The sequence below is a fragment of the Bidens hawaiensis genome, unplaced genomic scaffold, assembly GCF_021521415.1.
Source record: "Bidens hawaiensis isolate Kalapana, Puna unplaced genomic scaffold, B.hawaiensis_p1.1 tig00026179_1, whole genome shotgun sequence".
Lineage (NCBI taxonomy): Eukaryota > Viridiplantae > Streptophyta > Magnoliopsida > Asterales > Asteraceae > Bidens > Bidens hawaiensis.
In genome coordinates this window covers 126180-185011 of record NW_027494206.1, presented here as the reverse complement: position 1 = coordinate 185011, position 58832 = coordinate 126180, and the positions used below count along the sequence as shown (strand labels likewise).

Here is a 58832-nt window from a genome sequence, read left to right as displayed (position 1 = left end):
ACCTTTCTTCCCAAAGCGGACAACACCCTTCCAGGGCGACACTTTGAGGAGAACAAGGTCACCAACTAGAAATTCGAGAGGCTTCCGCCTGCGATCTGCGTAACTCTTCTGTCGGCTTCTGGCAGTCAGCAGATGATCACGGATCTTGGCGATTTTATCGGTTGTCTCTTTAACTAGTTCGGGTCCTGTGATTTGAACTTCACCCACTTCGTTCCAACAAATCGGTGAGCGGCACTTTCGACCGTAAAGTGCTTCAAATGGGGCCATACCGATGCTGGAATGATAGCTGTCATTATAAGAGAACTCGATCAGAGGTAGGTGTGAATCCCAATTACCTCCAAAATCAAGAACACAAGATCGAAGCATATCCTCAAGGGTTTGGATGGTTCGCTCAGACTGTCCGTCAGTCTGAGGATGATATGCAGTACTTAAGTCCAAACGAGTTCCTAACGCAGATTGGAGGGATTTCCAAAAGCGAGATATAAAACGGCCATCGCGATCGGATATGATGCTCAAGGTAGTACCATGACGGCAGACAATTTCTTTGACATAAAGATGAGCAAGTTGTTCAACACGGTAGGTTTCACGAATGGGCAGAAAGTGGGCAGACTTGGTCAATCGATCCACTATTACCCAAATGCTATCATGTTTGCTTGCGGTCAAGGGTAACTTGGTGATAAAGTCCATTGCTATACTTTCCCATTTCCACGTAGGAATTTCAGGTTGTTCGAGCAAACCAGATGGGCGTTGATGTTCAGCTTTTACCTTAGAACAAGTTAGGCATTTAGCTACGAACACAGCAATATCCTTTTTCATACCAGGCCACCAATAAGAAAGGCGCAAATCTTTGTACATTTTGTCAGCACCAGGATGAACGGAATACCGAGTTTTGTGTGCTTCACTCAGTATGACAGAGCGAAGATTCTCATCATTGGGGATCCAGATGCGATTGAGATAACAGAGAATTCCATTCAGGTTAGGGACTAGATGCGCTTCTGCACCACACGCTAACTCGGCGCGTAGGTTGCCTTTACTGATCGATGTGCGCTGCGCGTCGTGAATGCGCGATTCAAGATCGTTTTGGATCGACGCGAAATGAAGCTGCGTGCGCGGCAAGATACAGTTGAGTAGACTGGGTTTGCGGCTGAGCGCATCGGCTACCACATTAGCCTTTCCAGGGTGATATCGGATCTCACAATCGTAATCGCTGATGAGTTCGTTCCATCGGTGTTGTCTCATGTTAAGTTCCTTTTGATCAAAAATGTACTGAAGGCTTTTATGGTCTGTGTAAATGATGCACTTAGTCCCATAGAGGTAGTGTCTCCAGATTTTTAAGGCAAATACAACTGCACCAAGTTCGAGGTCGTGAGTCGTATAATTCTTTTCATGAATTTTGAGTTGCCTTGATGCGTAAGTGATAACCTTGCCTCGTTGCATAAGTACACAACCGAGACCTTGGTTGGAGGCATCACAATAAACGACAAGGTCGTCAGTACCCTCTGGTAACGTTAGAACAGGAGCTTCGCACAACTTTCGCTTGAGCGTTTGAAAGGCTTCTTCTTGCTTCGAGCCCCAAATATACGGTTTGCCTTTGTGCGTTAATGCTGTTAAAGGCAAGGCGATTTTTGAGAAGTTCGAAATGAATCGCCGGTAGTAACCAGCTAAGCCCAAAAAGGAACGGATTTCGGTAGGAGTGGTCGGTGTAATCCAGTTCTTGATAGCTTCAATTTTGGATGGGTCGACATGAATACCTATCTTGTTTACAACATGACCAAGAAACTGTACTTCATCAGACCAAAACTCACACTTGGAGAGTTTGGCATAGAGTTGTTCGGTTCGAAGCTTTTGCAACACCAACAGAAGATGTTGTTCATGCTCGGCCTTGGTTTTGGAATATACCAGAACGTCATCGATAAACACGATCACGAATTGGTCCAAGAAAGGCCTACACACCCGGTTCATTAGATCCATGAAGACAGCGGGGACGTTGGTTAAACCGAAGGGCATGACCAAGAATTCAAAATGACCGTAGCGGGTTCGAAAAGCAGTCTTGGGAATATCCTCTTCGCGGATACGCAACTGGTGATAGCCAGAACGGAGATCGATTTTGGAGAAACAAGAGGCACCTTGGAGTTGATCAAAGAGGTCGTCAATACGCGGTAAGGGATACCGGTTCTTAATGGTGAGCTTGTTCAGCTCGCGGTAATCGATACACATGCGAAACGAACCGTCTTTCTTTTAAACGAACAAAACCGGAGCACCCCACGGCGAAGAGCTAGGGCGAATGAATCCTTTATCGGTCAACTCTTGAAGTTGACTTGCTAATTCTTGCATTTCAGCGGGTGCAAGTCGATAAGGAGATTTGACTACGGGGATTGCACCAGGGACAAGATCAACACGAAACTCGACTTCCCGAGCGGGAGGTAAACCAGAAAGATCATCGGGGAAGACTTCAGGAAAGTCACGCACGATGGGGATTTCAGAAAGTTTCTTCTTTCCTTCATCGGGTTTGACCACATGAGCTAAGAACGCGACACATTTCTTTCGTAAAAGTCTTCGGGCTTCAGTGCATGACATAAGTTTAAGACCGTTAGATGGTTTCTCGCCGTAGATATGAAGATCTTGACCATTTTCCCGAGGAATGCGAATCAACTTCTTGGCGCAGATTACTTCGGCCGATTTTGCGAGAGCCAGTCAATTCCAATAATCACATCAAAACTTCCAAGAGGCATGGGAATGAGGTCGATTAGAAAATCATGTTCATTAAGGTTAAGCGTGCAATCTTTGATCACGGAGTTTATTAAAATAGTTTCACCATTAGCCAATTCAACTGAAAAGTTTTCGTTTAAGTTTACTCGCGGTCGCGCAAGTTTTTGTTCAAATGCGCGAGAAATAAAACTTCTATCGGCGCCAGTATCAAAAAGTATAGATGCATATTGTCCGTTAAGTAAAAATGTACCATTAACCACGTCATTATTCGCTTGCGCTTGGTGCGCGGTTATATTAAAAGCTCGTCCGCGCGTCACTTGGTTTGAAATTTGGTTAACCGGATTAGCTTGCGTAATTTGTACTTGCAGTCTTGGGCACGCGTTCCGGAAATGACTGGGGTCACCGCAGTTATAGCACGACCTGGGTCGTGGATTAGGGTATGTTGGTTGTGGGTTTAGCGGGTAAGTTGGTGGTGTTTGCGCGATTGGGTTGGCGGGAAGGACTCTACAGTTCTCAGCAGTGTGACCAGTACGGCCACATCGGTTACATTGTCGACACGGGACTTGAGTTGGATGGTGAAGTCTACAGGTGGGGCAAAAGGGTTGGTTTCCTGTGTAAGGTTTCTTAGTTGACGGGGCAGGGAGTGCGGGATTGGTTAAGGCATAGTTATGGACTACAGGGGGTGTTGGGTAGGTTGACAGTGGGTTAGGAGCGTATACTGGAGGTTGGTAGGCGGGTTGCTGGACAACGAGCGGGTAGGTAAGCGCGTAGGTTTGATGATTGGGTTTGCGCCTACGCTTGAGGTTGTTACGGTTTGAGGGTTCTGGCTTGGTTTCTGTTGGTTCTGGGACAGTCTTGGTGAGTTTGGTCTTCTCGGCTCCCCGCAGGAACAGGGTTCCTGCCCTGACATGGTTGTCGCTGAGCACAGCGGCCAACTCGATGGCGTCAGAGAGGGTTACTGGGTTCCTGGCCCATACAGAATCTTGAATTTCCATGGGGAGACCCCCAAGAAACTTCTCGATGGCTCGGCGGGAAGGGGTAACTAGGTGCGGGACAAGCAAACTTAGTTCGTGGAAGCGCGTAGCGTACTCGCGCGCTTCGCCACTGTGCTGCTTCAAGTTCCAAAATTCCTCCTCAAGGCGCTTTATTTCGTTGGGAGGGCAGAATTCTCGAATCAAATGATCCTTGAATTCCTCCCAAAGCATGCTAGAAGCAGCCTCTGCGCCACGCGCGTGAACTACTCCGTTCCACCATGTAAGCGCCCTTGATTCCAGGACACTTGAGGCGTATAAGGTTCGTCGGTCTGGAGGGCAATGGGTATGGAGGAAGGTGTTCTCAATTTTCTCGAGCCATTGGAGCATTACGGTGGCTCCTTCAAGCCCTGTGAATTTCGGAGGGTTACCCGCATTAAAGGATTTAATATTGTATCCGGAGGGGTTGGTATTATTTTGATTTAAGGCTTGGGCTATTGCGGTGGCCATTTCCTGGGAACGACGCTGCATACGTCTGCGCGAGGCTTCTCTCCTCTGATGACGGCGAGCTGATAGCGGAGGCATTCTATAAAAGTTTTAGTTTTTGTTAATATCTTGGTATGGAAAATCGTTTTGGCGCAAAGTATATCATTGTAAAGCTTGTTTCGCGGAGTTAAATGCTATCAAATTTTGAAGTAAAATATGAATTTAAATGCAAACTTAATACAGGTAATGAATTCGAATTGAAAATCGACAATTCATGCATCACCATGACTTTCCGAATTCTCAATTTAAAATATCGAGTAAATGAATATTGGAGATTGACAATTCATGTATCACCATGACTTTTCAAATCTTCAATTTAAAACATAAAGTTAATGGGGATTGAAAATCAACTATTCATGTATCACCATGACTTTTCGGATTTTCAATGCTAAATCCCAACAACAAACGAATATGTAAGTAAAGAAATAAATTGAAATTTAACAATAAAAATCGAAAGATCGTGGATAAAACACGAAATCATGTGCTGCGTATGCACAAGCATATTTTATAAATATCGAGTAATTAACAATTAGCGCGCAAACATGAGATATTTCTCATGCGCGAGAAGGGACTCTTAGGTATTCTAGGTCGTTACGTCTAACCACCTAATCCTAAAGTCACGGAGCTCTGATACCAATCTGTAACACCCCGACCGATGGCGGATTATACATCGGGGCGCCACGTATTGTTTCATTACTCGTGACACTATTTGGGTGTCAATATTTAATAAATACATTTTCATTGCGCACGCGCGCGAACACAAATCGTAAAGTAACATAAATCATAACATAACTCAAAATATTCAAATAACATAATTTGTCTTGTTACATTTTAATCTAGGTCCAAAGAAAAAGAAAACATCCTACGTGTCCTTGAGATTCCCAAAAGCAGCTACAGCAAACCTGAACATGTGTTAAAATAAAACGTCAACACTTGCGTGTCGGTGAGAAATCAAGTTTAATAGATATAAATAGATAATAACAAACACTGCGCGCAACATGTGCTTAACTGGGGTTTAACATAGGGTGTAATCAGATTGTGATCAAGCCTAAATAGATCATAGCTCATAGTTCAATCCGTGCTCCCAATCGAGCACAAAAACAAATAATCATACGTGCATGTGTAAACAAAACAAGAAAACCGTAAACGATAGGTCTCCCGTGTTCATCTAATGGATCCATGAAAACTTCGGAATAGGCCGAATAAAGCGGTTAATGATTCACACATACAAATAAACAGCCAAGTAAACGTCCATAACACATGGGGTTTTGCGCACATAAATTTCATAAACAAGTTTAAGACTCAAGTTGTACGAACACATGAACATCCCAAAACGTTAAAAATAAAAGGGGATTAAGTACGAGATTACTCACTTGTAAACGGTGCGTCGAAAGATAATGCAAGAATCCAATTTTTAAACAAGCACAAGTTAAAGGGGATTAAGTACGAGATTACTCACTTGTAAACGGTGCGTCGAAAGATAATGCAAGAATCCAATTTTTAAACAAGCATAAGTTAACCTATAAATAAGAGGTTATTGGTTTAACGATTGGTTTTATGTCTTGAATATATGCAGTAAATATCGATTTTTGTTAGTTAAACAAATTAAAACAAAATATATATATTTATATTTACCGAGATTCTGGGCAGAACAGAAGAGAAGACGGAGGCAAAGAGAGGAGTGGCGTTGCTGAGGAACTACGGCAGAGAGCAAAGGGAGAGAGATTTGGGGAGTGTTTAAGTGTAGTGTGTGTAGTGTTAATAAACAAGAAATTAGCTTAATTTATAGGAAAACCCAAGGGAACACAATCCCTTGAAAGGGGGAAAAGATCTTATCAAATCAAGCAAAAGATATTAAAAAGCACAAGTTACCAAAAGCAAAAGATATCAAAAGATATGCCGGCAGCTGCAGGGGATGGGGAAAAGCTGACAGGTTACAGATCAAAGCATGGGAGGTGTCAGATAAAGCACTGTTCAAGACATGCAAAAGAAGATTTCAAAAGATTATGTCAGTCACTTTTTCTGTCAACCAATAGGATTGGTGCGCATGCTGCGCCGAAAGTGGCTTTTCGGACAGATGTCGGAACTGACCTACAGTGCTCATACAAAAGATAAGATATTTCAAAAGCATACAGGCTGACTTAAACTGAAGAAAAGACTTAAGGTCTGGCGCGAGAAGACTCGAGCGCGCGCGAGGGCGAAGGCAGACAGAGCACAATCCTTAGTGCGCCGCGGGAAGAACTACAATCCTTAGCGCGTCGCGGGAAGAACTACAATTCTTAGCGCGCCGCGGGAAGAACTATAATCCTTAGCGCGCCGCGGGAAGAACTACAATCTTTAGCGCGTCGCGGGAAGAACTACAATTCTTAGCGCGCCGCGGGAAGAACTATAATCCTTCGCGCGCCGCGGGAAGAACTACCATTCTTAGCGCGCTGCGGGAACAGTTCGCCTCGCGTATCGCAGGAACAGTTGGTCTTCGCGCAGGCTTCCTTGTAAGGAGTCTGGCGCGTGGAGCTGCGCAGACATCCTTAGGCGGGAAGAACCAAAGGACAAGCAAAGAGTTAAGAGAAAAAGGGGTTCCAGGCTTAAGGGTTAAGCAGAGGGGCGGGACGGCGACAAGAGAGAAAAAGGGAGGCGGGACGGCGGAGAGAAGAAAGAAAGGGACGGGTCGGCGGAAAAGAAATTATTATTATTAGTAAGTAATATAAAATATATATATATATATATATATATATATATATATATATATATATATAATTTATTTAATGTTAAATTTACAAAGATTAATAATCAAATTTTAAATCATAAAAAGAATCGGATTCGAAAACGGGTACCTGGGTCGGGTCGGATTGGGCAGTTGTCACACTTGGTCTGCCGCCGAGGAAGCCAGGGTCGCTCTTTAAAAGCAATTAGATGAACATGCCAAATTGCTGGAGGCCCTGCAGGTTGAATCCGCGGCCAAGGACAAGCGCTTGACTGATCTTAACGCTAAAAACCGTGATCAAGCCTTGGAATGCGCTATACACAAAATTGAAATCATCCAGGCCAAGGCGGACCAAAAGTGGCTATTAGCGGAATTGATTCCCAAGGTATGGATTTTTTACTTGCTCCGAATAATCTAAGTGTTTATAGTTACTTATGAATGATTATTTTAATAGGTCATCTCTGATGTTCGGGCTAGTGATGAGCTTGGGAACTGCGTTGCTATCCTCCTCAAAGCTTCGAAACAGGTCGGTCGCCAACTCGGCTTTCAAGAAGGTTATCAGTTTGGCTTGAACTCCAAGCTTCCTGAGGAGTATGTTTTGGCTGGCCAAGATACTGTTGCCATCCTTAAACGGAAATCAAAGGACTTTGATTCTTTGAAATTCCCTTTGACGGAGCAGATATCCGAGCTTGCTGACGAGGAGGATAACATCCAGCGATTAAAGACTCTTCTTGAACTCGACGGAGAAAATGAAGAAAAAGATGAAGAACATGCTGAAGATGCGGGAGGCAAAGGTTTAAGTTTGCATCCGGCACACTTTGTTTATTTGTCATAATATAAGTGTTTTGTAGGACTTTCTTTGTATGCCAATAAAGGATTACGTAATAATACAAGTCTCAAATGACTGAAACGAAAATTTTCATAACTGAGGCATAAGCCGAATTACAAGAAATGAAATTATATATGTTGTGAACTTCTAGTTAGGCGCGTAGGCCAAAAGAAAAACAACTAAATGTAGCACTTTTTTAGTTGGGCCCCATTCCAAGTTCTAGGGATCTCCGTCCCGTCTAACTTCTCTAACCTGTAGGCACCCTTAGATAAAACTTTCTGAATTTTATAAGGTCCTTCCCAAGTAAGGGCCAACTTGCCTGGAGGCTCTTGCCCTGAGGCTTCCTTACTGCGGAGACATAGTCTCCCGCATCGAATTCACATCTTTGAACCCGTGAGTCATAATATTTTTGCAATTGTCGTTTGTAATTATGCTAGCGGATCGATGCCATTTCTCTCCTTTCTTCGAGGAGGTCGAGGTTCATCCGGAGTTCATGATCATTATCCTCAGTCATAAGAACTCTGGCGGATGGGATACCAATCTCGGCGGGGATCATGGCTTCTGTGACGTATGTTAAACTGAAGGGGGTTTCGGAATTACTGGAATTCCTTTGAGTGCGGAAGGCCCATAGTACATGGGGCAATTCGTCCACCCATCCCGTTCGTTTCGTTCCCAATCTCATTTTGATTCCTTCTTTGATTGCCCGATTGGTTCTCTCGACTTGACCATTCGCTTTCGGGTGGGCTACGGAGGTGAAGATTTGAGAAATGTTCAACTCTTTTAACCATTCTTGCAACCCACTGTCCGCGAATTGTGTCCCGTTGTCACTAACGAGCTCTAGAGGGAGGCCAAAACGGCATATGATGAATTCCCACAAGAATTTTTTAACACTTGCTGCTGTTATAGAAGTTACTGGTTTGGCCTCCTCCCATTTTGAAAGTAGTCGATGACTACTATAAGGAATTTGACGCGTCCGAGGGCTTCAGGGAAAGGTCCCATTATGTCAACTGCCCATTTATGGAACGGCCAAGCTGAAGTGACTGGGACTAATTCGTTCTTTGGTCGAAGCGTGTTAGGAGCATGGCGTTGACATGAATCACATTTCCTGATTTCACGTACAGCATTCATATGCATCCCCGGCCAGTAATATCCAGCGTTCATTACCTTTGCTACGACCATCCGCGGACCCGCGTGAAGACCACAAATGCCTTCATGAACCTCTCTGATTAAATAATTCGCGTCCTCGGCATCTATACATCGGAGTAGTGGGCCAAGGAAGGAACGTCGGTATAAAACACCGTCAAGTATCTGGTAGTTCAAGGCTTTGTGCTTTATCTTCCGGGCCGCTGTTTTTCCTTTCGGAAGTGCTCAGGATGACAAGTATGCTACAATGGGTGTCATCCATGATTCTACTCCCGTTTGGATCACTAAAACCTGATGTTGCGGAACAGACGGGCGATCTAATACTTCGATGCGGATGTCTTTGGCAAAATGTTCGAAGTTCGTTGATGCCAGTTTACTGAGAGCATCCGATGATTTGTTTTCACTTCTCTTTATATGAATGACTTTACAAGAAGAGAACTGGAGCATCAAGTCCTTTGCCTGTGACACATATGAAGCCATGATATCATTTTTAGCTTCGTATGTGCCATTTATCTGTCCCGCAATCAACATGGAATCTACCTGAGCTTCCATATATTTAACCCCAAGATTTTGGCTATCCGCAAGCCCGCCAAGAAAGCTTCATATTCTGCCTCGTTGTTGGTACTTTTGAAATCCAGCTTTATGGCATATGTAAACTCATGGCCTTCGGGATTGACTAGCCTGAGGCCTGCGCCACATCCCTCGTTCCTGGAAGCTCCGTTCGTAAATAAAGACCAAATCTGACCTGCTTCCGGGGGTGCCTGGGGTTGTTGCTCAATCAAACATTCTTTTTCTTTGTGATGCGGGACTTCTGTTACGAAGTCCGCCAACACCTGCCCTTTGATTGCTGGCCTAGGTTTATATTCTATTGCGTGCTTGCCTAGTTCGATGGCCCATTTGGCCAATCGCCCAGACAATTCTGGCTTACTGAGAACGTTTTTGAGCTTGTATCCGGTTAAGACGTTGATGAGATGCCCCTAAAGTACCTGCGGAGGCGACGGGCAGCATAAACCTGTTCCAGAACAAGTTTTTCAAGCATGGAGTATCTTGTTTCCGGGTCCGATAGCGTTCTGCTGACATAGTAGATCGGTGTTTGGACGTTCTTTCTATCTGTTAGAAGGACAGCCCCGATGGCAATGTCTGAAGCCGATAAATATAACGTTAAAGGTTCTCCCGCATGGGGTGCTGTTAACGTGGGCAATTCCATCAAACATTTTTTAACCTCCAAGAAAGCTTGTTCCGCCTCCGCGGTCCATTTAAATTGTGCTTTCTTGAGGCAGTTTCTTAAGGTTGAAATGAAAGGATGAGACTTAGTTTCATGGTTTGCTAAGAATCGGTTCAAAGCAACCAAACACCCATTAAGTGTCTGAACTTCCTTGAGGGAGGACGGGGAAGGCATGCGGGCTATAGCTTGAACTTTATCTGGATTAGCTTTGAAGCCCGCATCCGTGACAATCACTCCCAAAAACTTTCCTTCTTCCATTCCGAATGAGCACTTGGCCGGATTCAACTTCATGTTAATACTTTTTAATGTTTCAAAAGTCTCTTCAATATCTCTCAACATCTGGTCTTCTTCAACACTTTTGATTACGAGATCATCCATGTACACCTCTAAATTTCGACCAATTTGATCCTTAAATGATATGTCCATCAATCGTTGATATGTGGCTCCCGCATTTTTCAGTCCGAAAGGCATTATTTTGTAACAAAAGGTGCCTTGATCGGTTCGAAATGTTGTTTTGTTCTCATCGCCCGCTGCCATGCAAATCTGATGGTAGCCTTTGTAAGTATCAAGGAAACACTTAAATTTGAATGGTGCTACCGCATCAACCTTGAGCTCTATTTCGGGTAAAGGATAACAATCTTTGAGACATGCTTTATTTAGGTCCTTGAAATCGATACACATCCGCCATTATCCATTGCTTTTGGGGACGATAACTGGGTTGGCGACCCAAGTTTGATAACGGATTGGACGAATGATCCCTGCCTGTAGGAGGTCCTGGACTTGTTCGTTCATTGCTTTTGTTTGTTCCGGACCCATCTTACGTTGTTTTTGAAAAATTGGCGTAAAAAACGGGTTTACCCTTAATTTGTGTTCCGCAATGTTCCGCGGGACACCCGTCATGTCCGCAGGTTGCCACGCGAAAACATCGATATTTTTTGATAATAACTGTTTCAAGAACGTCCGTACTATCTCAGAGATAGCAGGTCGAATTGTTACAGTTTGATCAGGAAACTTTTTGTTCAAAACCCATTTTTCCGGTTCGGTCCTCAGAGACTGTTTGGAATCTTGCTAGGTTTTGAGCTCTCAGTTGCGAAGCAGTGCCTGTTAACATGAATTATTGCGATGCCAGTACAAGTTGGGACTCCCACTGCACCGTGTGCCGTGGACGGATGAGCATTGAAATCACCAATCGTTTCTCGTCCAAAGATGATATCATGTCTTGATGTTGCCGGCAAAACCAGAAATTTGACATCCTCGGTCTCGAATGAATTCCATCGCTCAGGTTGACTGGAAATGAAATTACACCCCGCGGATGCATTATTTCCCCTCCAAATCCCGACAATGGAGCGTGAATGGGTTTCAATCTTTCTTTTTCTTCTTCTTCAAGCTGATCAAAGCATTGTTCATACATGATATCTGATGTGCTGCCGGTGTCGAAGAAGACGTAATGAGAACGATAGTGCCCTAAGAGGGCAGTGATGATCAGGGGATTCTTACTGTTCGGGCCCCCTTTAATTCGAGGAAAAATCACTGGCTCATTCTTCCACTATTCATCATCAGATTCTTTCCTCTTATTCCCTGTATGGGACTCGCTTTGTATCATATGAATGTGCAAATCTTTAATTTGCTTCTTACTCGGGCCTTGGATGTCTCGAACGGGTGCTTTTCCATTGTCCGGTTTTCCATTTTTTACCAAGTGTCTGAGCTTTCCAGATTTTACAGCTGTCTCTATTTCATTTTTCAATATTCTACATTCATTTGTATTATGACCAATGTCGTCATGATACGAACAGTGCTTAGTAGCATCCAAGAATGATCTTCTTGTTAGTGGCCGTGGCTTTCTAAATTTTATATTCTCTTTAGTGAGAATTTCAACGGGAGTCTTTGAAATGGAGTCCAATTGTTGGGACTTCGGTTTGCGGGTCCCGCTTTGTTCTTGTTGCCTATGAGTGATCTTGCATCAAATGGTTTTGATACTTCCGCACTTGGCTGAAGCCTTGACCAGATAGGGCCTTTCGCCTGTCTATTAGGTCTTAGATTCTGAAATTCGACTTTAAATTTTTTGCTTCCGGTTACCATTTCTCAACGTTTTTTTCAGTGTTAGCATACACCTTTGCCGCAGTCATAAGGTCGTCCCACTCTTTTGGCATTCCATCTCTGCCCGTAAGTGTGCGGACTAAATCATCACATTTGACGTTTTTGCGGAAGGCACCGCGAAGCATGTCTTTACTAATTCCGTCGATGTTCAGTCTTTCGTCATTAAACCTGGTGATAAAATCTTCTATGGACTCGTTATCACGGCGGACAACATCCAAAATTTCTGATTGGTCTCGCGTATGTTTCTTCTACTGGCTGAACTGTTGGAAAAAAATTTTCACCAGATCGTCCCAGCTAGAAATTTCACCGTCAGGTAGCTTTTCAAACCACTCTCTTGCTGCCCCTGTTAGTGTCAATGCAAACATGTGACACCAATAGGGAAGCGCCCAACCACTAACACCACCTACCGCAATAAAGTTCTGGAGATGATCACTTGGATCAGTCATACCATTATACTTACCCACCGATGTAGGTATCTTAGCATTAACAGGAAAAGGTGTTGTGGCAATACTTGCTATGAACTTTGATTTTTCAGCGAAAGCCGCGGGACGATATGGTTTGGTAAAGTCTCGTTCCGCATTGCTATGGTATTCGGTATGGCGGACTATGTCATGCAGACGACTGCTTTTTGCCTGAGAACTCATTCTACTGTCACCGGTATACATACTGTAGTCTCCCGGGTGATAGGATGAATCATAACCATCAAACTCGTCTAAGTAAGATGGCATCCGCATATTTATGCGAGGACGAGGACGTAGCCTCGGAAGTTCACCAAACTCTGGTTCCGTCTGTTGACTGTAACGGGTTTGAATTCCCCTCACTGTTGGTGGAGGGGAAGGAGATCCCCTAGGGGATTCTTCATAATCCAAAGTGCGAGTGTGAAGTCGCTCGTTGCGTTTTCTACGCTCGTATTCAGCCACCAAACTTTGTTGTTGCACGTGGAGCCATTCTTCAGGAGTTAAAAGTCCCCTAGATCTGGAATTACGTTGATGAGATCTTGCCACGTCAGAGTCATCTGAATCATCTTCCAGATCCAACACTGACCGCTTTCGGCGAGTTTCTTTCGTAATTCGTCTGAGATTACCCAAATTAGAACCTTCCGGTGCCGAGGCCCGTCCCATATCTGGGGGGTGGGGTGAGACCGGTTGGTGCTGTGACGTTTTCTAGGGTAAAACCCCCAGGTGTTACGTCAATGTTCCGTGGCCCCGGAGCTGTGACACGCTCAAGAGTACGGCCACTTGGAGTCGTGATTCGTGCAAAAACACTAAGACTCTGAGGTGCTTATGTGTTAGTTACACATGACTCAGTCGCAGGGGTTCCCGTCGGCCCTTCAGGAAGTTTACTCATATCAAACGAACCAAAAAACCAACGAAAACTTTTGCTGTTTTAACACAAATTACGGATGGCGCCAATGAAGAAACAAGGATCCACTCCCCGGGTATGGGTCCTGGATCCAGTGAGTCCACAGGGTACAATACGATAACTACTACCACGATATGAGTATGACTTCCGGAAGTCCAATGACCGGAACCTGCAAAACAGACACCGTGAGTCTCGTTACAGGAAGGACAAGAGGGGGGTCTTCCTGTAACCACCCTCCGGCGTGAGAATCAGTAACGTTCGTAATGAAGAAAGTACTGAAACGTAAAGACTAAGTGTAGTCAGAATGTAGGTGAGTGAATGAATACCTCATACTATTTGACAAGGTATTTATAGCCGAAGGATGAAGGAAGATGATTGAGGCAGCTGTCCTCTTCTAGAAGATCTCTGATAACCGTCTGGAAACGTTTCCTCTTGTGATAGGTTGAGATATACGTCTCATGTGCATGAGTATAACAACATGGACACGTGTCACCAAATGATAGGACGGATCGCATCCTGGCCATGTGCACGGTTATAACAACCTGGCCAGGTGTCCTTTATTCATTGGTTATTATGTCACGTATTCCCCAAGTTAGAATCGTAAACCTTCTTCTAGAGAGTACTTGAGTGATGACAGTTGTCCTGGTAGCACTGTCTTCCGGTTGTTTAGGCGGATCGATGTCTTGTCCTGCGGATGACTTTTGAGGGTGCCAGGATGCTTCCGCGTGTGTTATGAGGACGTTCCTCCTCACTCGTGACATGCTGATGATCCATGTGTTCCGCGGGTGGCTTATAAGAAGATTATTTATGACCCGCGGGTGGTACTTAAGGGTATTTGGGTCTTTTTGGTACCTTACCTCTACAGTTAGTTACTGATTTATAGATTTATGTAGGATTGTTTTGAAAAACCAAAAAGCAAGGAGAAAAAAATAAAATGTATATTCCTCTAGGGGTATTTTAGGCATAATTTTGTTATAAAATGCATTTCGGGTAAAAACTGTTAACTTTTTAGTGCGCCTCAAAACGAACTAGAATGATTGGCATATAACATATTCATGCACATTTGTCTTGTATTCCTCCGAAGTATGTTTATTAGACAAACAAAAATTGTTCTTGGATATAAGTAGAGAAATATCGACCGCTAATGATCAACATTGCAAAAGCCGCTAGACGGACTCTTGACGCTTGACTTGGGAGTTGGGTATACTCGAACACGGTAAACATAAAAAAATTAATTATATATAAACAACCTATGTAATACAATAAAACTAAACAATAAACATTAAACCTATTACAACAAGCCCATACAAAATTTAAATAAGCATAAAAGTTATAATAAAAACACGTCATCCAAACTATAAACCAATATTATTCCAAAACAAATCCTGAATAACAAACACATACAAACATAGTAGCCACAAACTAACTTAAACTCCAATTATAAACATAAACATCTCAATCCAAATAGCCTAGCTATAAACTCCAACTTCAACCAACTATAAATCTATTAATCTCAATTGAAATAGTTCAAAGGTTAAAAAATATAATTAATGTAACAGACTAATATATACATATTAAATTAAAACAAACTTCGAGTGACAAATAAACAAATAATTATAAAATAATAAAAAAAAAAACTAAATAAACCCACATAATACGCAGGCTAAAAGCTAGTGTTATATAATTATACTAGTTTTTATCCCCGTATTACGGGGGTTGTGTTTCTTTTTCGTGTCTAATATTTATATATTTTAAATTTTAATTTCATTTATTGTAAGAAAGTTAATAATTTACTTAGGATTTAATGATGAAATGGTTCACAAATAAATGAGATGTTATAACCCGTTTAAAAACTGTGGGTTTGGTGAGACCCATTACCGCTTATTTTTTTCTTTTTACTACAAAATTGTTTATTAATATAAATAATATATTTTTCTTAAAAAAATTGGATATTGATTTTTAGTATATCTCTATTTTATAGGATTTTCATATAAATATCTGGTGAGATTAAATTTTAATATAATAAGATGATATAACTCATTTAAGGTTATCTGGGTTTGGTGAGACATATACTCGTGAATTCCGGTCAAATACAAGAGAAGGACCTCATTTACAAATAAAACACTCTGGTGGCTTGAGAGAATGTAAGAAGCAACCAGAGAGCTTTTAAAGGTTTCGTTTATATATATTTAAAGATTAAAATTCTTAGTTTTATAGTTTTTTTTTCTTTTCCTTTTCCTTTTTTTTTGCATGCAACATGTATTGTAAATTGTAATTTATTTACATCTTCCATATGTTGTTTTATATTATCCGTTTGTAATATTTATATATTTTTTGAATTTTAATTTTATATATTGTAAGGAAGTTAATAATATACTTAAGATTTGATGATAAAAGAGTTTCATAAATAAATGAGATGTTGTACCGGTTTAAAAGCTATCTGGGTTTAGTGAGATCCATGACCCGTTTATTTATTTATTTTACTATAAAATTGTTTCTTAATTATAAAAAATATATTTTTTTAAAAGATGGATATTATTTTTTTAATATATCCCTATTTTATAGGATTTTCATATCAAATATTTGATAAAATTAATTTTTAATACAATGAGATGTTTAACCCGTTTAAGGGCTATCTGGGTTTGGTGAGACTCATACTCATTAATTTGGGTCAAATGCATGAGAAGCCTTCATTTAAGAATAAAGTAATCTGATGGCTTGAGAGAATTTAGGGAGCTTTTATTTATATATATTAGACTATTCCCAATCCAATCTTCATCTCCATTTCCATCTCTATAATTACACTAAAAACATCAATTTTTCTCTCTCATTTTTAATTAAATAATACTCGTTTTATACTTTTATCATTACATTTTCTCTCATTCACTCACAACCACTTTCAAAAACATTAAAAATTATAGAGGTAAACAGTATGTTTCTCCAAATTTAACCATGAACAGTAACATATTCTCCCTCCTTCTCTCACAACCACTTTTAACATCTCAAAAAATGAAGAATCCTCTCGTAAAATTTGAAGAACCTATTAGAAATGCTTTTAAAGATTGCAACTTATAATGAGTGTAAGGTGTCAACTGTCATAGTGTCCCATGCCTGAGCCCATTGGCGTCAGTCCATAATATACTTGGCCCATTAGTGAGAGTGTTATAAAATTACAAAGTAAGTTTAAGAACGCTTATATTTATGCTATCACATCTGTGTTAAAACTTAAAGGTTTGACTTCTTATATATTTAATTAACTTTCTAGTTGTCTAAGATATACTTTTAAAGGCTCTTGTGTCCTTGAATTGTTTTTTTATTGCTAGTTTTAAAAAAGGTTCTTTATGCTAAGCAAGTGCCATCGTGATAAGTAGACTTGTTTAGTTTTTTATATGCAATAAAATATTTGACAAAAAGTCAATACATCTTTACTTCATATATTAACATTGTATCTTACTATTGATTTTAGTCTCTGGAAACATCATATAAAAAGTAATCGTGAAGTTTGAAATTTCAAGTTTTAAATTATTTGACTGAGACAATGTGTTTAATATAATTGTTCATGATTCGGGTTTTGTATATCATCTTGTATTCTTGTAGGATCTTTTAATGGACAAAAGAAGTGTTGAATATATATGTTGATGTATCTAATCTAACTATACTAATAAAGGAAAATAGTGAAGATGATGTGGCAATCTCACATTCATTCTTGGCCTAATCACTCTTCTCATTCATTTGACTTATTCATGGGTTATGTAGCAAAACCATATTGACAAATGGATTATAATTTCCTTTCCAATTCTCTAATCTCTCATTTAATTCCTAACAATCCATGGGCCATGGGTCAAGATAATTTTGACAAATGGGTTATAATTTCATTTTTAATTATCTAATTTCTCATCTTATTTATTTTAACAATCCATAGGTCATGGGACAACACAATTTTGAGAAATGAGTTATAATTTTCATTCTAATTTTCTAATCTATCATCTCATTCATCATGTTATCCACGGGTAATTGGTCAAAACAATTTATGCAAATATTGTATATATAAAATCGATTTTGTAAATTTGAGATTCTAGACTTCTTATTGTTTGTACTATATATTTTATTTTTACCTTTAATTTTGTTCATTTGTTTCAAATAATGGATCTTTTTATTTTTATTATTTGACAAATCCCGTGTAATACACGGGTTCAAAAGCTAGTATATATATATATATTGTGCCACCAAAAGGTCAATGGATTTAATATGATAATTAACCATAACATAAATTAACCCACAAAAAAAAAATTAACCATAACATAAATTACTAAAGCTTTAATACGAGGCTTTAACCACATCACATATACCAATTATAGACGTTGACTTTCATATTGTGCATAAAATGTATTTCGATCTATGCTTGTTTTTTTACCTAAACAAAACTGAAAATGTTTTTTTAAATCATATCTGACCTACCTTGTCAATTTCACCAGGATTATAAGAATATTAAGATTATCGATACTTCATTTCCGTAACCAATACCATGACCAAAATCAATGATCAGTTTTCTTAATATTTTTTATATTTTTTGTTTTGGTTGCACAACCAAAAAATTCATTAGTATGCCAAAGTAATGATTTCGATTTCATTAAACTTGATTCTTCGAATAATTTTACATTATAATAGAAAACGTTACAATCATTTCTGCTATGGACAAATAAGTTAGGACGTTCTTCGTAAAGTTTTATTTTTTTACAAACGCCTAAATTTATTTATAAAAGTATTTATTGTTATTAATACATACTCCAACAAAGACATCTTTAAAAACACAGGAACACATGTCATGTGGTATGCCTCGCTTATCACAACACACTAAAACCAAGCAACATAAATAGACCCAATCAACCTTCACCATCAATCAAAATAATATACAAGTTGAAAAGGAACAAACAATGCAATCCAATAATTTTGATGTTGCATGTTTATTACAAATATATGGATAAATTTATATGTATAAGTGGGTATTTCTTTATGTATAAGTTTTAGAGAAAAAATGATGAAAAGAAGTCCATATTTGCTCAATAGACGATAGTGAAACTTATAAATGCCAAAATGGTGTTAGTGGAAAACACAATATTAACATGACTGTAAATGGGTAATTTGGCCAAATAAATTTCTATATAGAAGGCATGGTCGATGATTCATCGTTAACTTTCTCAACAAAAAACACATATGTTTATCTTAGAGAAATTGGTCTAAAGAGGAAAAGAAGATAGGGTGAGATTTGGAGGAGTTGTAAATTGGAATTAGAGTAAGTAAAAGAAACGAAAAGTTTGAAGTATGAGTGTAAGTGTGTAATACATGATATGTCATGAGAGAGGTTCAAAGAAAGGTGAAACTGCAAGCAAGCTATTCAAAATGACTACAAAAGTAAGTGTTTGAAAGCGAGAAGTGGTTGTTCTTTGATAGATATAAGTGTTTATTATACAAAGTGTTTTCATCGTTACAACTTACAAGAAACCTTAGAACACATAGCAAAACGTGTGTGTTAAGTTCAACGTAGCCAACCTCAAACATATAGATCAATCATAAATTCATAATAAACAAGTGCTTAAAACTTTCTAAATTGATGTTTGATTGAACTCTTTGTTGGAATTATGGACCGCTTCGGTTAAGTGAACACGACCGACCAGGTTGTGACCCGTGAGAGTTACACCTAGGTCAACCAAAACCCGCTTAAATAGTTTAATCGGTAAATGACGAATAATTAACGAGATTAATTATTTATACTAAATATAAATAATTAATAATGTTTATAGTTTATTTATATAAACAAGATGGTGTGCTCTTTTCCAACGTGGGCTTAAGGGCCGATTTGTTTAATCGGTGTGTTTTAATCATTATTATATAATGATTGTGGTTAATAATAAAAAATAAAAAAAGCTTGGAGATTACTTCAAACAGCCGTCACTCTAATTCCTTTGCATCAGCGCTACTGCCGCAAAGCCACCTCCGCAACTCAGCCAACTTTAGGCCACTACCGTTGCTCCGCGAAGCCTCGCTGATAAGCACCGTTGTAGTTGCTTGTTCGCTGTTTGTCTGGCGTGTCAACAGCCACCACCGCTGCTGCCGTAGTGCACCGCCGTTGCTCGTTTGTTCAGTTCGTCACCTAGCGTTGTTCGTTGTACCTCGGTGTCTCAACCGGTTATTTATTAACCGAGGTAAACTTAAATATTGTCGGTTTAGATTTATGTTTCTTTGGTTGTTTAGACTCGTACTCGTATCGTATGTAACCGGATCCTGTATGGTTCCGTTTAATGGTGATTACTCGTTTTGTATTCCGCTGCGTATTCATATATTAATATGATTAATAATTATGAAATCTATTTATAATTAAACCGGGTTTAATTGTTAAACCGTTGACTGATCACCACTGGAACCCAACAGTGGTATCAGAGCCTTGGTTACAACATACGAGTCGAATCCGGTCTTTTCACCGGATCTACATCATAAACTTCAAGCTAGTTGAAGTTTTTGATCTAGATATGTTTTTTGAGCAATCTTGGTTTGGTCAATTTTTTTATTTATTTTATTTAACCAAAATATTGCTCAATTTTATTTTATTAAATATGTAAATTTGGCCCGACCTTGTTTGTTTGGTTGAATGTTTTTTGGTTTTTGGCCATATGGATGGTTCAAAAGTTGTATTTATTTTTCGGTTTTATTTTATGGTTTTTTGGCCACTTTTGTTGGTTCAAAATTGTAATAGATAGGGTTTAGTTTTCCATTACTTGTATTAGTGAATATTGTAATGAAGAAGACCCGAAGGAAAACCGAGGACGAGCTCGTGGAGTTCTTAAAGTCAGTGACGGTTAGCAAAGATGACCGGATGCACCAGGAGTCCATCCTTGTGGTTGTTTGTGTTGTGACCCCTTGACCCGATTGGTCTTGCTAATAGGCTCTAGCAAGACCAATCACCTTTTGGCCATTTAAGATTTACATATTCTTGTTTGCTATTGTGGTTGCTTGTTTGATTATAATAGGTTATAATATCACCAACCTAATACCAAATATATTAAAATAAAATTTTTAATCAACCAATTAAGTTTTTGCAAAATTAAACTAAATTTGATTTTCCAAAACCTTATAACTTAATAGTTTTCTATTAACTTAAAATTGGTTAGGCGTATCGCGACAAACTTAGTTTTTTAATAGGTTATTTAAAACTAAGTGTCCTGAGAGATGAAAGGGTTCATCAATTTTGTCCCGATAATAAATACAGTAAAATTTGACTTTTATTCTATTTGGTAATTTTAAAATTTATCCCAATTTAAAACCAATAGTTTATGCCAATCCTATTACAAGTCACAGTTGAGGCATACTACAAAATTTCGAGTGTTTGGAGCTAAAGCACCGCACTTGTTTTCTAGCCTATCCCATCAAGGTGAAAGCGTTTCGTTGACACATCCGGCCCTTTCACACGTCACTGTACTAGGACAACTATTACCTTACTCTCCTGCTACGTGCTAAAGCTGTCTGGAGACTTAAAGTGGGCAAAGATGAGGCTAAACGTATCTATACAGACAATCGCTGTCTCTATAGGCCTCATAACCGAGAGTTGTGCTCTATTCACAATTGACAATCGTTGTCAGTCTACCTAACAACTTATTAATGTTGTGTGCTACAGCTGCCTTTAATAACTGGAAGCCAGATTCTCATACTCCTATTTCATTAATGTTATTGGGTCATTAATAATAGGACTACTACATCGAAAATACTAATTAAATTTACTTTTGCTTGATTAATCAGATGTCATCAAACGAAAATTCACCCTACGCCCTTAACTCTATCCTTGAGAAGGAAAAACTGAACGGTACCAACTTTATCGAATGGCACCGCAACTTAAGACTAGTTCTTACAATGGCAAAGCGCCTGTATGTTCTCGATAGAGCTGTTCCAAATGAGCCTGAAAACAACACAGCCGTTGCTAAAAAAACTCTTGACAAGCATGGGGATGACTCGGCTGAGGTCTCCTGTATTATGCTAGCCACCATGACTTCTGAGCTTGCTAAATGCTTAGAAGACTTTGGTGCCTATGAGATGCTGAAACAACTCAAGGGCATGTTCCAGAAACAAGCCCGTCAGGAACGGTTCGATACCATGAAACAACTCATAAGTTGCAAGATGGCAGAAGGGTCTCCCGTCGGTGCGCATGTTCTTAAGATGAAGGGGCACATCGATCAGCTCAAGAAACTTGATTATCCCATGTTTGATGAGATGGCATCGGATTACATCCTCAACTCTCTCCCCAGCTCTTACGACCAGTTCGTAATGAATTTCAACATGAATGGCTGGGTAAAGACAGTGCCGGAGCTGCACAACATGCTCAAAACGGTTGAGATGAGCATTCCTTCTAGGACGAATCAAGTTTTGATGATCCGATCTGATGGTGTAAAGAAGCCTAAAACCAAGAATCAGGGTTATAAGGGAAAAGGCAAGAAGAAAGTTACTGTTGCTGCCAATTCTGCCACCAAAACTAACAAGAAAGTTGCAAAGGCACCACCGCTGCCTCCTGAGGAGCGCCAGTGCTACAAGTGCAACAAGATGGGGCACTGGATGCGTAACTGCCCCGAGCATCTAGCTGAGCTAGCAAAGAAGAAGGCCAATGGTGAAGGCTCTTCTCGAGGTATTTCCATATTCGCTATTGAACTTTTCACTGTCTCTAGTAACACATGGGTATTTGATACCGGATGTGGTTTCCACATTGTTAATGTCTTGCAGGAGCCTGAGAAGTGGAAGAAACTGAATAAAGGCAGCATGGAACTCATCGTTGGAGATGGGAAGAGAGTACCAGTTCTGGCAACTGGAGTTTTTCATTTTACTTGTCCATCTGGCCTAGTTTTTCCTTTGAATAATTGTTTGTATGCTCCTGGTTTGACCAGAAACATCATTTCATTTTCATTGTTGCTTGAACAAGGTTTTATGTACGTTTTTAATGGCATGGCTATTTCTGCTTACTTAAATTATATATTTTATTTTGAGGCTAAACCTCGAAATGGTATTTATGAGATTGATGTTCAAACTGAAAATAACTTATATCATCTTTCAAAACGTATCAAGACTAGCTTCAATGATACTTTTCTATGGCATTGCCGACTTGGCCACATAAGCAAGGCAAGAGTTAAAAGACTCCAATCCGAAGGGATTATTGAATCCACAGGATCGGACTCGTTTGATGATTGTGAATCTTGCTTAGCTGGAAAACTCGTCAAAGACTCCTTCACTCATAAAAGTGAACGAGCAAGTGATCTGTTAGGACTCATACATACTGATGTATGTGGACCTTTCAGAACCATGACTAGAAACCATGAAAGATACTTCGTTTCTTTTATCGAATATTATAGTCCATACGCTTATGTGTATCTTATGAAACACAAGCAAGAAACTTTTGAAAGGTTCAAAGAGTTTCAAAACGAAGTGGAAAAACAACTTTGTAAAACCATTAAAATGCTTCGATCAGATCGAGGTGGAGAGTATCTCAGCTCAGAGTTAATTACTCATCTAAAAGAGCATGGAATTGTTTCACAGCTCACTCGATCTGGCACACCCCAACATAATGGCGTGAGCGAGAGGAGAAATCGAACATTGCTAAACATGGTTCGATCGTTGATGTGTAGAACTAACTTGCCTCACTCCTTTTGGGGTCACGCCCTTATGACCGCCGCCCGCATTATCAATGTAGCTCTAACCAAGAAGATAGACAAAACCCCATATGAGATATGGCATAAGGGAAAGAAGCCCAAATTGTCTTACCTTAGAGTATGGGGATGTGATGCTTACATCTCAAGTGAGTCTGATGACAAACTTGATCCCCGCGGCGAAAAAGTTATTTTCGTCGGATACTATTACAAAAGCGGTTATTACTTCTTTCATCCTGATACAAATACGATTTCTATCAGGAGGAAAGGCCACTTCCTTGAGAAGAAATTTCTCAATCGAGGAACTGGAGATAACATTGTCGATCTTGAAGAAATTCAATATCCACAACCAACCGCTGAGGAAGTTGGAGAGTCTGATCAACAAGTTGTTGTTGCTGATACATCAGACGTGAACACAAGCGTTCGCAGAAGTAGTAGGACCCGTACCAAATTCTAGATACTTATGTCATCTAGATGGTCCCGAAGTCTTATTAGTAGCCGAGTCTGGGGACGAGCCTACTAACTACAAATCTGCTATCTTGGATCCAGAATCCAAGAAATGGCAAGATGCCATGAACGCAGAGATGCAATCCATGCATGATAACCAAGTTTGGAACTTGGTTGAGCTACCCCCGATAGTCGGGCAGTAGGGAGCAAATGGATTTTCAAGAAGAAAACCGACATGCATGGAAATGTGCAAACCTACAAGGCACGGCTAGTCGCGAAAGGTTTCATTCAAACTCAAGGTGTTGACTATGATGAAACTTTTTCGCCCGTTGCCATGACCAAGTCAATTAGGATATTGCTTGCCATTGCTGCATACTATGACTATGAGATATGGAAAATGGATGTCAAAACCGCTTTCCTTAATGGACATCTTTCTGAAGATGTCTATATGGTTCAACCTGAAGGTTTTGTCGATCAAAAATATCCTAATAAGGTTTGCAAATTGAACAAGTCCATTTATGGGCTTAAGCAGGCATCTCGAAGCTGGAATCTTCACTTTGACGAGAAAATCAAAGAGTTTGGTTTTGTCAAAAACAAAGATGAACCCTTTGTTTACAGAAAGGCTAGTGGGAGCACTATATCATTCCTCATCTTGTATGTGGATGACATACTGATCATTGGAAACAACATTCCTATGCTTAAGGAAGTTAAGCAATGGTTGGAATCTTGTTTTGCAATGAAAGATCTTGGAGAAGCCGCATATATTCTAGGAATAAAGATCTATAAAGATAGATCTAAGCGGATTCTAGGGCTAAGTCAAAGTACTTACATAGACAAAGTAATGACACGCTTCTCAATAGAAAACTCCAAGAAAGGAGCTGTTCCAATGACTAAAGGAACTGTGTTGAGCAAATCGCAATCTCACGCAACGGACATTGAATCTAAACGTATGCAAGCAATTCCATATGCTTCTGCGGTTGGCTCTATCATGTATGCTATGTTGTGTACTAGACCTGACGTCTCGTATGCCTTGAGCATGACCAGTCGTTTTCAACAGAGTCCCGGCATTGCCCATTGGACTGCTGTAAAGAACATTCTAAGGTACTTGAATAGGACCAAAGATATGTTCTTGGTGTTTGGGGGAGTGGAAGATGAGCTCACTGTAAAGTGTTACACTGATGCTAGCTTCCAGACTGATCGAGATGATTCTCGCTCACAGTCGGGTTTCGTTTTCACTCTCAATGGAGGAGCTATTTATTAGAAGAGCTCCAAGCAGAGTGTTGTGGCAGATTCTACCACCGAATCCGAATATATAGCTGCATTAGATGCTGCTAAGGAGGCTGCTTGGATGAAGAAGTTCATCACCGATCTCGATGTGGTTCCGAGTATTCACAAGCCAATCGAGATATTCTGTGATAACACAGGTGCTATTGCTCAAGCCAAAGAGCCAAGGTCTCATCACATAACCAAGCACATTCTAAGGAAGTTCCATCTTATTCGGGAAATATTGGAACGAGGTGACATCGTGATAAGCAAAGTAGACACAGATTAAAATCTAGCTGAGCCATTCACTAAGCCGATGACTCAGGACAAGCATGATCAGCATAGAGATGCTATCGGGCTTAGACTTGCTAGTGATTTATTTTGATTTAATATTTGGATGTATGAACGTTTAATCAGTTGTACTTTTCTGTTCACTTTTGATTTAATGGTTAAATGCAAACGTTGAATAATACAACTGTGTTCATTTAATACGTTTAATCCGTGAATCTTGTATTCTAAATTATCCGTAGTCGGTCAGACTCGTGGGAGCGATTCTGCATTAAGACTATTCTGACTTTGGACTCAAGTAATTGACTTCCAAACTCACAGACCTCATTATGAATGACGTTGGATGTAACTCGCATCAAATCATCTTCATGGATCTTGATCATAAGATGTTTTGATAATAGTATGCTCATTTAGTATCGTTAGACCTGAGATACATATTAGAACTTTCGTTTACCGAGTAATATTCTTTGATCATGTCAACCGCTGTTGCGTAACTGCCAGCCATAAAGGCATTGGTTGGGAATGTTACAGTTAGACATATTGGCGCCCTCGTTGATTCAAACTGGTAAAGTGTGAGGCCTCACCCAAACTAACTGTGTGTTTGATTAGACCACTTTGACTCTATATCGAGAATTACAATAATTGAACGCCATATGAGATTGATTTGATCCATGTCTCATTGTTCAATTAATGTCTTATACAGAAAGGATAGATGACAACGATTACTATAAAATCATTATCTTGCAATAAGGTATTCCAAGATACTTTGGTTATGGATTTAAAAATTGTCATATTTGGTTTGGGACAGCTATGTGTAGCTAGAACGCCTCTGGCTGTTAGCGTTGTGATACTTGACCCAAATCCGTCCAAGTGGGAGACTGTTAGATTTAATGGTCGGTTCGGGTCAAGTCAACGTGACCGACCCGATGTGACCCGGTATGAGTTACACCGGGGGTAACGAAACACATAAACCCATTTAAACGTTATTTGGCCCCGACACATTCAATTAGATGCAATGGATAATGGTTTAGGTTTTGAGTTTGTAATTGGGCTTTAAACCCAATGGATTAAAAAAGATAAACCCTAATATATTTTCTATATATAGTATACTATATATTTGCATTAAATATCCTTATCATCTCAAATCAACAAAACTAAAACCCTAGCCTCCATCTAAGATTCCGGCGCCGTTTTCCGGCCACCGGAAAACCGTCCTTGGCCGCCAACCACCATCCACTGTCCGATAATCACCGGAACCACCACCAACACCCTATAAAAGCTTCTGGCGGTCTCACTGCAAGTTTTTCCGGCGTTCCTTTGGTGATTCCGGTGGACCCGCTTTTCCGGCGACCCAGATTCCGGCGAATCAAGGTTACAATTGGGTGCTGCTGTTGCTGTCTGCCTTATTTCCGTCAACCGCCTCCGTCCGCTGCCCAGCCGCCTTCTCCGCCGCTGTCAGCAGCCGCCGCCGCCATTTAGTTGCCGGAGGTGCTGTTGCTCATTGTTGTGTCACCATCTAGCCTTGTTCGTTATCCTTCGGTGTCTTCCCGGTTTTGATAACCGAGGTATATGGAATACTCATCTATGGTTGATTATTATTTATGTTTAATCGTACTCGTATAATAGTTGTAATCGGATCCGGGTTTTGGGTCGGGTTAATCGTATAATCGTTCCGCTGCGTTTTTATAGTTCGTTGATTTGCTAGTATATTAATATTGATTAATAACTAATGAAACGAATTATTTACTAAAACGGGTTTAAAATATTTGACCGTTTTCGTTCCGAACCACCATTGAAACCCAACACCACCGATGTTCAACCTTCATCATCATACTCTTTTCTTCTAAACTTTCCACACAAAAATTAAATCCGGTTGGTTTGACACGGCAAGAAAAGGTGGACTATTCCATTTGTGTCAGTAGAGATAAGTACCAAATCCTCCATCTCCAAGAGATCTCTTGATTGCCACCCCAAACTGATGAATGAATTGAAAACTCAAACTAAAAGTTACATTTTGGATGATCTAGTTTTGTTCAAAAAACTTAAACCTTGGATCCACAATTCATTCACTCAGACCTTGTCATCGGAAACAATTAATATACCATAACCTTTAGAACCATTCAACTTTTGAACCGAGATCTAAATCCAATCGCCGGAAAGACCACATGGGCCCCCGCCAAACATGAGATTGGTGGCTGTCGGTTTAACACGGCAAGAACCACACCATCTCCGTTATCTCTCTTCGATTTTTGCAGCCGCCGGTCGATGATGACGAACTGACGGTGGCCGGTCGGAGATGGGAGACGGTGACGTAGAGGTTATGTAACAGCTTAACAAATAAAGAGAAAGTATAAAAGAATATCATTGAGTATTTAAAAATAATAAAAAAAAAATAACCTATTTTGGTAAATAGTTTTAAAATTCCCTATTTTAGTAAATAGTTTTTCTCACCGACCCATTTTGGTAAAAAAAATCCTCCCAGCCCCTTGGCGCCCTCTACCGCCCTGCCAAAATGGTGTTTAACGCCATATTATGCTGATGTGGAGTGGGGCATGAGCTCACTACACACCGTCTAAGTATAACACATGCCTTTCACATAAATACTTATATACATATATTTTTACAAACTGTGTAAAACAGCAAACCAGTTGTCATGACTGTCCCTAAATTAGCAAGTTACCCCACCAATATCCGAGGCAGGCTAGAGCAAATAGAGCTAGAAATATCAAGGGTAAAAGTGTCCCACCGAATTCTGATATTCATGATCAGTGAACCTAAAGAAGCTGACATTTCATGATTAGTTCTTGTATTCTAGAATGTTCACTTACTAAAAGATTTGGTTTCGTGCAAGGCCTCGCAGCAAGAAGAGGCAGTTGTCATTTGAAACAAAACGCTCTTTGTTTGCATAGGGTTCCAAACCTTCGCACCCTGATGAAACCTTTCTTTTCTATCTTATTAGTAGAGCCTAAGCGTCCTTATTGAAGCCTAACTAACTAGAAATATAAGCAATAACACACCGATTAGAATCCAGATAGAAGAGAATGCCTTTCTTTCTCAAAGTAAACTTTCTCCCTACCCTTCATGCTTTAGAAAGATTGCAGCTAGCGTGCTGGACTAATATAACACAAAGTCAAGGCTCTTCTCCTGTTCTATCATGTTCACTTACTGAAAGATGAACTAAAGTCTATGTTTGCCAACAGAATCTTAATCTTGGTGAATCTGCAAAATGAGTGTTTTGAGTTTTGAGAATATTGCATATCATAATACTAATAAGTCAAACAAATCCAACAAGGAGAGACAGAATGTCAAGACTGAGAGAGTGAAACCTGCTGATGAAAAAATAACTGAATTATAAAGGCAAATAGAGTTATTTGATTATATATCATAAAGACATAAAAGACATGGAAGAAAGCACATGGTTTTTATTTTAATGGAGCAGGGCTGGAAGAAAACAAAGAGAACATGTTATTAGTAAGATATTAACTTATATTTTTTCCACAAATAGTATTGCAATAATATTCTTGTTTTTAGATACTTTCAAAATAAATATTATATTAGTATCATGTGGTACAGAAATCAGAATATGTTTTGAACTTTTATACCACCCCCTTGAAAGAGATGAGCTTGGAAGCTTAAAGAATGCCATTAATATCATCTTAGTTTTATATTATATATAATGATTCTTAATGAGTAAATAGATTCTTTAAATCATGATAATTACTATAAAATGAAGCATGTAATAATTTAAAGTAAATCACTAAATCAGAACAGGGTTTATCTGTCAATTAGTGTATGTTACTTTAAGTTGAAGAGATAATATATGAGTATATAACACAAATTAACCAATTTCTAGGCAATTCAGTCAAAATAACAAATCTAACATACTTGCCATCATGTTTTGTAAATTACAAATTTAAATAAAAGTTTTTTTTTTCTATTTATAATAGTATCATGCATATTATAATCAATAGACCAAATGAGGAACAAACCACTGTCCATAGGCTAAAGTTTGGAATAAAAATAAAAATGTGTGTAAGAAAAGTTATTTCATATCATACCATCTCTTCGACTCAAAGTAACATACATTAATGATGATATGATCATGTCCTATATATAACTTGTTGTATTCACAATTATATAACAAACTTACCATCAATTATCAATATACATCCGCATATATAGTTCCCATACCTCGCTTAAACTTCATTATTCCGTTAAAAATATAACTTCATTATTAATGGCACATGTCCCTGGTAGATCACCATTCGGTGACAACCAAAGTTCTCGTTTAGTATTCGAAGAGTTTGTGCCCCCTTCAGATTGGACCGAAGACTCAACTTGCCATTACCTCCTTATTGATCTTCCCGGTACATCAAATTCATCTTGTTTTTACCCTTAAACTTATAGTTTAGAGACCTCGACCTATAAACAAATTTTTCTCTTTTTTTTTCCAACTTTTATATAAAGTTAATACATAAACTATGATTACAAAGATAATATTACTACAAAATTTATAAAAGCTATTTAAGATGTACGTGTTGCAAATAAAGTTTAGGCAACGTTCAACCTGTTTGACGTGTTCCTCTTTTAGTTACTCATTTTAGTTCAAACAAAGTCCAAATCGACTAATTTATAAACAATCCGAGAAAACAATTTTTAGTTTGGTGTTTTTTGCATTACAGGTTTCAAGAAACAAGAGCTAAAGCTTCAAGTTGATAAAGGAACCCATATATTAGTTAGTGGAGTAAGGCAGGTGACAGAGAACAAATACAAGCGGTTTGAACAAAGTTTTGAATTGCCAAAAGATGCAAACATAGAAAAGATCACCGGGAAGCTTGATGGTGAGATTATATATATTTCAGTCCCTAAGAAAGTTGAACAACAACACAAAGAGGTCAAACAAGACATCATTCAAGAATCAGAACCGGAACCGGAACCAGTAGCAGATGAAGATGATAATGACAAGAAGTCAGATACACATCAATCTGATGATGAACAAGAGCACCAAGAAACTCCAACTCCATTATCAGATGAAGATGGCAAGAAACCAAATGCATATGAAACGGAAGAAAGTGTTAACAAACACGGTGAAAAGGATCTTGAAAGAAAGAAACAAAGAACAGGTTTTGATGATAGTTGGGGGCAAGACGCTGAATTTCTTCTAAGGCTAGCAATGGATAAACTAAACAAGAATAAAAAGATTGTTGTGACAGCAATCTTTGCATTTTCATTAGGGGTGTTGGTGTCTCGAAAGTTTCAGTCAAATGGGAATTGATGGAGCTCTTGAAATCAACAGTAGTAGTCCATCATACATTATATCAAAATGTACTTTGAGATTAAAAAATGTAACACAAATTGCAAACATCTAATTATATCAAATCAGTTTGATTATGGTGATACAATTATACAAAGGAACAACATATCATTTCCTGATATGATTTTGTCTCCCGATATAAAAAAAAAGACAAGTATCAATACTATTCGTTCATTTCTTTTTTCTAACTTTATTTAAGAGGATCAGATGCCGCACCATCCTCGATCAAAACTCACTACTGGTTTTAACCTCCTTAAAAACTATTAAAAAATGAAGATTAACGTGATAACCGTCCATATTTAGAAGGTTATCGTATTAGATAGTATTAAACCGTATCATTATAGTCTATATATACGGATTTATTGTATTTATCATAACCTAATATTTATACAATCAATATCCCACCTCCAAATTGCATTCTTTTAGGTAAATAAGAATTATATCATGGTAAGTGTGAAAATTTGAACAGGATCCCTTGATCGAAGGAAGAAAATAGTAAAAGGGGATGCTTACTTCTAAAAACTTTATTCAAAAAGTAACTTTTTTGACAAGAAAAAGGAGAGAAAGAAGGTGGAATCATGTGCCATGGAAGCATATTATTAGGTTACAAGTGGTTTGAGAATAGTGATATTTGCTGATGCAAAACGGAGTTGGAGTGAATGAGAATGCACATAGATGATGAATGAATATAAAAAAGTAACTTGATGTTTGTGACAAAGAATCTAATGCTGATGTCCACAACAAGAATTTAGTTGCTTGACTAAAAAGCAACATATTCAAATCTTGTTCTACACTTTAGCCTCAACTCCACAACATCTCTTTTATAGTTTTTTATCCCAAATCATCAAAAAATGCGTAGGACATGATAAAATAAATAAGGAAAAAACCATACTTGATACACAATAATAACATGCATTATACGTATAGATTAATTTGTTTAATGCAACATACATGTTTCGATTAAATTAATTTCTTGTATTTGAGCGTTGACAAATTTATTTTTTGTTTTTATCCCATTATCGTAACTCGCTACTGACTGAATTCGTATCAACTCACACCTGTACTGCGCGAGTTTAACCAACCGACGAAACATTTTTTTAAATATCTTTTATTATCATAAGTTTTACAAATACAAATATTAGTTATATAGTTACCAATAAAAACTTAACCAATAACAATTGATACACCTTCGCGGTTTTCAACATAAAAGATTATTTATTTTAGTTCGTCAAAAGAATAAGGGGATAATGAAAAACAAAGAGAAAGCATTCTTTCCTCATTAAACAAAGTCACCTCTCACCACCACCACCACCACCACCACTGATGACACCATGACGCCAGACCAACAACAACCACCACCACCACCGTCTGGAAGACCTGTCCGGAAACTAGTCGTCGAAGTCTCCGACGCGCGTGACTTACTTCCTAAGGACGGACTAGGCAGTTCAAGCGCGTACGTGGTGGCAGATTTCGACGGTCAGAAGCGAAGAACATCAACAGTTTCCAGAAGCTTGAATCCGGTATGGAACGAGAGTCTGGAGTTTGTGGTGTCCGATCCAAGCACCATGGATTACGAGGAGTTGGAGATTGAGGTGTTTAATGATAAACGGATGAGTAATGGTAGCGCGAGAAAGAATCATTTTCTGGGTCGGGTCAAACTGTACGGAACACAGTTTGCCAGAAGAGAAGATGCGGGTTTGGTTTATTTTCAGTTGGAGAAGAAGAGTGTGTTTAGTTGGATTAGAGGCGAGATTGGATTAAGAATATATTATTACGATGACGTCGACGTCACCGCCACCGGAGATAATAATAATAATAATGCTCAATCACTACCACCACCGCCGGAAAAAGAACCACCACCGTTTGAAGGTAGGAAAATGGAAGAAGTTCCGGGTCCGGGTCCGATGGAGAATATGCAACCACCGGTGACGGTTACTGAAGAGCCACCAGCGGTGGTGACAGTACAAATGGAAAACCATCAACAACAACAGCAGCAGCATGAGCATCAAGGGATGCCACCACCTCAGATGAATCCAGAATACCCACCACCGGATATGAGGAGAATGCAAACAAGAGGAAATGAGAGAGTTAGGGTTATGAAACGACCGGATAATGGGATTGGGGATTACTCGCCACGAGTAATCCCAAGACGATCTGCACCCACAGAATCCGAAAGAATCCAAGCGTATGATTTAGTAGACCCAATGCAATACTTATTCGTAAGAATAGTTAAAGCCCGTGGCCTCTCACCTAACCAAAGCCCCTATGTAAGAATCGGTAACTCCGTCCGGTCCAAACCCGGTGAGCCCTCATCGAATCCCGAATGGCATCAAGTCTTTGCGTTAGCTTATAACAAGCCCGACTCTGGAAACTCGTCTACACTCGAGATCTCGGTATGGGACGCTCATTCGGAGAATTTCCTTGGCGGTGTGTGTTTTGATTTGTCCGATGTCCCGGTCCGTGACCCTCCGGACAGTCCGTTGGCTCCGCAGTGGTATCGGCTCGAAGGCGGTGATGATCCGAACGCTGGAGGAAAAGTTTCCGGTGATATACAGCTTTCGGTTTGGATTGGAACTCAAGCCGATGACGCGTTTCCGGAATCGTGGAGCTCAGATGCGCCATATGTGTCTCATACTAGATCAAAGGTTTATCAGTCGCCTAAATTGTGGTATTTGAGAGTTACTATAATGGAAGCTCAAGACCTTGAGATTGCGCCTAATTTGCCTCCGTTAACGGCGCCGGATGTGAAAGTTAAAGCTCAGTTAGGGTTTCAGTCTGTTCGGACGAGGAGAGGTGTGATGAATAATCGTACGGGGTCGTTTCACTGGAATGAGGATCTGATATTTGTTGCTGGTGAGCCTTTGGAAGACAGTTTGATCTTACTGCTAGAGGACCGCACGGGGCAGGAACCGGTGCTGCTGGGACATGTTTTGATCCCTGTTGCTGCGATTGAGCAACGATTAGATGAACGCCACGTGAAAGCGAGATGGTTGCCGTTAGAGGGTGGTCCTGGTGGATCCTACTGCGGCAGAATACAGTTAAGGTTGTGCTTGGAAGGCGGGTATCACGTGCTTGACGAGGCAGCGCACGTGTGTAGTGATTTCCGGCCAACGGCGACCCAGTTGTGGAAGCCGGCGATTGGAATTTTAGAGCTCGGTATACTTGGAGCCCGTGGGTTATTACCGATGAAATCCAGGGGCACGGGTAAAGGGTCAACAGACCCGTATTGTGTAGCGAAGTATGGAAAGAAATGGGTTCGGACCCGAACTATAACCGATAGTTTTGACCCTAGGTGGAACGAGCAGTACACGTGGCAGGTCTATGACCCGTGCACGGTCTTAACCATAGGCGTGTTTGACAACTGGCGTATGTTTGCTGACATGGCAGAGGAGAAACCTGACTTCCGGATAGGTAAAGTCCGAATTCGCGTGTCTACATTAGAAAGTTACAAGGTATACACAAACTCATTCCCGTTATTAGTCTTACAACGAACCGGATTGAAAAAAATGGGAGAAATTGAGTTGGCAGTTCGGTTTGCCTGCCCGTCATTGCTGCCCGACACGTGTGCGGTTTATGGGCAGCCTTTGCTTCCACGAATGCACTATTTGCGTCCACTTGGTGTGGCGCAACAAGAGGCGTTACGTGGGGCAGCCACTAAAATGGTGGCGGCCTGGCTGGCACGGTCAGAGCCGCCACTAGGTTCTGAGGTGGTTCGGTACATGTTGGATGCGGATTCGCATACATGGAGCATGAGAAAAAGTAAAGCGAATTGGTTCCGGATCGTGGGTGTACTCGCGTGGGCGGTTGGGTTAGCTAAATGGTTAGATAATATTAGGAGGTGGAGGAACCCGGTTACTACGGTTCTAGTCCATTTCCTATATTTGGTTCTAGTTTGGTTCCCGGATTTAATCGTCCCAACTGCATTTCTATACGTGTGTTTGATCGGGACATGGTATTATCGGTTCAGACCAAAAACACCCGCGGGTATGGACATCCGTTTATCTCAAGCGGAAACGGTTGACCCGGAGGATTTAGACGAGGAATTCGACACGTTTCCAAGTTCAAGACCGCCCGATCTGGTTCGAGCCCGGTACGACCGGTTAAGAATGTTGGCGGCTCGGGTCCAAACAGTGTTGGGTGATTTTGCAACACAAGGGGAGAGGGTCCAAGCCTTGGTGAGCTGGAGGGACCCAAGGGCTACAAAACTGTTTATCGGGGTGTGTCTTATGATCACGGTGGTGCTGTATGTGGTGCCGCCCAAGATGGTGGCCGTGGCTCTCGGGTTTTACTTTTTGCGACACCCGATGTTCAGGGAACCGATGCCGCCGGCTAGTCTGAATTTCTTTAGAAGGCTTCCAAGTTTATCTGATAGGCTAATGTAGTGATGAAATACACAATAATAAGGTTGTTTTTAGAGTGAATTGGGATTTATCATTTTTGAATGTTTTGAGACGAAAATAAAGTGTTACTGATGGCTCATGAACCGGTCTTATGATCAAGTGACCCGGCAGAATTTGCTTTTAGTGTAATCTAATGATTATATATTTACGTGTTAATACACACGAAGAGTTATCTCGGTTTATGACATGATCTGTTCGGCTACTGGCTATGGCTTTGGCTATGATTTAATTGTTTTGTAAATGAATGCAAACAAAACAACATTGGGCTGTTGATATTAAATATTATTTAATGGTAGGTCGTGGGCCAATCTTTTGGATTCTTTTAATTGACACTGAGGCCCAACCTCGGTCATAACTCGTAGCTACCAACCATAGAATTTGTTGGTCCATGGCCACATTATTAAATGCCAAGTGCCTTTTTCTTTCTTTTTAATTTGGGAAATTGCAACATATCATAAACATCTAGCAAGACACTAGAAAAAGCAAAGAAACCATTACGAGTTTAAATAAAAACATCAATATGACCAAGTAGAGTCAGAAGCTTTAAGAATATCGTCTGATTTTTCATAGAACATGTCTTCTCCTTCTGAGTGTTCCAAGCATTCCTCACCTTCTAAATATGCCAAGTGAAGTGACAGTGTAAGAGAGAGCCACGAGAAGCTTTGACCATATCTTTGAGGTAGCATCAGAATCCATAAGGTTATAAGTTTTAATATAGTCACGACTCACGAGGAAGGGCAACATCCAATTATTAAAATCCAATTTTCCTAATAACTACAATAGTTAATAAACTTGGCTAACTTGTATAATTATCAAAACGGATATTAACAATTAAGAAAGTAGTTGTTCATAACAATACATGATTGTAGGCCAGAAGTCCTCTACTTGGTGATGCACCATTTGTGGGGTATTCACATTTTTAAGGCCCCTGGTTTCGTAATCTCTTTCAACCCATTATTTCATACCAAAATTAGTAAATAAAAGCTTGATATAAAAGCTTGAAGTCACACTTTAAACACATCAAAATTTCTTGGGCTTTTTGCAACAACAGGTTAGTCATTCAGCCTCATTTCTTGTATACCTTTTTAATATTAGTATAACATGGTTTGGTTTGGTTTGGTTCTAAGGGACAATTACTATATCACATAATATGATAAAATCTATTGTGACAGTTAAGAAATGGGAGACACCGAGGAAAACCTTAAAAAGGAAGAGAAACAGGTAGACAAGGACGGGAAAAAAGAAAAGGCTAAAGACAAGAAGAAGGATAAAAAAGAAAAGAATCCCGCAGATAAAAATGACCCGACCAAACTGAAGGCCAAGCTTGAAAAGATTGATTCGAAGATTCAAGCGCTTAACGTTAAACGGGAAGAACTTGTCAAACAAATTGAGCAAGCTCAAGCCAGTGCTCCTGGGGCACAAGCATGAGCCTCTTGAGAGAAGAAGTGAGTTTGTGACCCATAAGACTAACTAAAAGAAGTTTGTTTGTACATATATGTGAAAATGTTTTCTCATTATAATTACACTAAGATTTTTTCAGTTTACAATTGGATGGTTATATAAATATAACAAACGACTCTTAAATTAGAAGTCAAAGTTTTTCAATTATTTGTAACGATCTCTTTTCAGAACTTTAACCCGACCTAAAACTCAACATTATTCATCTTAATACCAGTCAAAACACTAACTTATGTTTGTTCTCCTTGTTTGTATCAACTAAAACATTACCTCCTTCACCGACATCACTATCTTTGCGTTTTAAAATCCCAGCAGTCGCGGTGGAGATAGAATGGGTATCTTCGATTCTTTCATTCCAATCCTTTCCAAACTGGAAAGAAACCAATCACCTCCATTTTACTCTATATTTCTCTTCATTTTCTTTTCATGTCCTTTCTTTTAATGAAATTCAGGAACACAAAAATTTTTGAATCTTTTCCTATCTCTCATTAAATGAAACTCGGGAAAACAATCATCTCAATCTTTCCATGCTTCCCTTCAGTGGAACTTGGGAACACAACGCTAATCTTTTAAGTTTGATTAACGAGTCAGAGCCAGTTTATTTCCCCACTAGTTTTGTTTTACAGATACAGAAAGTATTCCATATTTTATTTGCCGGAAATTTCTTATCTTAATGAATTGAACACAAATGTTCAAAAAAATGATATAAAAACATGGAGATGCGGGGTATCGATCCCCGTACCTCTCGCATGCTAAGCGAGCGCTCTACCATCTGAGCTACATCCCCATCTTGATTTACTTGAATCACGTTATTTAGTGAATGTTCTCACTATTTCTTTTCAAATCATTTACTCCAATATTATCACTTGTACTTGCAAGTAAAAAATTTCTTATTTCTTATCAAAATCATTGTTGTTATCAGGAATTAGGGATTGATGATGACTCTTGGACTTAATTTTATGTATGGACCATTTAGTACACCGTCATTATCTTAATCATAATCAATCAATTTGGGTAATCTGTCAATGATTTATTGTATGTTAGTTTAGTGTCTTTTCTTCAGTTTCTGGAAAAACAAATTTCCTTAAATATCCATTTAATCTTTCCACTTTTGGAAAGATAATCTTAAGATTATCATGCTCTTGGTGCTATCACTTCATATTATTATTATTATTATTATTATTATTATTATTATTATTATTATTATTATTATTATTATCATTACCCCCACCATTTTACATCCACTTATTTGATTAGACTTCTTTCAAGATAGGTGTTCTAGCTAATTCATTTTCTTTTTTATAACGTGCAAGGGTTAGTTTTGAGTCAACACCAAACCAAAAATGAAAATTAAGTTTTTGAAAATCGTTTTGGGTTTAAGTTTTTTCGGTTTTGCCATTTAAACTTGAAAACTCTTGGGAAACAAAACTTGGCCAAAAATATTGAATTTTGGTCATAAAGTTTTTTTTATTAGTTAATAACGAATTGATTATATAAGTTTGGGCTATAATTTTTGGGGTCAAACTCTTACATCATTATAAATATAAATTACATGATATTCAAAATAAAAAGTGAAAATCGATAAGTTAGGCTCGTTTTTTTCATTTTAAACTACATGCAAAACCGAAATCGTACCGATAGTTCGGTTTTTATGAAAACATAAAAACTAAAGGTTGGCAGGTTGCATGCACATCCCTACTTATAACCATAGTTTTGATTTATCTCATCATTTCAAATCAACATCAACAAATAACCGAATTAATCAAATTGTAACAGAAGTAACTAATGGTTCGGTTACGCCATAATTGACTAACTGGAAGTTGTTTTCTGTATTTGGTTTTGGTGTGTGATATAATTAATCAAAGAGAGCTGATTATAGTTTTTACACCTAGCTATTCAAAATATGGGATGTTCTTCAAACACAACATGTGTATCCTTTTAAAATAAACAACATACATTAACTCATACCCACTTAGTACACACATTAACTAGTAACACCGACCCAAACTGACTCATGCACACCCTAACATTAGCTGGTAAAACCGACCCTAACTGGCTCATGCACACCATAATATTAACTAGTAAAACCGACCCTAACTGACTCATGCACACCCTAACGATTAAACTCCTGATGATTTGCACAACATTCGTGTGTCATTCGAACAACCACCGTTGACTTTTGACCCATACTTATATGATTTAGCCCAAATGAGATACACAATAAAGTTCAAACCACTTAATACACACATTAACCAGTAAAACCTCTCAAGATGATAATGATTCAAGTTACTTCCATAGAGCCAAGGCGTGTGACGGAACGTGCCCGTAACATGGTTCACAATAGAAACCAACACTGAGCTAAGATAATAACCCATGGCTAATGAGACCCACGAGAGCGATGTAGCCAATGATCTCATGCTAAAGGGCGCCTCCGTAAAAAAGAAATCCATCACGCCAGCTAAGCTAAAAAGATCAGCCGACCCGAGAAACAAGTACTGCAAAGAAACCCAAAGGAAAGTGACTGGAAGTGGCTCGGTGGAGTTTGTTAAACCAGCTTGGTTAGCCACTAGTTTTCGTTTGATTTCCACTAAGGCTGCAACCGCCATGGCTATGATGGATAAGACTAACCCGATCCCTATTCGTTGCAATTGAGTTATGCCTGTTTAGGTTTTGGTTATTTTTCTTGCAAGTGGGATTACAATATGGTCATACATTGGTGCAAGTAGCATGATAAAAATAACTGGGAATACAGGAAGTGAAGCGGGTGGGACCCGTAACGACCCGAGTTTAGTGTTCATGGTGGCTGCTTGTTGGACCGAGAATGTTGAGAGCTGCGCGAGACAGCAGTTGAGCATTATGGTTGATATAAATACTGGGAAGATCTTAAACACAATTTTAACTTCTTCCACTTGTTTGACATTGACCTTAAATGGTGGAAAAGTTGACTTGTTCATAACTGCTCTGTTGAGAAAGGCGAGATCTTCGGTCATGTTCTGTTTCAGCTTAGCTTCTTCTAATTCCTTGTGTTGTGTAAAATTTGATGTGGGTGATGATGAGTTTGTGCTAACTGTAGCATTTCTTGTATTACTTGAAAATGTGTTGAAGATAGCTGCAGCAAGTACCTGGTGTAAATAACTTATTAGAAATATGTATTGAATGTGTTTATTATCTGTTAAGTTCAAACAGATGAAAAGGAGTTGGTAGACTATTATTTGACCCAAACTTCAAACGGGCGTAACTTAGGGTATGGTTGGAGTTACAGGGCCCATAATCAGCAGACGGAAAGGTCTCAACGAGCAGGATCATGGCCCAGCTGTGGGACCCGCATTTATTCATCTAAAGCCCGGATTCATAAGTGCACCAAAAGCGAGACAAAATACATAATAATTGAAAAATGATGATCTTTGTTTTCTTCCTTGAGTAGTTTCTTCATCAAACTGTTCAGCCCCATGAGGTGGAAGTGATCCTTTGATTCCTCCAACACCCAATGCCACTAGATATAATCCTATGAAGAAAAGCGCTTCTTTGCCACCTTTGAGTTCTTCACATTTATTATTCCTGTTGGCTGATGAACAACTTTCTGGTTTCAAAGAATGGTTGTGGGCTTGTGTTGTGAGTATTATAAGACCCTGTTTAAATAGTCAACATCAGTTCACTTATGACTATATAATTTTGTTAAATCATATTTTTGAGTAGTTACAAGGTCGAAGAAATTCGGATGTAGTATACAGTAGGATTTGTTAATGAGTGTCATTTAATACATAATCAGTTTTAAGTAAAGAACTGCAATAATCACATAAATATTTGTATCTTTTGCTTTATTTGTAATGTATAAGGTGGTTATGTAATCACCTACCCAACTATGTCTCCCAGTAATTAGAAAGCACTACCTGAAGTGTATTATGCGATTCTTATAATTCTCTACTTACAATTGGTTATGTACTGAACGTGTCATTATGAATATATGTCCCTCGTTAGTAATGTAAGTGTAATTAATAAGGAAAAAAAAAAGGAAAAAGAAAACATAAATATGTTGGTATCCATGATGAATTGACTTACTTAACATAAGTTATGAAAATTTAAACACGAGAAAACTTCATATATAAAAGTTTGTTACGTACCGCAAGTTCAATTGTAGCGCTTATAAGATAGATGGAATAGGTTGTAAAGAAAGCATCAGCTAAGAAGCCACCAAGGATAGCAAGAAAGAAAGATGTGCCCATGAAATTGCTGACAATGTTTGAACAACTTGATGGAGAATAGTGCATGAATTTTGATAGATAGAGCACAAGGTTGCTTGCATTAGCCAGATATGCTAAGTTCTCAAGTACCTCCACAACTATTGGATAAAAAAATATTACTCATCTAATTTGTATACTAAACAATATGACTGTTGAACTTTAAGAGTTGACTTAATTACTTACCTAAGACAAAAGATGCTGCAAGTGTGCCACCATGTTGACCTTCTACAGCTGGTTTGTTTCTCCAACTAACATACCTGTTGGATTTGCTTATTTGGCATTCTTCATCCTACAATATCATCACAAACCAGAGTAACGATGTTACAATATAAGCGAGTTATTTATTTAGTATTAAAGAAAAAACATAACTAATTAGTGGTACCATGTTGTTGTGAAACTTGGGATGATCTTTCTCTAGAGAATAATGTTGTGTTACAATGTTTTATTGTGGTGAGAGGATGATACATGTCATCCTATTTATACATGGCATTATACAACCCACCTGGATCGAATGGTCTAGACCCTAGACATCTTGAAAGTGATTGCATCCTCTAATGTTTTAACCAAAAGGTTTACCTTATGTAAGTTTGTTACTATTAATATTATTAACATTTATTTTTATTGTTGTTATTATTATAAGTAGTGTTTTGGGGAGAAGAAAACTTGATCACTTAATTTCCAATTTGGGTATGATTCAGTCACTAGTTAGTGACTGAACTGTAGTGCTATAAGGGCGTCAAAATAGTAGTCTCTAGAAATAGTGTAAAGATGATAATGATCTTTACCTAAGGGTGGACTCTGGTACTCGAAGAACGAAGATGATCGGGTGGGTGGCCCGTCAATGATTCAAATTGTCATTAAAAAAGAAAGTTAAAACCTACTGCCTACGTGACATTAACATGGTAAAGCACTATGTACTTTTTAGTTAAAACACAACACATAGTCTAATTGTAATTCAATGAGATATAGAAAAACTGTTTTTTACTTTGTCATTATACATTATTTATTAAACTAAAAAATAAAATTAATGTTACCACTCCACATCAACATAAAAAAAAAGATATAAAGATTTCCTTAATGAATCAAAAATAGAACATGATTAAAAAACATGTTAAAACCTATAATTTAATAAAATATAAAAGTTAAGTGGCTTAATTAGAACACGTATTAAACTTTAATGACTTAACTAGGTTATTGACCCGTGGGCGCCACGGGTGGAAAATTATAAATCATGTAACATCCACACGTTTCTAGTATCAACTAATATATAAATCATGTATAAACATATTCAGCTAAAATAACATCCATATTACAATTATAAATTAGTAAATAGTTCCTTATAAACACATTTGTAGTTTTATTCGTAACTTTACCTTCCATGTCTAATATAAACATTTTAACACCGTCTCTACTCTTCACTGGTGATAAAGCCACATATAGTTGATCATGTGTAGACACCGGTTCTCGCAGGTATATGCCAACTCTTGCTGGTGATTGGCCTTGACTTTTATTAATTGTCATTGCAAAACAATCCGCAACAGGAAACTTGTAACATCATGTAAAATTCGGGCCAAAAAATGTCAATTTTCAAAGTCAAAGGACCAATTCTGCAAAAATCTAAATCCCAGGGACCAAATTGTAATTTCTGTATTTCCTGACCTATCGCGGTACGCGATGGGTGAGAGGAGACACCCATCGCGTACCACGATGGCGATGTCTGACACACGTGACACGTGTGCCACGTGGCACACGGTGGCAACGTCTGCCGCCACGTGGCAGCTCGTCCGCCACGTGTCACCACGTGTAAGCGGTGCCTGCCATGTGTCGACACGTGGCAGGTCTAGGCACTAGGGGTGTGCATATTTAGGTCCGGACCGAAAAACCCGAGAAAACCGACCCTAAAAAACCCGAACTCGAACCGACCCTACAGTTCCTTGTTTTATTTCGGTCCTCAAAATTCATAATATTCGGTTTCGCGTCGGGTCGGGTCTTCGGTCCAAAACACTCAAAACCCGGTTAATCCCAAGTAACCCAGATGATTTAACGTAACTCTTACGTAAAGCCGGACTTGAAAATAAGATGAAATGTGATTTATATTCTTTTTGAATTTGGAGATATAGACATTACTACAACTTGCATTCCCGAATCCCGATAAAAGTTTTAATATTTTCTTTATTGCCTTAAAAGAAAAGGAAAAAATACTTTATTATTTATTAGACATCATTTCATCTTTTTAAACAAATTAACTTGCTTTTATCCTCACTCCCAAAAAACTAATGAAACTAACCGGAAAATGGAACCGTCACGGCGGTTGTACCCGTTGGGTCGTAGTGAAATCATGTGTGCTAAACAAAGGTACCATGGTAACTGTTTCTGCCTTTGAGGAGGGAAGAAAAGAAAAGAAACCACCACCACAATGAAGCGGTGCACCGTCTTTAAGTCACCGGAACTCAAATATCTTCTTTGTCTTTGGCTCTTATGCACCTTCTTTTCTGTCATGCTCACTCTAGTGTACTGGTAGATTGATACTGTAGCTCCATCATCTTCATCATTTATCGGTCTCGGTCCTTTACCCGTTGAATACCTAACCGAAACCGAGATCAAAGATACCCGAAATGAATATGTCGGTCCTATATTCGGTTCTAGTTTTCATACAATTTCGGTTACCGGGTCGGGTCGGGTTAATCCCGGGTCGGTCCGGTTTCTTGCATTTGCACAGCCCTACTAGGCACTGACTCAGCAAGCCTACATCGCGGTACGCGCTGGGCTTGCCAAGTGACCCATCGCGTACCGCGATGGGGTCCGAGATCAGCCCTATAAATAGCGAGCTCCGGCTCTTCCCATTTGCACACCAAAAACACACACTTTACTCTCTCACTAGCTTCTCTCTCTACCTCGTAAAGCGTGCCTATGATCCACCTCGAAATGCGTGCCCCGAAACCCCGTTTTCCATGCCTAGTACCTCGTTATTCGTGCCACGTCCCGACGGCGTTCCAAACTAGAAGAAGGCGCTGCCCGACATCCTGACTACTACCTCGAAGTACGTGCCAAGAAGTATTGGTGCCTCGAAAAACGTGCCAAGTGTGGAAGGAAGTGTTGATCAAGTGAAAGTTGAAAAGCGAGTAGCGTCGGAGTGCTGCCTAAGTGTCTAGGGTATTTCTAAGCCGACAAAGGTAGGCATAACCGCATAATGCCCGACCAAAATAATAATAAAATATCATAACGGCTTAATACCCGAGTCGATATTATTCTCGATAAACAAAGAAATGAATAACAAAGAAAATATAGAAAGAGAAATAAGAAATATATATGAGTATATATATAGATAAAAATATTCTTTGTTAGAAATATATTATTTAAGTATAATGAGTATACTTAAATAATAAAGAAAAGAATACGTTTCTTAATGAAGAAGAAACGTCGGGTTTTTATAAACTAAAAGTTTATTAAATATTACTTTTCAACTAAAGGTTTTAAAGTAAAATGGGATAATGAACTAAAGGTTCATCGAGATAATTAAGACTAGAGGTCTTAAAGCCGGATCGTGTATCCGACTAATGAAAATTATACTCGTACTATAGGTGCGAGATAGCGAAGGAAAGACTAACGGACGGTGTTGGAAGCCGATCCCATTGAAAAGGTGAATACGCCCCACTGTTACAAACTTGTTTTCAAAAAAATAAACATGTTATGTGTAAAACTTTACATGACGCTACGTGTCTCTAAAAACATTATAAATAAGAGTATAAGTCAGCCCTCAGGCTATGGTATACGTTTGTCTGGATCCTTACATATGTGGAAAGCGGTGGGCACATCGCACCACGCTTGGTCACGACCTCCAGCCACGATGGGCCGGACCTAAGTTACGTCCGAGTGTGGAATGACCATGTGTATATTTATGGTACCTAAGTTATGTCATAAACGCTGCGGTGTTTCGCTGAGGTGACCTAGTGCAGAGACTCGAGTTTATGATGATTGTTTTAACTTAATTATTCCTAAGCCATGATGGGCCGAGACTTACGTGGTCTCAAGGGGTGATTAAGTAAAGAAAATATTTTAGCGTCAGCATATTCACCAGCATTCGTTGCTGATGTATTTTAATAACAGTTTGCAGGTAATCAAGATTAGAGCTTGAAGGACGAAGAAGCTCTAGAATCCGATGGCTCGGATAATTTTGTGTAAATATTAAAACATGGTGGTTTTGTAAGCTATAAACAAGTAAATACTAAACGAGACTTTTGTTTCGTCTTTTGAAATGTAAATATTTTATATTATCGATCCTAAGACTTCCGCTATAACCCGTTACTCTGATTTATTTACAAATATGGTACCAACTATGGTTCACACTCCTAGGCCTAGAATGGGGGTGTGACAAAACTGTCTTCATTTCAATATAAATGGCAGTTTATTATCTGAAGGAGTTATAACACTACGAGTTATATAAGTGCAAAACTCAATGTTAGTACCTGAAATAACCTTTACTTCGATAAAACGCATCCCCAAGTTAATTACTTGTAATCTGGTTCCGTTGAATAAACCGTTCTTCTTATCAATATTCCTTAGTAACATTATTGGCACACCAACTTTTAGAACCAACCTATGATTAGGCATACCAGACACGGTGAGTGTAATGCTGGATCGAAACCAGAACCAACACTATCAGACTTGTCTATACTATCAGAACTGAGATATTTAACTTCTTCTTCGAGAAACAAAGACAAAAATTTGTCATCAATATCTTGGACAACCTCATTTAAAGGTGCAAGTATGACTCTTTTCTTGAAAATATGAAATATCATTAAAATTATCCAATAATGCTGGATATACAAAATAAATCAGATCAGAAATAGGATCGGATGAATCACCAATCAAAAGAGCATTTGGTATATCTATAATGGCGTTGTTGTATTTAGAAATAATGAAATGCAAATGTTGTATTAATAAATAAATGATAATTTTATATGAATTATAAGACATCATAACTTATTTGAATTAAATACAAAAATTTTTTGCACGTCAATGTTAAAAGATGAACAATATCTAAGACATTTCTTTTTATAAGTATATATTAAATTTATGTTACAAAACAAACTGTTATGACAATCTAAAATCTAAATTTAGTCTTTCATAATACTATAATTAATTTATATTCAAAATAAAGTCTTAATCAATATTCAATAACATATGAATTTTCATTCAAGTATAGTTGACATATCGTTGATTCCTAATATATATCATTTAGGAAATTAGGCAAAACTTTTTCATCCATTTTTTATAAATCCTTTTATGTTAAATAGTTATTGAATACATTTAATAATAATAATAATCTAATATTGTTTTAATAGATTGTGCTCTGTAGCTGTATTGTTTTACCCATTTAGACAAATTGCATCTACTTGGGAGATTAAACTTTTCGCCGCATTTCGTACATGCTAATTTGGTGGTGATGAAAATGGAAATTTAATTTTGTTAAAACTTAAACATATGGTCAACTATATGTTGCTTTATCACGAGTGAAAAGTAGAGACTGTGTTAAAATGTTTATATTAGACAAGAAATATAAAATTACAAATAAAACTACAAATGTTGTTTATAATAAACTATTTTGTAATTTATGAAATTCTCATTTTAAATCTATCTAATGATTGTAAAATGCTTGTTATTTTCGCTTGAAAGTTATGTTTAAAAGTTTTATTTTGTTTACCGACATTATTAACAACTGTATATCATCTTCTCGTCTCCACACATATGTATGAAATTATGTTTTCCACTTTTATATTACCGTTAAATGTTACATGATTTATATATTTCCACTCGTGGCGCCAACATGTCAATAACCTAATAGATAATATAGATCTTTGATTCTTTAAATGCATAATGTATGAATTTTGCAAGTTATTAAAGCAATGATATATTCACTTTAAAAAGTGTTATAGGTAACAATATGACAATCAAAAACCTAAATTTAGTATTTCATAATACTATAATTAATTGATCTTTAAAATAAAGTCTTAATCAATATTCAATAACATATTAATTCTCATTCAAGTGTAGTTGACATATAGTTGATTACTAATATATATCATTCAGGAAATTAACCAAAGCTTTCGCATCTAGTTTTTTTATAACTCTTTTGTGGATAAATTACGTTATATAATTATTAAATGCATATAATAATAATATAATATTGTTTTAATAGATTGTGCTCTTTAGCTTTTATGTTTCTTTCAATGTATATCCATTTAACTCGTTTCCTTTGTAGTTATATTACTCATGATATTAAATTTTTCGTCATATTCCGTACATGCTAATTTAGTAGTGATGAAAATAGAAATTTATATAAAGAATTAGTTAATACCAGTCAATTTAAAAGTGTAACATAATTTAAGTAATTTTATTTAATATAACGATAATTTTGGTAATACGATTATTATTGATATAAAACGAACAAATGAAAGTTTAGTATATTTAAGGGAACGATATTATTGATATAATTGTTATTATTGATATCTATATTATAGTCCGTGTTACACACGGTTGAAAATATAAAATAACAACATAAGAACTTGTAAAAAAATATACTTAATTTTTTCAAACCCGGGTCATAGTTTCAAATCCATAATAATCTAGCTAGTATTTGAACTAACAATATACAAAACATATTTATAATCTAATAATACAAAAGGACAATATGGTACCAAACTACCAATTAAAAGTAAACTATAACACACAACCTTCATCTCCTTCAAAGATTATGAAATTTGAAATGAATGATCAACTTTGTATTGTGAGTCTCTTGGACTTGCTTGGCTGCTACAAATTCGAATTATAAGGTATTACATCATGAATATTAGTTAAACGGTAATTGTATCATTTGAAATTAAAAGTAAAACTCTAATATAATTAATATGTTATAAACAAAATGGATTCATATGTTATAAACAATTACAAAAGTTTAAATAAACATATATGTTATAATAATTACATATAAAATGATCATAAGATTTTATTTTCGATCCCAACATCACCTATAACATGACTTAGTAACTAATTTTGAAACTGCACCATCAACACTGTCATAAATATCCTTGATGTTCCTTTTTAGATTTGTTAACATAGATTTGTTAACAAAGTTTGCATCAACAATTTTCATATAAGTAGCACTATTCTTACCAACGGATATCTGCTCTTTCATAATGAAAGAGAAGTTAAAAATACAAAAGTAACAATCCCATATCACAGATATTAAACATACAAATTAAAAGTTTCTAATATTGCATTGACGGTGTCTTAGGATTGAATATCACCATTGCTAATCTGGTTTAATTCGGGCATTTCAACCATTCAAGTGTGACAATCGTCAATTTCAGGTTAACTCCGTCAATTCAAACTTAAGATCATTGAATCTATAACGCACACCTCATTACATTTAAACTAGGGTTTAAATGACGCTTAACACTTACTACATGTGTAGTCTTTCGGGAATTGCACCGAAACGCAAACGAGTTGACGCAAATGATTGGTGAATAAACGAAAAACGTCAAAACAATAGTTATGTGATAATTATGTGTTAGGCTTATGTGTTATGTGATAACATTGTTATAAACGTTAACTCAATGTACTAGAACTAGTTAATTAAGCTAGAAAAACAACAATTGAAAGTTGAGGGACTTGAGTGTAACATATTATTATTATAAATAATACTAAACCTAAAACCCTAACTCACTTTTCTTTTCCTCTCCCTCAACCCCGATCGGACCCCTCTTCCCTTGGCTCCCTTGGCTGCCGTCGACATACACACACATACATACAATCAATTTCAACTTTTGATTGAAGATTAAGGTGCTAGGAAGGTATAAACGACTATCCCTTGCATCCTTTATACTTAATTTCGATGTTTAATGGGTTAATTGAAAACCCTAAGGGCCGATTTATGTGTGTATGTAGTTCATATGATTGTTGTTGATTTGATGATGATTTGATAACTAGATTGGATATTGTTACATGTTAATTGCTTGTGTCTTTGATTTGAGTTCAAACAAAAACCCTAATCATGTATGTAATGTGTAATTGATGTGCATGGATAGTGATTATGGAGTCTAGAGTGTTATATGAATGAATGATGGTCCATAGATAGTTAATATGTTGAGTTTGGATGCAAACAGTTTCTGGACAGATTGTGTTATTAATGTTTAATTGACTGTAACGAGGTGTAAATATGAAAATTGGTTGAGATTATTGATACTACAGTAAACTAGGTTGAGTCTAGTTTCTAAAGAATATAAATTTGCAATTTTTGGACGTGTAAAAGTTAACTTTTATTATTTTACAAAACTGAAGTGCAAAGCTGAGTTGTTAGACCTGCTGTTAGGTTGTTTTGTAAATGTTATATCTCATGAACTACGAGACCAATTGGGTTGGTTCCAATTCTGGAAGTTGACTTATTGAGTTAGGAACCTAACCCAAGTGGTCTTGCATTTATTGGATTTTTCGTTTAACGGGAATTTCAAATAACATTCTGTTGCGCATGAATTTGACTGTTATGAGTTTGCTGTAATGATTTGATGATTGTGAGAAACCTATGTGGAATAAAAAATATAATAAAATATGTTCTAGAAACCTAAGACATATATGCTTTTGTGATGATTTTTGGTAAATTAATTGTGATGCTATGATTGGTGGTATAGACTAGTTTTTCAAGTAGAATTCTGTCGTTAAGAAACTAGCTGCTGAGTTTGTGAAAGTTGCATGAAACAACGTGATTGCTAATTAATTGTCGTGTTTTGACCAAATTGCCCTCGTGGGGAATAATTGCTAGTTGATTGTTATGTGTTGACCAAATTGCCCTTGCGGGGAGTAATTGCTAGTGATGTACATTTTGAATACATGGCACGTAAATAATTTCTTACACATGTAACGTATCACAAATACACTTGTTAAAGTCACACGCGATTCACAAACGAAACACGAAACATGTTGTGTGCATAAGTATTATGTGCCGGGTCTAGAGACTCGATAATATTCCGACACTTAGAAAAATCTCTTTGTTGTTTTAGAACGCTAAAGAGAGTTTTTCTGTGACGCGCATCTTGGTGATTTATTTTTGGGAATTCTTCGCAAACAGTGAGTTTCACTTTCCCCTTTTTAAACTGTTTTCAAACGCTTTTCACTTGGGGGAGATAACATACTCCGAAAACGCATTTAAGATTTTGTTAATATAGATTATATATCACTTGTAAAGACTAAGTGGCAAACGCGTTAACTAAAGTCCTTCATTCACATCGAACCGTTTAATATTGGATAATAGCGAGTCATTGTTGAGTAGTACTACTGGGTTTGACAAACCCCACCCAACGCTAAACTCGACTGGAGGTCGAGTGGGTATAATCTTGGCTAAACACATACCATGGTCTGGATGACCTGGTGGCAAGGCAAATGATAAACAGTCAGCTTCGGTGTCGAACACTTAGTGATACTTGTTTTATATGCTAGCTACCTATAGATATATAATTGACATAACACTATCTGGTAACGCAAAAATGCTGTAACGCAAAACACTGAACGCAAATGCTAAACGCTTTATTTTATATATACTTGTGAACTCACCAACCCCGTGTTGACACTTTTAGTATGTTATTCTCAGGTAGCCGAGGCGGGGCGCGCGGTTTAGGATCATGCATTGCTTGAAACACTTTTAGTTATGCAAACTTATTTTAACTGTTATTATTGGGTTTTAAGTCGTCCTGCGTGACGCAACATTGGTTTCTATGGTTTACGCTTCCGCATTTAATTACTCGTAAACGTTTTCATGGTTTTGAATCGTTGTTTTATGGTTTGATTATAACTAATGATTCCGATCCTGTTAGTTCACACCCTCTGACGGTAAAACTCCGTTAGTGGATTCTGAGGGTGTGACAGATTGGTATCAGAGCCATTGGTTATAGCGAACTAGAAGCTGCATGCATACTAGACTATAACCGCGACGACCCATTAGTTATAATGATACGCACTGCATAGATTTGTGTAGTCTTTGTTATCTTATCTCTTTACCTCTTTCACTCATACGCGCGCGCATACACGGCTTACCTGTAGGAATGTCGACGCCACCCTCATCATCATCCGATCCGATGACTCATGCTCACGGGAAGGAACCGCAGTTACCTACCGCATCGCCACCTCGTGTAGTACCGGAACTCGAAGCTCCTGCACCGAAGAGGTACCGCCAAACCGGAGGCATGTACGAAAACGAAGTTAGCTGGGATTGGTACCCTAATATGATCAGACGTATGATCTATCGCAAACAAGTTCCCCCGTTACCTCACCCGAACCATCCTGCTTATCCCAACACCCTACCACCCATAACCGAACCTGTAGAGCGAGTTCTCGCAGCTGTCGTTTCTTGTTTGGAGCGTGATGTGGGTTACATGCGCTATACGAGAGCGAACGTTTCCAGACTGTTAAAAGACGAAACCGAGACTAAGGAGGAAATTGCCCGCATGGCAGCGGCAATGAAGGAAATGCAAGAGGCTAGTGATCAACAGATGAAAATTATGAGAAAGATGCAAGCCGAGATGATAGACTTGCAAGAGCAACTCCAAGTAGCAAGGACTCGAACCGAGATAGCTTTAGAGCGTTGCGATGTCTTACAAATGCAAATTGCTCAGAACGCAGCCGAACCCGAGGCAGAGCCTGAGGCAGAACCTGAAGCCGAGCCTGAGGCAGAGCCTGAAGAGGAGCCTGAAGAAGATCCCGAGGTGGAACCTGAAGAAGAACCGGAGGAAGAACCGGCTGAGGAGGAGGCACACTCAGAGGTGTCCTCAGATGATGACATCTAGTGATGATGACACTTAAATGGAGGGGTTGCCTCCATCCGAACTATTATTTTCTATGATTTTAAGGATTGATTGGAAATACTTTGTAGCGAATACAATGGTTTTAATCATGAATTATTAATTAGATTAATATATGGTTGTGATGTGATGTTGTTTCTTATTTCTTTCTTACCTATCTTTTTATTACATGTATGGTGTGTTGTATATGAAAGAAAAATTCATGTTTAACATTTTATACTGTGATTCTAGGAAATGGCTGGAAGAAATGCTGGACACGGACGTGATAACATCAACTTGACTGCAGCTGAACTCCAAACTCTGCTGAACGACCATGCGGCGGCCGCTCTAGCCGCACATGTTCAGAACCAAGCTGGAGGTCCAATTGGAACGTGTACCTTCAAGAACTACCTTGACTGCAAGCCCAGTACGTTTAAAAGCACTGAGGGAGCTATAGGCTTCCTGCGTTGGGCTGAGAAGGCCGAATCGGCGTTTGAGATGTGTAATTGTCCCCCTGCCAGTAGAGTCAAATTCGCTGCTAGAACACTTGAGGATTCTGCCCTCACTTGGTGGAATTCAAACGTGCAGATCCTTGGATTGGAACTGGCTAACGCGATGAACTGGGAGGAGTTCAAGAACATGATGCGAGAAGAGTACTGTCCGAGAGAGGAGATTTCGAAGTTGGAATCCGAGTTTTGGTCATTGAAGATGGTGGGTTCAGAAATTGAAGCCTACACTACCCGTTCTCACGAGTTAGCGGTGATGTGTCCGCGGATGGTAGATCCGCCGAGTAAGAGGATTGAAATGTATATTGATGGGTTAGCACCGCAAATTCAGGGCATGGTGACGTCTTCCAGACCAGCCATGATTCAACAAGCGATCCGTTTAGCTCACAAACTGACGGATCAAGCTGTGACCCAAGGTGCGTTACCACCTAGGGGTTCAACCGCTAAAGCCCGTGACAACCCGAGTAATGACAACAACAACAACAACAGCAACCCGAGCAGCGGAAAGAGAAAGTTTGACAACACCAGATCCTCATCCTCGAACCTCCCACAGCAACAACACTACCGTAAGCCCGAATTCACTCGGAGCTTTAATAATCAGAGTCACAACAACAATAACAACGGTAGCGGGCAGGGTTCGAGCGGATATGCTGGGAAATATCCGAAGTGCAATAGGTGCAACTATCATCATGCTGGCCCGTGTGACCGTGTCAAGTGTCAGAGATGCGGAAAGATGGGTCACCAGGAGAAGGAATGTAGAGGAGACCTTGCGGTAAAGGGTGCTCCTAAACCACCTATGACGACGAAGGGATGTTTCGAATGTGGGCAGGAAGGTCATTTCAGGAAAGATTGTCCCAAGCTGAAACAGAACGACAACAATGGAGGTAATGGAAGTGGCAGTGGTGGTGGAAGCAATGGCAAAGGAAGAGCTTTTGTTATTGGGTCGGGTCAAGCCCGCAACGATCCGTACGTGGTGACTGGTAAGTTCCCTGTGAACGATTGTTTTGCTTCTGTATTGTTTGACACTGGAGCTGATAGGAGTTTTGTGTCGAAAGCCTTTAGCCAACTCTTAGATCTAACTCCAACTCCGTTAGATGCTAAGTTTCCTGTTGAATTAGCTGACGGTAAGACTATAGTAACGACTCATGTACTTGCGGGATGTAAGTTAAAACTGGCAGGTCATGTCTTTGACATCGACCTTATTCCTTTTACGCTTAGTAGTTTCGATGTCGTTGTCGGCATGGACTGGTTATCCGAGAACCGAGCGGAGATTATATGTCACGACAAGATAGTCCACATTAATACCCCTTCCGGCGAGATCATTTCGATCCGAGGCGAGAGAAGCGGTATGACCACCAGCGTCATTACCCTCATGAAGGCGCAGAAGTACCTACGAAAGGGTCATCCGGCAATTTTGGCGCATATTGTTGAGAAACCCGCGGAAGAGAAGCGAATTGAAGATATACCAGTTGTGCGAGATTTTCCGGAAGTCTTCCCGGAGGATTTGCCCGGACTTCCTCCTATACGACAAGTCGAATTCCAAATCGAGTTGACACCCGGTGCAGCACCCATAGCACGAGCCCCGTATCGGCTCGCACCGGCGGAGCTTCTGGAACTGTCCACTCAGTTGCAAGATTTATTGGATAAAGGTTTTATCCGACCTAGCTCATCGCCATGGGGAGCCCCTGTCTTATTTGTCAGAAAGAAGGACGGGACTTTCCGCATGTGTATCGACTACCGGGAGTTGAACAAGGTGACGGTCAAGAACCGTTATCCTTTACCCCGAATTGATGATTTGTTTGACCAGCTTCAAGGATCGAGTTATTACTCGAAGATTGATCTGTGATCTGGTTACCACTAACTAAGAGTGCGCGAAGAAGATATCTCAAAGACGGCTTTCAGAACACGGTATGGTCACTACGAGTTTTCGGTTATACCTTTTGGCCTAACCAACGCACCAGCCGTATTTATGGATCTCATGAATCGAGTATGCAAGGCATACCTCGACAAGTTTGTGATTGTTTTCATTGATGATATTCTCGTCTACTCCAAGAACGAAGCTGACCATGAAGAACACTTAAGGGTAATTCTGGAATTATTGAAGAAGGAACAACTGTATGCTAAACTCTCGAAATATGAGTTTTGGCTTCGCAAGGTTAACTTTTTAGGACATGTGATCAACGAGAACGGTATCCATGTCGATCCCGGTAAGGTAGAGGCCATCAAAAACTGGGAAGCACCTAAGACTCCGACTGAGGTGCGGCAATTCCTAGGACTGGCCGGCTACTACCGGCGTTTCATCGAGGGATTTTCAAAGATTGCTCAACCCCTCACCGCTTTGACTCACAAAGGTACTAAGTACAATTGGGGCGACGCGCAAGAATCCGCTTTCAACTGTTGAAAACCAAACTCTGTAGCGCCCCTATTCTAGCCCTCCCCGAGGGATCGGAAAATTTCGAGGTACACTGTGACGCATCAATACAAGGTCTCGGTTGTGTGTTGATGCAACTCGAGAAGGTTATAGCTTATGCCTCTCGACAACTACGGGTTCACGAGAGGAACTACACGACCCACGATTTGGAACTCGGAGCTGTGGTGTTTGCCCTTAAGATATGGAGGCACTACTTTTACGGTACCAAGTTTACCATTTACACCGACCACAAGAGTCTCTAACATATCTACGATCAGAAGGAGCTGAACATGCGACAGCGTCGTTGGGTCGAGCTGCTCAAGGATTATGATTGTGCCATCAAGTACCACCCTGGCAAGGCCAATGTAGTGGCCGACGCCCTCAGCAGAAAAGAAACAGATAAACCCAGACGAGTGCGAGCATTGCAACTCACGATTCATGCAAACTTACCCGACCAGATTCGCGAGGCGCAACACGAAGCTTTGAAAGATGATAATCTTCCATCGGAACTCATGCGGGGCATGAACAAGCAACTTGAAACCAGATAGGACGGGGTCCGATATTTTGAGAACCGGATTTGGGTTCCACGGTACGGAGAGTTGAGGACTCTGGTGATGGACGAAGCGCACAAGTCCCGATATTCTATCCACCCTGGCTCAGATAAAATGTATCATGACATAAAGGCACTTTACTGGTGGCCGAACATGAAAGCCGACATTGCCACCTACGTGAGCAAATGCTTGACTTGTGCCAGAGTCAAAATAGAATACCAGAAACCATCTGGCCTACTACAACAACCGGAACTTCCAATGTGGAAATGGGAACACATTTCAACAGATTTTATCACGGGTTTACCTAAGACACCGACGGGATGCGATACCATCTGGGTGATTGTTGACCGGTTGACTAAGTCTGCACACTTCTTAGCGATTAAGGAATCGGACAAAATGGAAAGACTGACTCGCGTCTACATGAAGGAAGTAGTGTCTAGACACGGAGTGCCTGTCTCAATCATTTCAGATCGAGATTCCCGTTTCACTTCGCACTTTTGGAAGTCACTACAAGGCGCACTAGGCACCCGTCTTGATATGAGCACAGCATACCATCCTCAGACGGATGGGCAAAATGAACAAACTATTCAGACCCTGGAGGATATGTTGCGTGTAAGGCCCCGAACCCGGTGACCCTACTTTAGCGTCGGATTTACTCATAAACACAGTTCTTCAAATCAGAGTTTATTAAAACTTTTCGCGGAATATAAAACATCAATCATTTGTTACCAAACATTAAATCTTTTCTTTGATACCATAACACAAAACTTTATATTTAAAACATCTTTACTTCTTTCTTCAGATGCCAGCCGTTCAATCCATGCCGTGTGTCATCCTCATGCTAACTCTATAATCAGCTCACCTGCGTGCATACTAAAAGTCAGCTACGCTGAGTGAGTTCTAGTTAATCATACAATATCATGCAATACCTTCTTACATACATACGTACTTAACCTCATAACTTTCTTTCATACACACATAAGTACTCATACCATCATTCTTACTTACATACTTTCTTTCTTACTTACATACTTTCTTTTTTTACTTACATACTTTCTTTACATTCATAATCATACGTTTTAAAGAGCATTTCGCCCTATAACCTCACAGATATTATAAGGGTCTGGTCCCTAGTTTTCGAATATTAGAAGGGTTCGATTCCCTAACATCACAGATATTATAAGGGTCTGGTCCCTATCATCACAGATATTATAAGGGTCTGGTCCCTAACATCACAGATATTATAAGGGTCTGGTCCCTATCATCACAGATATTATAAGGGTCTGGTCCCTAACATCACAGATATTATAAGGGTCTGGTCCCTAACATCACAGATATTATAAGGGTCTGGTCCCTTGGTTTTCGAATATTAGTAGGGTTCGATTCCCTCTTCATTACCATACAACCATACATCCTACCTCGAGTATTATTAGGGCTCGGTACCCTTTTCGTGACTATACAACCATACAACCGTCATTTCCTTCTTTTATTAACTTTATTACGTTCATATACATAAACATACATATCATACTTACCATATTTATAACGTTACAACCTGACAGTACGTACAATATCCGAAGATCGTTCACGTACCATCAAGCAATCATTCATGCATATCACACATATCACATACCATTCGTGTACCTATACACACATACTTACATTATAACATAAGAACACTCTAGGCATTCTTTACCTCATTCATTAACAACCATACCCCTTGTCGTTACGTGCAATACCCGAAGATCGTTCACGCCCCGACAAGTATTCATTTGAACATTCATACATCTACGATATATAATATTCGTACCTTTATTTTTAACCTGACAGTACGCGCAATATCCGAAGATCGTTCGCGTACCGACAAACAATCATTCATATCTATCACACATTTCACATATGACATACACTTAACACTTAGGATAAATGTATTAACAACACATCGAGTATGCACACAGCCCCGAAAACATAACAAGGAATGGGGCTAGAAACTCACCTGAATACTGCTTCTTTTTCTGAGAGCTGTAAATCCCTTCTTTAACTGAGCTCGGCTAACTGTACAAGTTACACGTATCAATACTCGCCTGACCTAATCTGGTGGCCTAGTATTAGCTTACTTTAACTTATCGCTTTATAATTTATTTTCTAATCAAACTTGGCTTTAGGCGAAGTTAACCCTTCGGGCGAACTTAGCTTCAGGCGAAGTTAAACCTTAGGCGAACTTGGCTTCAGGCGAAATTAAACCTTAGGCGAACTTGGCTTCAGGCGAAGTTAAACCTTAGGCGAACTTGGCTTCAGGCGAAGTTAAACCTCAGGCGAACTTGGCTTCAGGCGAAGTTAAACCTCAGGCGAACTTGGCTTTTAGGCGAAGTTAAACCTCAGGCGAACTTGGCTTCAGGCGAAGTTAAACCTTAGGCGAACTTGGCTTCAGGCGAAGTTAAACCTTAGGCGAACTTGGCTTTTAGGCGAAGTTACCATTTAGGCGAAGTTGCCATCAGGCGAACTTGGCTTCAGGCGAACTTATCAGGCGAACTTGGCTTGCAGGCGAAGTTCATCAGGCGAACTTAGCTTGCAGGCGAAGTTCATCGCTTGAAGGCGAAGTTGCCCAGATGAAGGCGAAGTTGTCGCGCTGCAGATCTGTTTGCCCATAACTCCTTCGTTTCTTAGCCAAATAACTCGATTTTGGTACCCACGGAATCGTATGATCGGCGCCTACAAACCCTAACCATCAAATCGGCCTAAAATCGACGTTTTAGAGGTCCGATTTGGGCAGTTTGGGTTCGGGTCCGGTTTAACCCATCCAATCCTAACCATTTTCAGTAATATTAGCTTTGTTGGATATGTTCTTACCTTACCAACGCAGATCTATCAACAAAACCTCGGGTCTCGGCTCCGAATCTTGATCGGTTAGAATGTGTGTGTTTTGAGGGTGTAAGGAGTGTGTGTTAGGGAGTTTGGTGAGAAAATGAGATATTTTGGGATTTTGGGGGTATTTATATCCCTGAAATCCCATTCTCATTTAACCTATCTCAATTAACCCAAGTCCATAACCCACTTCCATTACCCGACATTAGCCCGACCCATACCAACTCCTATTCTTTTATTTATTCCCTGATAACCCGAGTAAACTTCCCATCTATTAATAAGTAATGTAATTAATATTACCTTTGAAATTTCGGGATGTTACATTGCGTGCATGCGTATTGGATTTCGGAAAAAGTTGGGAACCTCACTTACCTTTGGTAGAGTTTTTGTATAATAACAGCTACCACGCAAGTATTAAAGCAGCGTCGTTTGAAGCGCTGTACGAACGGAAGTGTCGATCACCACTCTGCTGGGCAGAGGTGGGTGACAGCCAAATCACTGGTCCAGAACTGGTACTCGAAACCTCGGAAAAGATAGTTCAAATCCGAAACCGCATGGCAGCAGCACGAGATCGCCAAAAGAGTTACGCCGACAAGCGCCGAAAACCTCTCGAATTTCAAGTGAACGATCGAGTGTTACTGAAAGTCTCAACTTGGAAAGGTGTAGTTCGCTTTGGTAAGCGAAACAAACTCAACCCACGATATGTTGGTCCCTACCGAATAACTGAGCGCATTGGTCCGGTGGCGTACCGACTGGACCTACCAACAGAACTCAGTGGCGTACACAATGTTTTCCACGTATCGAATTTGAAGAAATGCCTATCTGATGAAACCCAAGTAGTCCCTTTGGAGGAACTGCAAGTTGATGAACAGTTACGTTTCATTGAGGAACCAGTCGAAGTTTTGGATTGGGAAACCAAAACGCTCAAGCACAGCAAAATTCCAATCGTCAAGGTTCGTTGGAACTCGAGACGTGGACCGGAGTTCACGTGGGA

General features: G+C 39.1%; 2 protein-coding genes, 1 non-coding gene and 1 pseudogene across 3 annotated transcripts; 2 read left to right on the top strand and 2 right to left on the bottom strand.

Annotated features, from left to right (window-relative positions):
* Positions 1-29236: 29236 nt before the first annotated feature.
* Positions 29237-30668, top strand: LOC143572955 (uncharacterized). The gene is made up of 2 exons (XM_077057967.1): positions 29237-29631; positions 29947-30668. Exons 1-2 carry the CDS (start codon positions 29502-29504, stop codon positions 30537-30539), a joined length of 723 nt encoding a protein of 240 aa, XP_076914082.1. The 5' UTR covers positions 29237-29501; the 3' UTR covers positions 30540-30668.
* Positions 30669-31814: 1146 nt separating this feature from the next.
* LOC143572963 (protein QUIRKY-like) lies at positions 31815-34998 on the top strand. The gene has a single exon (XM_077057975.1). It carries the CDS (start codon positions 31910-31912, stop codon positions 34958-34960), a length of 3051 nt encoding a protein of 1016 aa, XP_076914090.1. The 5' UTR covers positions 31815-31909; the 3' UTR covers positions 34961-34998.
* Positions 34999-37150: 2152 nt separating this feature from the next.
* On the bottom strand, positions 37151-37223 carry TRNAA-AGC (transfer RNA alanine (anticodon AGC)). The gene has a single exon. It is a non-coding gene; the product is annotated as a tRNA-Ala (tRNA).
* A 903-nt stretch (positions 37224-38126) lies between these two features.
* On the bottom strand, positions 38127-42057 carry LOC143572965 (protein NRT1/ PTR FAMILY 4.6-like; annotated as a pseudogene).
* Positions 42058-58832: the final 16775 nt, after the last annotated feature.

Excerpts from the sequence above, each read along its gene's own strand:
- LOC143572955 (XM_077057967.1), top strand. The coding sequence starts at position 29,502 with ATGGCACATGTCCCTGGTAGATCACCATTCGGTGACAACCAAAGTTCT. Across the intron at positions 29,632-29,946 it reads CCTCCTTATTGATCTTCCCG|GTTTCAAGAAACAAGAGCTA; the intron begins GTACATCAAATT and ends TTTGCATTACAG.
- LOC143572963 (XM_077057975.1), top strand. The coding sequence starts at position 31,910 with ATGACGCCAGACCAACAACAACCACCACCACCACCGTCTGGAAGACCT.